The 50,989-nt window shown below is 45.9% G+C and overlaps 1 protein-coding gene across 6 annotated transcripts; it reads left to right on the top strand.

Moving 5' to 3' along the window:
- Positions 1 to 16,306: 16,306 nt before the first annotated feature.
- Proser2 (proline and serine rich 2) lies at positions 16,307 to 47,349 on the top strand. 6 transcript variants are annotated; one of them, XM_028764967.1, is made up of 6 exons: positions 16,307 to 16,424; positions 16,712 to 16,864; positions 24,155 to 24,258; positions 34,388 to 34,605; positions 44,097 to 44,349; positions 45,888 to 46,912. In XM_028764967.1, the coding sequence occupies exons 4-6, from the start codon at positions 34,468 to 34,470 to the stop codon at positions 46,910 to 46,912; spliced, it is 1,416 nt and encodes a 471-aa protein (XP_028620800.1). In that variant the 5' UTR covers positions 16,307 to 16,424; positions 16,712 to 16,864; positions 24,155 to 24,258; positions 34,388 to 34,467. The 6 variants fall into 6 exon arrangements, with proteins under 6 accessions (XP_028620800.1, XP_028620802.1, XP_028620804.1 ...); XM_028764969.1 differs by lacking the exon at positions 24,155 to 24,258; XM_028764972.1 differs by lacking the exon at positions 16,712 to 16,864 and having other exon boundaries at positions 16,407 to 16,424.
- The last annotated feature ends 3,640 nt before the right edge of the window (positions 47,350 to 50,989 follow it).

The raw sequence follows: 50,989 nt of genomic DNA, 5'->3' as shown, positions 1-50,989 counted from the left end.
ATTATAGACACAGGTCATCTCGATAGTAGTATTGAAACCTACAAATTTACCATGAGTTGTTGTTACCATTGTCCTAGGTGTCTTGGGTTTACAAAAACATTTTATTCATTTTCGAAAATACAGGAGGATGTTCTGGAGTCATGGTGTGTGCAGAGATCCAAGGACAGTTCTCAGGAGTCTGTCCTTTTCTTTCAATGTGGGCTCTGGGTATCAAATCCAGGTATCACAAGCCTTTACCCACTGAGCCATCTTGCTCATCTCTGTCTTGACTTTTTTGTCTTCTCAGGAACCCACCTACACGTATGCTTGTGTTTCTTCAGGAACGTAGACTGGTGATCTGAGTGTGTCCTTCCAATGTCCTAGGGTAGGAACCTTAATCCTAAGGTTCATAGTTGGCAGCTCTTTAGGAGAGGCCATTAGGAAAGGTAAGTAGGAAATCATGAGGTTGTGAGGGTGGGACCCCGTGATGGCATAGTGGCTTTATCCCAGAGGAAGAATCCTGAGCTAGCATGTGCACCTCACCACGGAACAGCTCTCCACATTATCCTAGAACAGAAGGCCCTTTCCAAATACAACACAAACTGTCAGCTTCCAGCAAGAGGAGTTTAACGAACGTCATTGTTTACTGTAGCTGCCAGCATAGGGTTTCCTACTGTAGCAAAAGATAATAGAGTAGGATGTGGCCTTGTCCTTGTTCACTGTGACCCATTTGCTTGTCCTCTCTAAGATGCTACTGCCCTGAGCCATTTGGAATGTCCCGAGTCCCCTGGGGCATCTTAAGGAGCAGTGCTATTGTGCAGCGTTTGCTCAGCTTAGTATTTCTCTGTCCAGATTCCCCCACGCTGGTCCTTCTTGCATAGCCATGATCCCTGTCAGAAAATGGTCTTCACTTTACAATCACCTAACCTCTTTTTCCTCTGCTTCTTATTGCCAATGTTATTTCTAGTCTCATTGGCTTATGCAGAGAAGAACACTCACCAATCCTTATCCATCACGAGGTCTTAGATGGAACCCCTCTAACAAGATATAATGGAAAGAGAAAAACATCAAATTTAACTATGTATGTCCCACTGGAATCTTCAGAAATTAAGCCCCAAAGAAACAAGGGAATCGGCATTAAGTGTTATTGCTGTTGTTAATGTTGTGTTGTTTTGTATCTTGAGACATGGTCTTGCTGTGTAGCCCTAGCTAGTCTAGAACTCACTCTGTAGACCAGGCGAGGCTTCAACCTTTGTTGACTCTCCTACCTTTGCCTCCCAATGCTGAGTGTTAGGGTTATGGGTGTGCACCCCCACACCTGGCTGGCAGTCAAGAAGATGACTGAAGGGCAAGAAGATCTGTTCTAATGGCGATAAGTACCAAGACAGTGAGTGACTTAGCAAGGCCTATTGGTTCAGATTCTTCTTAGCATCCCTGGGTAGCTTTCTACATAGAGCAGGGTATCTGTCACTTTGGGAGAGAAAAAGAGAAGAAAGTATGACAACCTGCTTTGACTGTCTTCTCCAGTGCCAAGGGACCATGCTTGGCACATCTTCAACCCCTTGGTCTCTTTTGTTACTCCCATTAATAAGTTTCACTTGTTAACCAATAGGTCCATAATCTAGGTCCTGATGTGAATGAGTGCATGATACCTGGCTTTATAGCCATTGAAGACTTTCTGATCCCCGGGTATAAAGAATAAGGTAGGTGTAGAAGCAACCCAGCCACTGGTCAGAACACCATACATGGAGTAGTATTTATGCTGAGCTTCAGAGAACAGCAGCATTTTTATAAGAACGAGAAAAGCACAAGCCAGGGCTTGTGTGTCTGTATGTGTGCAAGTTCAGATGTGTGTGTGTGTGCATATGTGCACATACATGTTTGTACATGTGTGTGTGGAGCTAAATGGCCAGAGGTCAAGTTTAGGAGCCATTCATTGGGTGCTGTCCATATTATTGGTGTTTGTTTGTTTTTGGTATGTTTATGTATGTGTATCTACATGTGTGTGCATGTCCATATGTGTAGGTGTATGCATGTACACATATATGTGTAGGTGTGTAAGCCAGAGGTTGATGTCAAATGTCTTATTGGATTTCTCACTATATTTACTGAGTCAAGGTCATGCACTTAAATCCGGAGCTTTCAGGTTCTGCTAGTCTAGCTGGATGGTTCTCTTCAGGGATCTTCTGCCTCTGCCGTCTGAGTGTTGAGAATACAGGCAGCCTACCACAGTTGCTTGGCATTTATGTGAGTGACCAGAAATCCCCAAGGATCCTATTGTCCATACCTCCCCAGTTCTGGGATTATATGCACTGTATTCAGCTTCTGTGTTGGGAGGGGGGATTCTGGAGATCAGACAGCTTCTCATGTTTGCATGACAAACACTTGACTCTCCCTCCAATCCTCTCTCTTATTTTAAAAAGAAATAAACTTTGGGGTGAGGATATATTACACCCCCTCATCTGACCCCACTGAAATCCTCAGCAGCAGCTCTCTTCCAAGTCGACTTTTGAGAGAAGTGGGTCATCACTCAGCCATCTGAAAAGGGCTGCCAAGAAGGCTCCTTCCCCAGAGCAGGGTACTAGCTGATCCTGGAAGGCAAGCCCAGCTGAAACAGAAGGCTTCTGAGATAGCAAGCAATGCCGTCATGGACAGAGATCCCCAGCAAGTGTGGTCAGCCACAGGCTGGTGCTGAAATGTCACACTGCCTTGGCACATTGCGATCCTCCTGTTTCAATTACCAGATACTTTTTCACTAATTTAAAGATATCCATCCAATGCCACCCTATGCACATCTCTTCTCTGGGCAACAGAATGAAGCCTACAGAGTTAAAATATATATTTGCATACCTTTGTGTCCTACTAAAGTAAATGGCTTTTGTTCCCCAATTATCTGTAAGTTATTTTGTCGAAAAAAGATGTGGTATTCTATTACTGCCTTGTCTTTTAATAAAAGCATTTCACAACAATCCAACCTGTCTGGTAGTGTCCATAAAAATGAGATATCTTATTGAAGAAACCCAGACCGGGGTCTGGAATTCTGACTTTCTTTCTAGTTCTCTTGGGTCTTCAATTTCTCTTCTGAAGACAGGATAGATAATTCATCTGCTTAATTCTAAAGGGCACTTTTGAGACTCATGCATGGGGACCTTCTAGGTCCAGGCTAAGATGTAGCTCATCGTAACAGGAAGAAATGGAGCCGAAAGTGTGCTCCAAAGCTTGTGTGACCTGAATGCTCTCCCCTGCCACCTCCTCTTGGAATTAGAGCCACAGGAGGGTTGAGATGGGCTCTCTGCATTTCACATATGCAAATAATCTCCAAAGTGCCCTTCACTGAAATCTCACTTAAAGCTCACAACTGCTCTACATGAAAGTGTGTGTGTGTGTGTGTGTGTGTGTGTGTGTGTGTGTATAGAGGGGTGCTGGACTCATGCCTGTGATTTCACACATGCATCCTTAGCCCCTGAATTTTCTTAACCCATCAAAGGAGCTCTCAACTTAGTAAATGTATCTATAAAATAAAAATACTTTCCCTTGAGCCTGTTTCAAGATCTATCTATCTATCTATCTATCTATCTATCTATCTATCTATTTATTTAAATAAGGGTCTCTGGTAGTCCAGAACTCCAGATGCTACTTTTCCTTGGCTACCAAGGATGACCTTGAATTTATGATTCTCTTGCATCAACATCTTTTGCTGGGATTCTAGCCATGTGCTACACCTTGTTCCTGAGACCTCGTTCCTGAGATACTGGAGATCAAACCTAGGGCTTTGTGCATGCCATCTACCAACTGAGCCGCCATCCGAGCTCCAACCTGGATTTTAAAATCATTTTTCTCTCCTGACTTGCCTTGGCCTGGGACCTCTGGCCGCTGTGCTGAGGTCAGTGACAGGGAGATCATCATAGGACCTCGGGGCTGTGCTGATGGCAGTGGAGGTTAAAGTCAGGAGACATCCAGAGCCCCGCCTGCTGCCCCACCTCTCACCAGCTACAGCACTCGGCAGAGAAAAGCCTGCCCTGTGCCTCGACCTGTGTGACAGCACAGCGGAGCTGGTCCTGGTCTCAGGGGCATGGGGATACTAGCCTCGACACTCCTTTGCCATGAGGTAGCCCTGGGGTCAGGAGAACGAGGGAGCGGGCCTTGTCCCTTGCCACTGCAGCATTTGGGAGAGCACCTTGCCTGGACAGCGCAGGTGGTCCTGGTGGAGGGGGTACAAGTGAGCTGGCACCATGGACGTGAGTGCACAAGAGCTGACCCCCTCTGCTCATCTGCTGTGAAGTGAATTAGGCTGAGGGGAGCTGCTCTCCCACAGCCCCTCACCACCTGTGAGAGTCGGGAAAGCTGGCCGTGAGGTCTTGAGAGCAGGAGAGCTGTCCCTGCCCCTCACTGGCAGGAGAGTGAGCCCTGCACCTTGCCTGGGCAACACAATGGAGCCCGCCCTGAAGGTGAAGGCACAAGTGAGCCAGCCCTGGGGGTGTGCGAGCAGGCGAGCTGTTCCAGCCCCTTGCTGGAGGCTGCACTTGGGAGAGTGGTGCTGACCGGACTGGCAGGACAGTGGAGCTGGCTCTGGAGGTGCTGGTCCAGCTGAGCCTGCCCCAAGGGCACAAGAGCAGGAGAGCTGACCCTGCCTCCTGCTGATGGTGGCACTGGGTGGCCTAACTGGGGCAGTGCTGGAGAACTTGCCCTGGTGGTGCACATAAAGGGAGAGTCTGTGTACTGTCCAGCTCAGCTACGGACAAGGCCCAGACCCACGGCTTTGAGTTGGCCCACCCCAAAATCCACATCATCTGTGAACTGTTGGTGTGTGGAAAGGGGAGGTCCTACTGATCCAATACTGCAGGATCTCCATGACACCGGGGCTGAGAGGCAACAATAGGAGAATTGGGAGGAGTCCCAGCGAAGATCCAATATTGATAGTCACAGAAGCCAGAGACCTTGAACCGGACCAATGACTCATTGCAATGAACATTTGCAAGTTTAAGATGTGTGGACACAGGGGTACACTGTGGGACACATTGTGACATACTGCATCTTCCACAACGAGATGTTTTCTATGCTTTATTTGTGTGTGCGTGTGTGTGTTTGAGGGGTAGATTGCAAGGGTGGAGGGAAGATACAAAGGGATAGGGAGATGAATGGGATTGAAGTGCATGATGGGAAACTCACAAAGAATCAATAAACAGTTTGTAAAATTATCTTCTGTGTGTGTGAATGCAGGTACACACACCTCATGATACATGTGGGTGTGAGTCCCTAGTTTTCAACTTATCTGAGTCAGGGTCTCTCCCTAATACCACCTCTAGGTAGACTGAGAACTTGAAGGAATTCCTCTGTTTCGGCCTCCACTCTCTCCACAGGAGCACCAGGACCACAGGTAGCACATTGGGCTTCACGTGGATTCTGGGAGCTTCGACTGAAGTCTTCAGGCTTGCGAAGCAAGCATTTTACTTCCCAAGTCCTCCCCCAGCCCCTAAGACAACTGGTTAACATAATGGAATCTAGCGATGACCTGTTATCCCACTCCATAAATGAGATGACTCTTTGCTTGTGCGTCCCGTGGCGCTCTGGAGGCAGCTCATAATTGCTGGATGCCTTCAAATTATGACCTCAACCAGGCCTGTTCCTCTTGGGAGCTCACACGGGCTTCTTCTCAGGGAAAGGAGAAAAGACCATCAAGGAAAAGGAAATGAGTTCATTTTGTTTTTAGGGAACTTGAGAAGCAGACTGTGGAAATACAGAGCTCAAATCCACTACAGAATTGTTTGTGGCTCAAGGCTCCTTGCTCTCTGGAGGATATCCTCCAGACACTTCTTGAAAATGGGGTGTGTAAGTACCCCACTGAGAATGACTGCCCCACCGTAATAAGCAATTTACAAGGACGGCCCATCTGTTCTTGCTGGGAGAATTCAGCAGTGGAGCAGCCTGTGTTTGGGGCCAACTCTTCCCTCAGCCTACAAAATGAAGACTTCCATGGAGCTGGAATCCCAGATGTGGCCTCTCTGTTGCTTCTGTGGTTTGCTTGAATGAAGGGTGTTTGTCTATCTCAGGGCAAGATGAGACTTTGTGTATGTTAATTGTGCTCGAGTGAATTGTTCTGTTTAAGATCTAATTGGTACGGGGAGCTCAGAATCTTTTTATAAGTCTACACTGTTACTTCAGAGTTGGTGTTTAGCTACGCTTTATTGAACACTGGAGAGAAAGTTTTGAGGCTTTACATCAAAATCCTGTTGGATTTTCACATCACTCTTAGACTCTAGCTAAAGACCAAGCTTCTACTCAGCATCTCCTCTGCATCCTCACTCTGATGAATAGTTAAGAAAGGAAGATTTCGGCATCTGTAATGAGATTTTCCACATTCTTAATGTTGATTACTACTCCTTCATCTCTCATAAAGGTTGTGTTTTTCTCCCACGGCTAATTTGATAGGTTTGAAAGTAGTCAATAATTAGAGTACAAATACCTTAATTGGTTTCAAAAAGAAAAAGTGCAACCCAGGTTCCACTATGCTGGGTGACCACAAAACTGTGAAGGGCGGCTCTATCGCCTCCTTTGCTAGTTGCTGTGGCAACACACCTGCCAGAAGCAACTCCAGGAAGGAAGGGTTTACTCTGGCTCACCGTTTGAGTGCAAGTCCATCATGGCAGGGAAGTCATGCTGGCAGGAAGGCATGTGATGCATCTGTGGTCAGGAAGCAGACGGAGATGAGTGCTGCCTCTCGGCTTGCTTGTTCCTTATAGTCACACTCCTGTCCTAATCCACATTCAGGGCAAGTCTTGCCTGTTCAGTTAAATATTGCTGTACACACTCTCACAGATGCACCTAGACATGTGCTTCTGTGGTGATTTCAGACCCAGTCAAGTTGACAACGAGGATTAACCATCACAACTGCTCTGGCAAAGGTCAAACAAGGCAGTAGCCTCCGTGATAATCTGCTCCTTCTTACACAAACTACTCTGAACCTGTCAACCAAACCCTTTGGAGCCTTGGTTTCCTCATCTGTAAAACCGGAACATCTTCTAAGGCTACTGTAAGAATCAGATGTGTGTGAATGAGTTTTGTATACTGTAAAATGACAGAGATAAAAGTGTTATGGTATTTATATTATGAAATGGGGGAACAAGATCTCGGGGGGGGGGGTTGTGTTTGTGTCTGTATATCGAAGCCAGGGTCAGCCTTACCTGTCATTCCTCAGGAGCTATCCACCTTAGGCTTGTGTTGAGGAAGGGGCTCTCATGGCTCTGGAGCTCTCAAGAGTAGGCTAGGCTGGCTGACCAGAAAGCCCCAGAGATCCAGCTGTCTCCACCTACCCAGCACTGGGATAGCAAGCACCACCATACTCCACTTTTTTTTTTTTTAAATATGAGTTCTAGAGGACCAAATTCAGGTCTTTGTGTTTACACAACAAATACCTCACCTAGTAAGCTATCTACCTCTCTAGCTTAAGGTCTCCATGCTTTTAAAAGGACATTAAAAAAGACAGTCAAAGGTGTGAGATAACAGATCTAGTCGTGGTAGACACAATCTGGTCTCAGAATCACACTGACATGTATGAAGATGAGACACCTAATGTCACTGGACCATGTTGTCTGTGTGAATATTGATACAACCCCAATATCTATTTGGTTTCCAGCTTCTTGACACTGTCTTATTTAATGACAAAATGGAAAGCAAACTAGGAATATAACTCAATGATAGAACACTTGCCTAGCATGCTCAAGTCCCAAGATTCAATCCCTCAGCACCAGAGTCGGGGGCCTTTAATTAGCTGTAGTCTAGAACACACTCTCCATTTCTCTATCATATTCAAAGGCAAGGGAGTTTGCATTTCTCCACGTGGTCAGAGACTAGCAGCTTTGTATCAGCCCTTGTCTGCTTCTCTGAAAACGGTGGGATCTGACCCTCCCCATTCACCCCTGGTGACTGAATCATTAAGAGAACCAGAGGAAATGACTGCATGATCTGAATGTCAGACACCACTACCATCTTAGAGCCTAGGTGTTCTTCAACACCGAGAATTCTTTAGATCCGTGTCTGTACACGAAGATGTGGACTTCTTGCATCTCTAGCTAGCTCTTCCCTTCTCCTTCCTCCCTAGATCCATCTTCAGGGTTCCAGGTTTCATCTTGGGCGACTCCAAAGGGCTTCAGAGTCTCACGTATCCCAGATTTGCCTCAAACTTGCTATGTAGTCAAGGATAACCTTGCATCTCTGATCCTCCTCTTTCTACCTCTGAACGCTGCTGTTACAGGCATGTCCCACATGCTGTATGTAGTGCTTGGGCTCGTTCCCAGACATTGTGCAAACTAGGGAAGCAATCACTGATCAAGTACATTCCTGGCCTCTAAAATACTTCCCTCTCTCCATCTCCATCCGTAAGCCTCAAATGCATCAAACAAGTGCTCAACTCAGGGCTACAAGCAGCCTGCTGGTGGATTTTTCTGTCTCACAGGGAAGGACTTAACTTGGCTTTGTTTTGAGTTTGCTCCTCTTTGTATCTCTCATTCTTCCCCCTCTAGCATTCCAAAGAGAGAGCATTGCCTTTCACAACCAAATAAGGATGGTGGATGGATGAATGAATTCAGTGAATGTGATGCCCAGACAAACAAGCTTTTCTGTCAGAACCAGAGGTGGTGCTCAACTATTAAATGCAGCAGACCATGACAGTGGCTGAAGGTTTTCGGGTAAGGTAATGCTGGAGACCAAGGGGATGAGTCCTTTCCCCTGTGGAGAGGTATCTCAGTTCAGAGCTGCATATTCAACTGTGGGGGAAATGGTCACAGTGAACGCATGATCCAAACTGTCTAGCGATTGAAAATGAGAATGAGGGCTAAAAACAAAAGATGACAGCTGCTGAATGGCTGAGAGCAGAAGCCAGGCATCAGAGGAAAATAAAGTGGTAAAGGCAATAAAATATACTTAGCCTGCCCTATCCCCTTGTGAAACATTTTTGAAGTGAATAAGAATTTTAAGAAAAAGCCAAGTGGAGAGAATTCCCTCTGCTTAGCACTTTATTTTTATAACTGGTTTATTTAAGGCTATAAAAATGAAATCGTTTTATTGCTTCAATATCTTGTCTCCAGCAAATTCCCAACAGATCCCCATTTCCACACATCAGTGATCAGACTGCACAAATGAACACTCGCTAAGTTCTTATGGTCACGCCAGTCCCGGGTCCGTAGTTAAGAGTCAGCCTTAACTTTTTATTCTTTATTTTTAAGGAGAGCAAGTGCAGGGAAGGCTTGCAGGAAGCTGGACCCTTCACGTGCTGGTAGGAATGTAAGAAGGTGTCTGTCTGTGCCTGGCAATGGTGTGTGTGTTGGGGGCAGGGACCCCAAAAAGGTAAACATCGGGTGTCCACGTGCTTCAGCAGCCTCACTGCTGGGCAGATACCCAAAGCCAGTGAAGCCGGGACACAAAAGTTACTTGTACAGCAATGTTTATATATCTTAGCACAACGGTCAAAAGATGGGAAAAGAACCAATTGTCCATCTTCAGATTAATAGATAAGCTTCAGTTTGCATATGTAGTGGGAGCAGGACTCAGCCTGAGAAAGCTACAGAAAGGAGAGTAGTGGTGGGTGCAGCGCTGGAGGGGACAATTTGTATGTGTCGACTATCAGCCCTTGGTGGGTTAGCCACTGGGCTCTTGGGCTCGCTCACTCACTCTTCCTCTGTCTCTCTGTCTCTCTGTCTCTCTGTCTCTCTCTCTCTGTAAACTTGCTAAATTTAAAATGTTAAGAGATGGCAAATACCTGTTCTGGGTGCTGAGGGTTCAGTATTGTGCTGCATTTTTGGGATAACAGGAAAAGGCCACTTACTGCAGGAATTTTGTGTGGTTTTGTTTTGGTTTTCCTGTTGTGATTCTTTGTAGGAAGACTTTGTTTATTTGAATCCCATTTACCAATTTAGAAAGTGAAATCTATCTTAAGCATCTCAGAGAGCTGTCAACAAGGGTCTCTTACCCCCTCTCTGCTAAAACTGTAACTTGGAAATAGGAAGGAGACCTATGTCAAGGGAACCTGACCTCACGGTTTGGGGCCATGAAGGGAAGAGAGTTGTTAGAGATGGGAAGACCTGGGTCTCACTGCCACACTATTTGGGTGACCATCCCAATTCTCAAACCCAAGGAAAAGAGCTTATTACTCAGAACCCGTGAAATTAATGCCACTAGCACTCCGTTCCAGGTCAGAGCCAACAGCAATGGGTGTCGTGGATCATATCTAAGTCGTATGAGAAAATGCCAGCCCTCACACTCAGAAATCTGTAATCACGAAGCACTTTAAATGAAATGATATGACAAGAATTTAGGTTTCCAGAGGCTATAGTACAGCTCAGTTGGTAGAGTGCTGGCCTAGTATGCATGAGGCCGGCTTTGATCCTCGTACATCTAACTGCCGTGCAGGCCTTCAGTTCCATGTAGAGCCAGGAGGATCAGAAATTCAGGGCCATCTTTGGAGTTTGAGGCCAGCCAGGGCTAAAGAAGGAGACTGTTTCAACAAAACAAAACTAGAATTCAACTGTGCAGAAAGGTGACACAAACTAGAAATGTCAGTCACTCTACTTCCTGAACTCAACATGGAGCCACATTTATTTATAGCCAACAGGCCTGTGTTGAAGCTGGGCCCTTGCTGTGATCACCTAAGACCGGTCTCAATCCATATTCATATCTGCAAGAGAGAGTCCACTCCCAGAGCATCCATGAGGAATGTGGGTTTTATTGAAGGTTGTTGGGAAATGGAGAAAGTTCTTCATACCACGGTTCCAGCACTGGAATGCCTGAAGCAATGAGACTGGACAGGAGCAGATAGTTAGAACTTGCCTCAAAAATAAGTCTCCCTTTGTGTCAGCAGCTGCCCAGTCCCCAGCCTCCCTAGACTCTGCAGGGTTTTCTAAATTTTTTATTTTTATTTTTATTTATTTATTTATTTTGGTTTTTCGGGACAGGGTTTTTCTGTGTAGCCCTGGCTGTCCTGGAACTCAGTCTGTAGACCAGGTTGGCCTCGAACTCAGAAATCCGCCTGCCTCTGCCTCCCAAGTGCTGTGATTAAAGGCGTCTGCAGGGTTTTCTAAGCCGTTTCCCAAACCCCATGAGATCTTCCAGCTCTTCGTATAGCAAAACAGTCAAGACCAGAAGCCAAACAAAGAACCAGGCTCATCTCGGGGAACATGCCGTCCATCCTCCTGATGTTTCCCTCACGGGATTATTTCTGTGCTCTCACCACACTGACAGCAGTTGAAAGCCTTTCCATCGGCTACTTGCCTGTATACCCCCAACCCTTTCTAGAAAACATGTTCCATGAAGAAAGGAAACTTTCTTTATTATCTATAGCTGCATCTCTACCACTTGACCCAACTACAAATGATTTGTGCATGAAGAATTAGTCATTTTAAGTAACACTCCTAATGGTAACCGACACTCACTTTGCTTTTGGGGGGTTATGGGATTTTGGTTTTCACTAAGGATGTTTGGGATCTTGTACCTCTTTCAGAACTCTGACCATTAGACTTAGACTATAGGGCTGGGTGTGGGACACATGTCTGTAGTCCCAGCACTTGATAGGGGTATGAGGCATACACTTGTAATCCCAGCACCTGAGAGGCTGGGAGCAGGAAGTTCAAGGCTAGCCTGGGCCACACAGAGGAAACTCTGTCTCTAAAACACCAAAACTAAAGCCAACCGATCAACAACAACAAACTATGAGAAACTGAGGGTTTGGCTCAGTGATAGGCACTTACCTAGTGAGCACTAATAACTATAGCTAAGTAATTACTTTAGATGTAATTTATTTTCTCCCATCTATGTCCTTCAAAATATTGACCTGTAATACAGACAGTATAACACCATGCATTTGTGAAACCATCTGACTTTCTATAGCTTTTTAAAAACATCCATCACCTCAGAATCCCAGGGTCATAATTTCCTCATCTGTAGAATAATTACTTTTTTAAAAAGCTTTGCTGGGCAGTGGTGGTACACACCTTTAACCCCAGCACTCAGGAAGCAGAGGCAGGTGGAAGACAAACAAAAACAACAAAAAAGAAGGCAAGCTTATTTGCATTCATCTCTACACGTGTGTGGGTGGGTGCCTTTGGAGGCCAGAAGATGAGGTCAGATCCCCTTGAGCTGGAGTTACAGGTGGTTAGGAGCTACCAACATGAGTGTTGGGAACTGAATTCTGCTCCTCTTTGCAAGAGCATCAAACATTCTTAACCACTGAGCCATCTGTCCAGCCTCTGATTATTTCTTTCTAGTACAAACTTCACCCTCCTTGAAAGGACTCTGGCCAGCTTGAGCATGGTGAGCCTAGATCTGGCAGGCCTTGCTCTTCGCCCCCATTCCCTCTGCCCTGCTTAAAAGCAAATAAACAAACAAGCAAACAAACAAAAAAAACCCATTAGATTCCTAAAGCTAGCCACCACTGTCTATTTCCTTATTCGGCCACTTCCTCCTCCTGACACACTCCACCAATCAAAAGCTCCATTTGGTTCACCTAATTAACATGCCCAATCAAAATATACCACAGCATCACCACCTTGCCCAGCCAATCTCTTGAATTTTAAAGCTGTAGCAAAGACTAGGGCTGTATTTCAGAATTACAGCACTTACCTGTGAAATGAAGGCTCTGTGAAATGAACCACTAAAAAAAGGGCTGGGGGTGGGGCTGGGGTGGGGTTGGGGGTGGGGGGCTGGGAGAACAGAGTAGAGCACAGGTACATATTTATAATCCCAGCACTCGCGATAATAGGACCTTGTCTCGAAAAATAAAAACAAAAGCAATTAAGATTAGACAAAAACACCTGGCGGTGATGGCGCAGGCCTTTAATCCCAGCACTTGGGAGGCAGAGACAGGCGGATTTCTGAGTTCAAGGCCAGCCTGCTCTACAGACTGAGTTCCAGGACAGCCAGGGCTACACAGAGAAACCCTGTCTCGAAAAACCAAAAAAAAAAAAGAGTAGACAAAAACCTTCTAGAGTGAGTAGTGATCCTGAACCTGTGGGTCGCGAGCCCTTTGGAAATGGAAGACTCTTTTCACAGAGGTGACTTGCCTAAGACCATTGGAAAACAGATATTTATGTTATGACTTGTAACATATAGCTAGCTAGCTATGCAGTAGCAACGAAAATAATGGTTGAGGGTCACTACAACATGATGAACTGTTCGCAGCGTTAGGAAGGTTGAGCACCACTGTTCTAGAGGTTTCCTTTCTAGAGATTAAGGATTTTTATTGATAACTATCCTCAGCGTATCCTCTAAACTGTTTATTTTTTTCTTCACCTCACTTTGTGTCTTTTCTCACCGTAGACTGAGCATGTGCGTGTCCGAATGGCACAACGATACACAACTTTGTTTACTTTGTTCACCCCAACCATAAAGTAATTATCATTGGGACTTCATAACTGCAATTGTACTATTGTTAGGAGGCTATTTTCCGATGATCTTAGGCGACCCCTGTAAAAGGACAGGTCAAGTTGCCGAAGGATCGCGACCCACAGGTTGAGAACCACTATGGGAGCCGGTCTTTTTCTGTAGTAATTTTACTTTGTTTTACAAAAGGCGAACCACGAGCAGAAGTCAGTGAGTTCTCTGTAGTTAAACCAGCTCCTGTGGCTCTCTGCAGGCCCTCTAGACTAATTCTCACAAACACTGGCGTTTGCTAGCAGGAGGGCCTCTTGGCTGCAATCTCAAGATTTCCTCTTCCATGCTCGTCTCCTGTCCACCTTTCCCTGTTTCTTTCTGCTTTTATATTTATTCTTTCTTTTTACTTCATTTCCAAGAAGACACAGCAAAAAAAACTTAAAAGATTCCCTCTGCCGGGAGGTGGTGGTAGTGCAGACATTTAATCCCAGCACTTAGCAGGCAGTGACAGGCAGATCTCTGAGTTAGAGGCTAGCCTGATCTACAAGGGAGTTCCAGGATAGACAGGGATACACAGAGAAATCCTGTCTTGGGGTTGGGGGGGGAAGGAAACCAAACAACCACATCCTCCAAAAAACCCACACCCCAAAGAAAAGCTTATCAAAAAACAATAATAAAGGTGAAAAGATAGTCTCTGAAGCATTTATAAACAGCCCAGGGTGTTTGTTTGTTCTTTTGTTTGTTTACCTGATCTGTTTTCTCTGCTTGAGACATTATGTGGCCTTGGCTGACCCGAACTCACTGTGTAGACCAGGCTGGTCTCAAACTCAAACTTTTAGACAGGGTTTCTCTGTGTAGCTTTGGCTGTCCTGGAACTCACTCTGTAGACCAGGCTGGCCTCGAACTCAGAAACCCGCCTGCCTCTGCTTCCCAAGTGCTGGGATTAAAGGCTTGTGCCACCACTGCCTGTCTGGTCTCAAATTCCTAAAGATTCATCAGCATCTGCCACCTGAGTGCTGAGATTAAAGGTGTGTACCACCACGCCCGGATCAGATTTGCTTTCTTAAAGACAAGGGTGAACTATATTACTTTTAACACATAGCATTTAATATTATATACCTCTTAAAATTCACTTAGGATAAATGCATCCACATTTAACACAATATGAGACAAAAGTTTAAGAGAGGAGAGATGGGGAAGAAATGAAAAAAAAAAAACCCAGAAAGGAAAAGGTTTATTCACCAAGGACCAGGGAACCATCTGATTAGATCCTCTTCTGGATTTGGCTCAGAAAGAGGGAAATAATAATTCTTGCCTAATTAACTAGCATGTAGATTAAAGTGCTTTGTAAACATTAATTAAAGATGCAGGGAGTTAGGTGAGGCCAGTGTGTTATTAGAGAAAAAGTTTTCTTCCCTTTAATCAGGTACTTCTTCTTCCTGGGGAGGACCAAGGTATGATCTCAGGACTGAGGAATTGGACTCAGCCCTGTCAGCTGCCTGAAACCCAGTCATTTGTGTGCCCAGGCACTTCCTTCATTTTCTATTAAATGGGAATAAACACAAACACTTGGGGGACACAGACTGTTGCATGGTTGCCAATCAAGCCACACCAAGCATTACAATGAATTAAGTCCACGCCGCTCGAATTCTCTCTGAGAACATTTGCTTCTGCCCATTTATGAAAGGCTGCCACAATGAACTATTATTATTAGTTATTCAGAAATGTTTCCGGTGGTAAAGGCATTGAAACAATCAACAGGGGCATTTCTTCATTTCTTCAGCCTTGTCTACCTCAGTTAGTCCCTCTCTGTAAAATGACCATAAGAAGCCAAAGGATCTGGCCGGCCCTGGAAATGGCTCATGGGGTTAAGGCACTTACTTGCCCTGAGCCCTGAATTCTATCCCATGTGTTGGAAAGAGAGCCTCCTGAAGGCTGTTCGCTGACCTTCAACTTTTTGAAGCAACTCACACACACATGCACACGTACACGCACGAAGGAATGAATGAGTGGATGGATGGATGGACCAAAAGAAACCAAAGTCCTCCAAAGAGCAAGAAGGATTTTGACATTTTTCACGACGGACAAATGATAAATATTTAAGGAGCTAGCCATGTTTACTCTGCTAAAGGCTCTGTTCAGTGTGCACACGTATGAGAACATCGCATAAGTAACTCACATGTGGGCACCGCTTACAAGTTCATTAAAAATGAGATAAAGCTGGGCGTGGTAGCACACGCCTTTAATCCCAGGCTGCAGATGGACCTCTCTGAATTGGAGGCCAGCCTAGTCTACTACATAGTGAGCTCCTGGCCAGCCAAGGCGACTTAATGAGATCCCTTTTCAAAAAAAGAAAAAACAAACAAACAAACAAAACAAAGAAAGACCTAACCCCACCACCTTCCCAAAACAAAAATAAATAGGGAACAAAGAAAGCATTGTCTAAATGAATTAAATGAAATAATGTATGTGAAGTGTCTTGTTTGAAAGATTTAAGTATTTTGTAAATAACAGCCATTATTATTAAATGAAAGTCTCCTCAGGATAGTGTTGTTGTTGATGCCTGTAATCTCAGAAGTCAGGAGGCTGGGGCAGGAGGATCATGAACTTGAAGCCATCCTACATAATGAAATTCTACTTCAAAAAACAACCACCAGCGGAACTCTTAACGTTGGTGGTGGAGTTGCTGGAGAAGTCCCTTCTTATTCAGGACTTCAAAAGCACATCCGCGTTGCGATTTCACATCGTTCACCCTCAACTCAGTCTCACAAGTTGAAGACCTGAGAGGCACAGCTTTGGGCGCTGGCGCTTTAAGAATCGCGGGGGCGCGCAGACTACCTCTGGCCGGCTGGAGTCCCGTCGCCGGGAACGCGCGGCAGAGGTGCAGAGAGGGCTGGGTGGGGGAGCGCGCGCTGCCGAGAGCGCGCGGCGGGGAGGTGCTGAGCTCCCTGGGGAGCGCGCGCCGAGCAGCCCCGGACGATCGGCGTGCGTGCGTGCACGACTGACTTGCTGGCTGGCGGACGGCGTGAGCCCTGCGGGTCTCAGTCGGCGTGGACACCTGCGACCCGCAGAGGGGACTTGGCTCGGTGAGTTCCGCCCTACTGAGCAGGGACAGGCCGGGCACAGGGCACGGGGTGTGAGGCGCCGCAGCAGCTGTCCGGCTCATCCAGGGCGCCGGGTCCGGGTCTCGGAAATTGGGGAAGTCCTTTGCGCGCAGCTGGGGCGCTGCTGTCGCCGCGGTCAGTGCCACCGGATGGCCTCCATCCCGGGACTTCAGGGATCGCGACGCGTGGCTTTCCACCTCGGGATTTTCCCGAGGGCGGACGCTCAGTGGCTTGTGGCGTGTTGTCTGAGTTGAGTCCCCGACTTTCAGGCTTTGGTCCCTTACCTTTCCTGGAGCCGACTGCGCGTGAGGACCGTGTCTCTTGCGAGGCTGAAACCCGGAGATGGCCAGAGCCACCTGTTAAACCTGAATTCTGCGCGAATCTTTCCGCAGGTTTTCCGTGCCCCCGCCGGTTCCCCGCAGGTAACTAAATCGCGCGGGGAATGTTTTTGTGGGTCTGCCCGGTAAACTGGGACGGTATGATTAGAAAGAACGAATATGTGGGCAATGGGACCGGGCTTAACAAAAGACAGTCAAATAAACTGTAGCTTTTCCCCGAGACGGAAAGTTTCTCAGCATTGTTCTACGGATTCTAAATTTAAGCAACTAACCTCCCTCCCCTAGGCACTTAACCGCAGGACAACTTTTAATTCTTTGCCTGAACCTATTTGGTGCAAAGGAGAAAATGAAGGAGGGAGGGAGTGTGTGTGTGTGTGTGTGTGTGTGTGTGTGTGTGTGTGTGTTTCTCCCTAAACAGGGTAAAACTTTCAAGTCCTCTTGTGGGAAGATTCCTTCTGGCTCCAGTTTTAATAGAGAACAACAACAAAAAGCTTTGTCCTAGAGCGATCTAGAAATACCAAACCAGGTATTAAGTGTAAACTCGGGGAAAGTGCTTGCAGGACAGACTTTTATGAAAAATAATTTTCTGTGAGGTGCTCCAGTGTGTGCTAAAACTTTGCCCTCGTATTCCATGCCTGAATGTTCCAGATTGTTTTTCTAGGTGGAGGAGGTACTTTCGTTAGTTCGGCCAATGTGGAAATACAAACAAATGCCCTATTTACTTGGGGTTGGGTGGGAAGGGTGGAAGTCAGGCTAAGATCTTTCTTGCCAGGCTTGACAGTGTATGTATGGAATCTTCTGTATTTTCTTGCCCAGACGAGTAATAGCCTTTTTTTCAGTGACTGGATTGGTTCCTTCTAACAGTGCCTCCAATGAGCTTTTCCTGGAAAATTTTGATGCTGATAATTTTAAAGTACTTTTTTTTTCCTCCACTCATAGAAAACAGAAATTTGAAATTAGAATAAGTGGTAGTTATAAAGATGAGTTGTGTTTTTGAAAATAAAGAGCCTCGTAGTTCTTGCTTGCAGAGGGATGGGCCTGTTTTAACGCAGGCTCGATGTGGCCCTGGGTTCCTTCATCCTTACATTTGTGGTCTGTTTGACCAGCTCCAGTGTGCTGAGCCCTGACTTGCCAGTGCACATGCAGAATTTCTAGATAAAAGCCGTATGGTCCAAACTGATTAAACCCGGATCTGGTAATCCTGCCTTCATCAGTGACTGATGAGACACCTGGCCTCGGCTCCAAGGTTCTGAGACACCTCAGGAGCCTAGAGTTGGCACCTTGTGTTGATCTGAAGATCAGCTCAGGTAACACTAAAGGCAGAACGGAGCATTGAAACCTGCAGGGAGAGTGGACGGCCTGGGCAGAGCAGAACCCAGCACAGGGAATCCTCTGGAACAAAAAGTTCCAGTATATCTTATCTGAGCTATTATGGGGTGGATGCCAATGGCATCCAGGCCCTTTGGTGGGTGTCAGGGGAATCCTAGGAGCATCCCAGAACCTGAGTGCCTTGATGGTCAAGGGCAGCATTTATTTCCTTTGCACTTCTTGGGGTTTCAGTGATGGCTTCCTCATGGGTGTCCTACAGAGATGGTTTTCTGTCCAGTCTCTGACTGCCCCTGAGCATGCTGGGATGGCTTTCTCTTCCCTGATAATGGCCCGAAGTTTCTCCTCTCAGTAAAGCCCTTGCTTCCTCCCAGGGTAACAGCACCAATCTTGATATTTGAGAGAATTTAACGAAAGCTGGTGTTATATTCACGGTCTGTGCAACCTAACATCCTACCTTTCTCGAGCAGAATCGGCTAGGTCTTTATGAAAGCGTGTCACCATACTAGATACCTTAGCACTGGGAAAACTTGATTCTCATTCATCGCCCCCTCCTGCCCCTGGCAGGTTCTCATTTAGCCGGGCTGGTCTTGAACTTGATGCCTGGCAGAGGATCACCTTGAACTTCCAGTCCACCTATCTCTACCTCCCAAGTGCTGAAACGATTCTCATTAAGAAAAAAAAAAGTTTATTACATTTATTTGTGTGTGTGTGTGTGCATATGTGCACATATATGTGCACTACCACAGTGCCCATGTACAGGTCAAAGGACAATTTACACAGATGGGTTCTCTTTTTCCACCATGTAAGCCTCTGGTATAGAATGAAGGTTTGGTGTCAAGCACCTCCACCCACTGAACCATTTCACTTGTCCAGTTACCATTTTTAATATAGTAAAATATAAAGCACATAGTTACGTACATCTTAAAGTCTATTAAAGCCCGACATTAAGTATATTAATAGTGGCCTGTAACCATCACACCTATCTAGCTCTATAACCTTTCCCTCACCCCTCCCCATTAAACAGTCTCTGTTCCCCCTGTGTGGGGAACTGCAATTCATTAGTGGCCCCTGGTGGCCACTAATCTGCTTTCTGTTTTGTTTTTTTTTTTTTTTGGTTTTTCGAGGCAGGGTTTCTCTGTGTAGCCCTGGCTGTCCTGGAACTCACTCTGTAGACCAGGCTGGCCTCGAACTCAGAAATCCACCTGCCTCTGCCTTCCAAGTGCTGGGATTAAAGGCATGCGCCACTACCATCCGGCTTGCTTTCTGTTTCTTGATTTGCCTGTTCTCATACAAATGGATTCTTAAAATATTTGGCCTTTGCGGTTTCAAGATTCATCAGTACCAGTAGCATCCTTTATTGATCTTTTATCCCTCCTTTCTTGTAATACACAGTGTTCCTTCGCACGTATAGGTCACATGTTGCTTGTCAAGGTCATCCTAATGGCATGAAGTAGTCGTTCATTGTGGTTTTGATTTGCAGTTTGCTAATGACAGTGTTGAGAACAGTGCTAGCTGGCAGGGTGTGTGTGTGTGTGTGTGTGTGTGTGTGTGTGTGTGTGTTAGGGAGTATACACACATAAGAGGTCTGTGGGGCAGGGGGCAGGCAGTGTCTAGTGTCTTCCTCAGTCACTCTCCACATCCTTTTCTTTCCCCTTATTGTTTGAGACTGTGTCTCTCACTGAGCCCAGAGCTAGGCTGGCTTGCCCGCTGAGCTCCAGATAGCCACCTGTGTCTTTCTGCTCCAGTCCCTTGTGCTGTGGTTATATGTGTCAATGTGGCCAGCTTTTCTGTGGATGCTGGGCATCTGAACTCAGGTCTTCATGCTTGGCGGGTCCTTTTCTAACTGCAATTTCTTCCCAGCCCTCATCCGCACTGTGTTTGCTCCTGGTCAACCATGGCCTGACAGTATTACTGGAATTCAGTAAGGAGTAAAGGTAGTTTGAAACTGAGAGGGGGCACATTCATGTGGCTTTTATTTCAGCATATTGTTTTGATTGTTCTGTTGTTATTGATCTCTTCCTGCACCTGATTTATTTATAAGTTGAACTCTATCATTGAATATATGCATACACTGGAAAAACATTTTCTATAGGGGTTCAGTGTGAATATACCATTCATTTGTTGAGGTTCTTGGAGAGTGCCGCCTCCAGATAAGCAGAAGGCTGCTGAATACATCTTTATTTATTGTTTTTATTTTGGCTTTATTTATTTATGTGGGAGGAAAGGTGTGAATTCTTTGCCACTACGTACATGCAGAGGTCAAAGGGCAACTTTGGGAGTCAGTTCTTTTCTCTCACTGTGAGCTCCAGGGATTGAACTTGGGTCATCGGGCTTGCTCTGCAAGCACTTTGACAGCTGTTCAGCCATCTTTCTCTACATCATTAGAGAAGTTCTCTCATTAATTCCTTTTGCATTCCTGTGAGCCAGACACCTAAAAGAACAACTCAGAGGTGGCAAGGTTAATTTGGTGTCGGTGCACCTGAGCAGAACATCTGTGCCAGCAGAGTCAGCTGGAGGTGGACAGGAAGCAGAGAAGGAAAGAATGAACGAAGGGTAGAAAGGGGCCTGGGACAAGATACCCACAAGAACTTACCCTTAGCGACCTACTTCCTTTAGCCAGGCCACACCATCTGATGGTCACAGAAACTTCCTAAATAGTCTCACCTGCAGGGAACAAAGCTCCAACACCTGAGCCCTTACAGAGACACTCAACGCCTGTGCAAACTGTGATTCTGTTTTGTTTCAGCTTTTTTACGTCACCAAAACCATGCATGGGACTGCAGTCTGTGGATTGGGTTCTCTTTCAACCCTTTGTTCTGTTGTGGGCTGTTTTGTTTTTCTAGTTTCTCTCTGAGACTGCTTCTCTTTCTCAGGGACCAGTTGTCTGACTAGCACTGTGAAATACTTAATCTTCTGCCTGTCTTAGTTATCTGAAACCCTGGGGTATTCATCTATTTCTTTGGTAGTTTTTATAGACTGTTCTGTCATGGGCTGAGCCCTGAAGTAGTCAATGGGCAGACAAACAGATATGTACAGATTACAAATCTTTATTTTATTCGTCTGTTTGCTTGAGACAGGGTTTCTCAGTGTAGCACAGTCTTGGCTGTCCTGGACTTGCTTTGTAGACCAAGCTGGCCTCGAACTCACAGAGATCCACCGGTTCTGCCTCCCAATTGCTGGGATTAAAGGAATGGGCCACTATGCCAGGTTACAAATGTATTTCTAAAATGGACAGACAAGGAGAGAGAGCCATATCCCATTGTGACACAGGGACTCCTCAACTCGGGCTTCCTCACCAATAGCTGTGTGACCCTGGGGTTACCCTCTCGGAGATTCAGTGACTGGGTTTCCTGTTCTGTGGTTTGGATAGGAGTGTGACCTCTCAGGGCCTCTGTAGACCTTGAGATGCAGGACTCTAGATTACTAGTTATCTTCTGCTTCTCTTTACAAACTCAGTTCTTCACCAATGCTTAAACTAGTTAATTTGGACATATTGATTATAAGCTGGGGTGGGGGTCGAATTTAGACTCGAAGAGTGGCCCTTTGCTGCCTTCAGAAATGGGACATCGCGCCAGGAGGTGGTGGTGCACACCTTTAATCCCAGCACTTGGGAGGCAGAGGCAGGCGGATTTCTGAGTTCGAGAGTTCGAGGCTAGTCTGGTCTACAGAGTAAGTTCCAGGATAGCCAGGGCTACACAGAGAAACCCTGTCTCGAAAAACAAAAAAACAAAACAAAAAAAGGGACATTGGTAGTTTTGGTAAAGCTTCGAAGGACTGAAAGTTTGAGTGAATCCTTAAGTTCCTCTTATGCGGGTCAAGGTGTGTGGCGGTTCTCAGTGCTGGATTCACCTGCAGCACTGCATACATTGGTTATAGTGGGGGAAGCCTGTGATCTCAACACTACAGAAGTAGAGGCAATTGAATCAAAAGTTCAAGGTCATCTTCAGTTACATAGGGAGTCCAAGGCCAGCCTGGGCTACATGAGACTCTGTCTAAACAAAAAAGAAAAAATAAAGAACAAACAAACATAAAAAACCCTCCCTCTCGTGCTCAACACATTGGGAATCATTCTAGAAATTTGGATTAAAGAAAGTAATCTGTGCAATGGTGGCGTATGCCCTTAATCCCAGCACTCTGGAGGCAGGGGCATTTGAATTTCTGTGAGTTCGAGGCCAACCTGGTCTACAAATCGAGTTCCAGGACAGCCAAGACTGTTACACAGAGAAACCCTGTCTCAGATAATAAAAATAAAAAAATAAAAAAATAAAAAAATAAAAAAGAAAGAAAAGAAAGAAAAGAAGATAAACATACTGCTATCAGTATGGACTGATAATAATAACAAGACTCCCACAAATCTCTGGGGGACAAAGGGGAGAGTGAAGAACTGTGGGAGTGAGGCTAACTTGGGAGAGTCGTGCCGTGACCATCTCTTGTGGAGTCCAGCTTTTACCTTGGGCACAAGCCACACAAGGCTCAGGAGTATGGTTGTCATAGTAGATGCTGCTTCCCTGTGGTGTGGACTTTTCCACAGAGCGCTCTAGAGTGAGGAAGGGTGGGTAGAAGTATGGAGACGAGAAGATGCAGTGTCCCGAGCCGGCGAAAGCTCCTGAGAAACATCCAGGAGAATTCTTGGTGCAGAAGTCTTTAAAGGAACTGTGTGGAAGGTAGACAGCCAGAGAGCTGCCCAGGGACCTGCTAAGCCCGATGGCCTTGAACTTGCTAACTCCTGTTTAGTGGAAGTTGCTCTCCGAGTATAGGAGGGAAACAGTGAGAAGCTCTTCAGGCCAACCTTGCTTGCTCTGTGCAAGTCAGACGTCTTTAAACTGTATTCGAGGTCAGTGGGTCAACACCTCCCTCAAACTGCCCCACCCACACCTCATTGACTTGTATTCTGATTTTAGAGGTACTTTCTGTGGAAAAGCTGTTGAAGTCAGCAATAAGTAAACCATACTGGGCATTAGGTGTGGTGGCAGACACCCGTTATCCCAGCTCTGGGAAGGCTGAGCCTGGAGGACCAAAAAAACAAACAACAAACAAACAAAAACCAAAACAAAAAACCAAAACCAAAAAAACCTTAGTTAAATCAGAACTTTGTTTCTGCACTATCTTACAGTATTAACTACAAACCCAGTTTTAAGACCATTTGTGTCGATCACTGGTGATGACTGATACTCAGCTGTGGTTAACCTGTGCACATGGCAACCACCTCTGACTGGACCACTTACCAAGCCTTCCTTTCTCAGCCACAGCAAGAATTTAGCCAGTGACTTTGAAAAGTCTCAGGAAACAAACAAACAAACAAAAAAAACCAAAAAAAGGTCTGGGGCTGTAGCTCAGTGGTAGAGAACTTGCCTGGCCTGCTCAATCCCTTATTCTGCAGAAAAAGAAAACACCGTAAAAAGCCTAGGCTATTCATTTAAAGCTGTGTTTCTTAGCTAGTCTCCTCTCCGTGGGATGTGAGCTGTGAGGTTATTTTCCAAAATGGTTGACTTCAGGTTACAAGCCTGGCTGCTCTGCAGCCAACTGACCCTTTCATTATTTGAATAATTGTCAAACTCCACTCTTGAAGTACTTGAAGGTGCTCTAGTTTTCCTGGAGAGACCAATAGGCAATCCTTCCATTCTGAAAATAGCAACAGCCGAACTGTAGATTAGAATCAAACAGTGTTTTCAACAAACACTGGTGGTCCTTTTTCATAACAAGGAACTAAGGGCCCCTTGCTTAAAGTGGGGCTGGGAACTCTATTCACAGGCCCACATATAAGTGAGTGTTTCAGGAAGTTGTTACTGTGATCTTGTGTGCAGAAAGTCTAGGAAGGAGGAGGAACCTGTGTGCACAGCCCCAGGAAGAGACCTCATTCCCTTCTCTGACAAAGGCTAGCAGTAGTTTTGGAGATGCACTTAAAAAGTCTATGCAAGGACTAAGGATACGTAATAGCCAAACATGCAAAGCCCTGGGTTCTACTCCCAGCAATGCATGAAGAAAAAAGAAAAGCCAGACCCAGCAGGAGGTCTCACATGAGCTTTCCTTGTGGTTCTGATTCAGATCTGTTCGTTTGAGATAAGAGGTAAAGCAGATCACCACCACGGCCAGTCTAACCAGGTGTTATGAATACTCCTATAAACAAACTCCACGGCTGAAAATGTCAGGTGAGAATTTTAAGCTTCCCGGGAACAAAAGGCTTTGTAAAACAAGAAGGTGTCATTATTGCTTCTGAGTTACAGGAACTGTATCTTATCTCGCCAGGCTGCACGTAGTGGGTGCTCGGTAGACTTTTCGGAATAAAAGCTCACAAAATTCTTTCTCAAAAGAATAGCTTAACCATGGGTTTCTTCTGTTTTTTTTTTTTTTTTTCTAACCTTGCCCCTGATATCTAGAAAGAAAATAGGCTTTTTGTATTTTTTCTTTGTTTTGGGGAGTTTTGTTTTTGTTTATTTTGAGTCAGGGTCTTTCTATATAGTTCTGACTGTCATGGAACTCGATACCAGGTTTGGCCTTGAACTCACAGATATCTGCCTGCCTCTGCCTCTGCCTCTGCCTCTGCCTCTGCGTGCTGGGATTAAACCACACCCAGCTAAAATAGGCACCTAAAATGTCAGTTTTTAAAATAAGAGCTGAGTGAAAACTGGCAACACCTGTCTGGGAAAAGACTCCATTGAATTAAGTTTCCCAGGCAGAGTTCGCTCCTGCTAACTAGGCTGTCCTAGGTGAGATTTTCATTATTAGGGACTTCCAATTCTCATCTCTTACTCAGAGATAGTAAACTAGTGAGAAGAAACCTCAGCCCCTGGACAATTACTCCCTGCAGGCTCCTGCTCTGCTTGTTTGCCTCAGTGTAGGCCGTTGGTTACTTTCAAATGATGTGACTTTCACTCCCGTTTTACCTCCTATTAGTAGTTGAAAGTATTAACAACAGGGAATGTTTGAAATTTCTGTTGTTTTTCTACATTGCTTTGAGTGAGTTTTCCTAAAAAACAGAAATCTAAAAGAAAACATACTTGTGCTTTCAAAGATCAAATTAACAGTCATCTTGCCTCTCACTGAGTATCTTTTAGGATTTACAGTCTTCTTCGCTTTTTACATAAAAACATGTCAGACATTAAGAGAATACTGCCAGGCCTGGTGGCACAGGTCTCTAATCCTAGCTACTTGGGAGTCTCGGGGAGGAGGATCACAAGTTCAAGGCTTACCTGAGTGAATTCAAGGCCAGCCTGTCAACGTAGACCTGTCTCAAAAACACATTTTTAAAAAGACTGAGGATGTGGCTCGGGGCTGGGAGCAGTGGTGTGCTTATCTAGCGTGCTTGTGAGAGGTTGAGTTCAAGGCCCAATGCTGTGGGGGAGGGGGGGAGGCTACGGGGAGCCCTGTGTAAGGGAAAGGTGAGGGTCAAGGGTAGAGCTTGTGTGTGTTTTTCTCTGTGTGCATCTGCAGTAACCTTGGGTCCAGTTGTCAGCACTGAAAACAAACAGCAGCATGTCTTCATATAGTAAATCCTGACCTGGAACATCTCTTGCTTCAGCCTCCTCTGGATTTTGAGATTCCGAAGGCCAAGCTTGAAAAGTCTGGTTTCAGGGACTGAAGCTAGTGGTGGTAGAGCCCTTGCCTTGCTTGAACAAGGCTTTGGGGCTCTAGCTTTGAACTCTCATACTGCTCAGAACAAATCAGAAACCCAAGGCCATCTCAGGAAGGTGGAGAGTTTTGGACCAGCCTGAGCTGTGTTCAAGCCGATGTCTCAGAAACAAATCTACTTTTAGGATTTCAGTCCCTCTCCTCAAGAAAGTAAGATGGTTTTAGAGCTTTAAAATGGGTGGTTTTAGCTGGGCACAGTGGTGTATGCCTTTAATCTCAGCATTTAAGAGCCGGAAACAGATCTCCTTGAGATTATACTAACCAAGGCCCTTAGTGAGACCCTATGGTGGTTTGAATGTGCTTGGCCCAGGGAGTGGCACTATTAGGAGGTGTGGCCTTGTTGGAGGAAGTGTATCGCTGTAGGGGTGGGCTTGGAGACCCTCCTCCTAGCTGCCTGAGGACCATCTGCTCCTGCCTTCCTTTGGATGAAGGCTTAGAACTCTCAGGTCCTTCTCCAGTGCCAAGCCTGCCTGGATGCCACCATGTTCCAGCCTAGATGATAATGGACTGAACCTGTAAACCAGCCCCAATTAAATGTTGTCCTTATGAGAGTTGCCTTGGTCATGGTGTTTGTTTACAGCAGTAAAACCCTAAGACAAACCCTGTGTCAGAAAGTATGTATGCTGGGGACGTAGTTAAGTCATGAATATTGATTATATTTGGTGACAAGTTTACCATCCAGAATGTTGTAAACACACACACTTATTTGCAGTGATGGAATATGAACAGCAAGACCAAAAGGATGGGGCAGGCCGGCCAGTGGTGGTGCATGTCTTTAATCTCGGCACTCGGGAGGCAGAGGCAGGCAGATTTTTGAGTTTGAGGCCAGCCTGGTGTACAGAGTGAGTTCCAGGACAGCCAGGGCTACACAGAGAAACTCTGTCTCGAAAAACAAAACAAACAAACAGAGAAACAAAAGGATGGAGCAGAGAGGGCGGTAAGACCTGGAGATTCAGGGAGGAGGGGCTGGAGTGTGGTTCTGTTGATAGAATGATCACCTCAAACGCATGGAGCCCAGGTTCGATCCCAGCACCAAGGAAACTGGGTGTGGCTCGGATGGTGGAGGGAAGAGTTGCAGTTCAAGGCCTTCATGTGGTAGGTACATAGAAAGTTTGAAGCCAGTTTGACGGCTCTGAGACTATATGCCTATAGATGGGTTCCTTGCAGTGTTCATTAGGAGAATACAAAGGCTGCTGCTGGCTTGAGAGCGATACCCCGAGAGCGATCTGGAGTCAGAGAAGGGCTTCGGGAGAACTTGGCAGGTTGCTGGAGGCTGTGGGAATAAGTATTTGTTTTGTGTTTAAGAAAATTTTTGAAAGTAGAAGTTCTTGGAAGAGAATGATTCCTGGGACCAGCTTTTACCTTGCAGTTTGGTTTGGTCCGTTTTGGGCTTGGGGGTGGTTCTGATGGGCAACTTGGGTGTGGAAGGAAGAGGAGGCACATATCTGGCTTGCTGTGGAAAGTCAGACTGCAGTTTTTCTAGGTGAGCTGGGAACTGTGCTCAGAGCTAACCAGTGTTCTGTCTGTAACGACTTAAGTAAAGGTGCTTCGTGGGTGTGGTTTATAATTTATTTTTAATAGAAAAGAAAATAAACTAAGAATGACTATGCTTTTTTTTAATTCTTCAATGTTTTGAATAATGGAAAAGGGTATTGGGAGTCAAGTTTTCTATAAAGAATAGATTAGCCTCTGGGGAATGGTGACCGAATGCCTTGCGTCCCAGCACAGGGGAGGCAAAGGCAAGTGGGTCACTATGAGTGCCAGGCCAGCCTGGTCAACAGATGGAGCGTCAGGCCAGGGCAGCCAGAGCTATCCAGAGAAACCCTGTCTTGAAAAACAAACAAACCGACCCAAAGAATTGATTTATTAAAATGGTAAGCCCAGTGTCATTTCTTCTTCTATTTGTAAACTCCATGTTATAAAACTCATTCTTGTTAACACACATTAGCTGCACACACAGAGGAATTAACACAGCCAAATAGAGACTGTGAACATAGGGTTTCTGTCTTGCTGTAAAACCAACAAAAAGCCTGTCACACAGAAGCCGCTCGGGTGCCTGTTCATAGGAACAAATGTTGTCAGGAGCCACAGTGGCCGCTCTGTGCTTGCTTGTCTCTGTCACTGACTTTCACCATATGGAAATCCCACTCATGGTAATCAGCTGGGACCATTCTAAACAGTGAAACTGTGAAACACTTGCATTTTAATGTCCTTGAAGATCAAGGAAAAAAAAAACCCATATCTTTAAAGAAGTCATTTGGTCATTATGTTACCGTATTCAGATTTTTCAGAACCAAGTAAAAGGTTATTTCTTTGCTAGGCTGTTTTGTGTCCTAGTTTTGGGGAGGCATGTTCTCAAAATCCCCACGAAAAGGAAGGGCCAAGGTCGCCCAAGGGTCCTGCTCTAGTTGGAAGGTGTTTTTCTGTTTATTTAAATCTGTGTTGTCTGTATTCATGTCTTTTCTGTCGTCCGATCTGTTTATTTTTGGTTTTGTCCAAGTTTAAGTTAGGATGAGTTTGGTTTGTTATGTGTCTGTCTCCTTTTCTGACATCACAAGTGCTGACTGCATCCTGGGACCATTCTTCCCCCCCACCCCCAGACAGGGTTTCTCTGTGTAGTTCTGGCTGTTCTGGAACTCACTCTGTAGACCAGGCTAGCCTCAAACTCAGAAATCTACCTGCCTCTGCCTCCCAAGTGCTGGGATTAAAGGCGTGCGCCACCACCGCCCGGCTCCTGGGACCATTCTAACGTCCCTCTTGCCATTTAGCTCGAAATACTTAATTCTAACAGTTTCCAAGTGTTTCTAAGAACTGAGTTCTTAAGGCTTTTTTAAAAAAAGACTTTATATATGTTTATATACATGTCGTGCGTGTGTGTGTGTGTGTGTGTGTGTGTATCCATCCTCTGAGGTCAGGAAAGGTCATAGGATCCTCAAGAGCTGGAGTTCAACATGAGGCCTGAGAACTGAACTCAGGTCTTCTGGAAGAGCAGGAAGCACTCTTAACAGCTGAGCTATCTCTCCAACCCCAGGACTCAGTTCTTATGGCGACATGGGTGGATTCTTCTAGTTATCTTTGTTGGCTTTGTAATACAGTTATATTGTCTTTTGTTTTGTTTTGTTTTTTGTTTTTCGAGACAGGGTTTCTCTGTGTAGTCCTGGCTGTCCTGGAACTTACTCTGTAGACCAGGCTGGCCTTGAACTCAGAAATCCACCTGCCTCTGCCTCCCAAGTGCTGGGATTAAAGGCATGCGCCACCACCGCCCGGCATACAGTTATATTGTCAAAAGAGAGTTTCTTAATGTCAGAATTGAAATGCACTAAGACTTCCTTTGAGACCCAGTATGTCAGCTGTTTTCATCTCTCTTCATAAAATGAAAAGAATGTTTGTCATGTGTGGACAGGATCTGGGTAGGTAGCTCAGGATGCACTTGTATTCTCCTGCCTTCTATCTCAGCCTCCTGAGTACTGAGGTTATAGGGGAGCGCCACCATGCCTGGTCGATGGAATGCATCTTGTGAGGTTGTTTTATCCTGGTATACTGTAGTGTAAACACGGCTTAGATCAAATCTTTAACTGTGTTGCTGGAGTCTTCTACAGTCAGGTTGATTGTGACGTCTGTAGGGAGGGGTTTAGAGTTGATTGCTTTACCAGAGTCATGACATCTAAGTAGTATGATCCGGTGTAATAGTGCCAGAAAAGCATAGGAAGGACGGGAAGACGGATGAACATCAAGATGGGCATGGCGGGTTGGCAGTGGGTCAGCGTGGGCAGCACGCTGTGGGCAGTGGGTCTGCACTAGGGAGGGGGCCAGGAAGAAACGGGTGCGTTGCTGTTGGAAGTATTAGACTGCGGGACTGGCTGGTTATGAGTGTCAGGAGGCAGGAGGAGCCAACGGTGTCTTCAGAGTGTTGTGCCTGTGAATGAGCCTTTGAGAGAAGAGGTCAGTGTGGGGATTCCACAGGCTCAGTAGCTTTCATGTCCACGATGGCGAGACATAGTCACTTGGCTTGTTGTGTGTGCCTACTGGCTATTGACAAGGTGGTGGAGGGACAGTAGTAGTAGGCTTACCTTCTAGGGCATGCACCATCCTTCTGGAATGCCCCAGTAACAAGAATGAGATGCGCCTTTTGGGGTGGGGGGAGAGGGAGTTATGTCACTCGCCTCTTCCAGTCAGTTCAGTAGCTATTGGACTTTTCCCCTCAGCTATCTGCTGTCCTCCAGACTAAACCACGCTGGGCAGATGCGGACTCACTAAGATGATGAATGAATGACCTCAGCCTTGTTCTCCTCGCTCAAAAGATAAACTGGGCTGGGGTGCTTCTGATAAATAATGGAACATAAGCATAGAAAACAAAAATAGGAGATGTGGTTGTATTTCTGGTCTTTGAGTTGTTCCTGAAGCTAGTGCTCTGCCTCTGTAGCCCCAAGAAGAGTCGGTTTCTTCGTACCTTCTGCTCACCCAGTCTCCCTTACTGCAGAGAGACTGACCCTAGATTGGCTAAGGACAGTAGATATTTCCAAGTGGTAATGACTCTCATAGACCTATGGCTGTGCTCAGTGTCTCAGGGTGTCCTATTCCAGGCCAGATGGAGATCACCTTTTGCTCACGCCTTTTAGACCATAGTGGACCATGAAATTCTCAGTTCTTTTGGAAATCAACAGTTAACGTCCAGGAGGCATGTGGAACCAAGGTTTCACCTGCTCTCTTCTGCCACCTTGGCCTTGTAGAAGACCCTGCTTAGCTTCCTCATACACAAAATGTAAGACAACAGCCTAAGGGAACCTAAAGGTATAGTTTCTTAGCTTTTAAGGTTATAGCAACACATACAAAAGGTATCCGCTTGAAAATCACGGTAAGTTACTACCTCCAGCCACACCGTGACGGCTCACGTGCTGCCCGCTGCCATCCCTGCCCAGACGGGCACAGTTCCAGAGCCTTCCCACAGTCTGGGGAGTTCTGAACCCTGCGGGTGAATCAGCACTTCCTACCCCGCCTCACCTGGCTGACTCCTGGGGAAGGCTGGTGAGCGACAGCCTCTCCCCTTTCCTCAGAGCTGTGATTCACTCAGGTCAGGACCCAGTTTGAGCTGAGTCAGTGGGTGGGAGCCACAGGAAGGATGCAAGAATTAGCCTGCCTTCACTGCCTGGGCTGGCTCACTCAGCCTGACTCCAGCCTGTCCTGGGTCCGGCATAGCTGAAACACATGCATCTACCTTTGTTGGGCCTTGCTGCTTGCACTGGCCCCTGTTGTCAGCACTCCCAGTAGGTCTGCAGTGCCGTTTATACTAGATGCATGGTAGATGTTTGCGTCTTTTGAGACTGATTACGTTGGAGTTCGACCTGTGTATCTATCTGAAAGCCTGACTTTTATTCTATTAGTAAGTCTTTCAGATACTTATATAATTGTGTTACTGTTTGAGGTCACATGCTATTGCATGGCTTTTGAATCCTTTGGCTTTTGTGGTGGTGGTTTGGTTAGGGTTTTTGAGATTGGTTCACATATAGCCCAGACTGGCCTTCAATTCTCTATGAAGCTAAGGCCTTGAACTTCTGGTTCTCCTGTTCTGCCTTCTAAGTGCTGGGACTACAGGCGTGGACTGCCACATCAACTTGTGCTACACACACACACACAGACACACACACACAGACACACACACACACACACACGGAGCGTTTGGACACTTTGAATGTTTCCCCTTACTATTTGATGTAATAGGATCTTTTAAAAGCCAAGTGTGCTCACTCTTCTGGTTTCCTAACCTTGCTCTTGAGTTGACCTGGGCTTAATCACTGAAAACATGACGAGAGATGGGGTGGAAATCTCTCTTCAAATCCGTTCTTAGAGAGATTCTTGCCACACTCACCCGACTGAGCGAGAATCTCCTCGCAGGGGTCTATATTGATTGACTGTCTCCACAAATGACTGTGTTAAGTCAGTCAGCTAGAGGTGTGTTCCTCTTCGTCATCTCGTTGATCTTCTAGAATATTTTACTGAACTCATTTGGTGTTTAGGGTGCTGGGCTAAGTCTTCTGCTAAGAAAGTCAGAAAATGAACTACCTTACAGGGTCACATTTTCTTTGTTTGACTTTTCAAGACAGATTTCTCTAAGTAGTCCTGGCTGGCCAGGAACTCATGCTGTAGATGTTGCTGGACTTAAACTCAAAGATTTGCCTGCAGGTAAAGGCATGTGTCACCATGTCTGGTTCGGCACTTTAAAAAAAAAGTGTGTGTGTGTTCATGTATATATGCATGGACGAGTGACATTTTTTTTATTTATCTGTGTATTTGTGTGTGCTTATGTTTATGTGAACAGTGTGTGTACGAGGGCCCACAAAGGCCAGAGGTCATTGTAATCTCTGGAACTAGAGTTTAGCCAGTTGTGAGCCACCTGACGTTGGTGCCAGGAACCAAACCTAGTTTCTGCGGAAGAGCAGTAAGTGCTCTTAACCGTGGATGCCTTTTTTCCTGGAAGTAATAGGGACATGACCACCTTGCTAGGGTCACCTTCCGGTATTTTCCACCTTCCGTAGAACTTGCATTATCACTGGGCCTCAGACACCCTTCAGGCTTAGAGATGTCAACCATGCTTCCGACCATCTGAGCTCTGGTCCCCAAGTGCAGTGACCTGAAGGAGCCTGTGTTGTAGTGGCTAAGGCCAGGAAAGCCTAAAGAAAGATATCCCAGAGCCTAAGAGTAGAGACCCTCAGGGCCAAAAAAAAAAAAAAAAAAAAAGATGCCAGGCTTACTTCACCAAGTCCCAGACACAATGTCATTTTTAATGCTTCCATTACTTCATAAAAATCATTCAGACGTGGTGGGTGCATGACTCTAATCCCAGCACTCAGGAGACAGAGGTAGATGGATCTCTGAGTTCAAAGCCAGCATGGTCTACATAACAAGCTATATAAGGCCAACCAGGGCTGCATAGTAAAACCCTTTCTCAAAAATATTTGTATGTTCTTATGGTGTGTGGGTGTGTGTGCGTGCTCGCTCATGTAGACGGACATACAGGCTAATTGCATTTCCTAGTCATTGTGACTAGATCACTGACTGTCAGCAGTGCTGAACATCACTGCAGCAGGTTCTAAATCCTTTAGGTGTTTGCCTAGAAGTGGTCCAGCTGGGCCACATGGAAGGAAGTATTGTTTTTAGTTTTTTGAGAACCCCCCTATAATGATCCCCAAGGTAAGTTTAGCCTCTGATCTATGGTGGATAAAGGTCTCTCTTTCTCCTCATTTTTGCCAGCATGTGTTGTCATTTGTTTTCTGGGTGACCGCTATTTCGACTGGCGTGAGATAGAATCTCACTATGGTTTTAATTTTCATTCCCTTGACAGCTAAGGATGTTGAACATGTCTAAAAATATTTATTGGCCATTTGTATCTCTTCTTGGGAGACCTGTACAGTTACATAGCTCAGGGGTTTTTGTTTTGTTTGTTTTTGGATTGGATGTGTTGTTCTGTTTAGCTTTCTGAATAGCTTTTCATTTGTTTGTTGTTTGAGACCAGGCCTGACTCTGTAGTCTTGGCTGGCCTGGAACTCACTGTGCACACCAGGCTGATCTCAAACTCAGAGATACACCTGACTCTGTCTCTAGAGTGCTGAGATTAAAGGCGTGCGACACTATGCCTGGTTTGTTGAGTATTATTTTGAGTTGGTTATCTAGCTATTAATCCTCTGATGGATACCCAGCAACAGTTGTCTCCAATTCTGTGGGCTCTCTGATCCCGACTCTGTTTCCTTTGCTGAACAGAAGACTTTCATTTCATGATATCCCACTTGTCACCTGTTGACTAGAATCCTGTTCAGAAAGTTCTTAGCTATACCTGTTTTAAAATGTTACCTCCCAGCTTCAGAGTTTTGGGGGGGTCTTACATTAAGGTCTCTGGTCCACTCGGGGTTATTTTTCATGTGGGGTCAGAGAGAAGGCTCTGGTTTCAGTTTCCTGTGCGGGGATATTTAGTTTTCCCAGCACCGTCCATTAAAGAAGAAGGATGTCTTCTCTGCAGTATATATAGTGTTGGCGTTTTTCTCAGAACTCGCTGGGTTTATGTTTGGATCTTACATACTGTCCAATTGATCTCCATGTCTGTTTTTGTGTCAATATCATATTGGCTTTGTAACATGATTTAGAATCAGGTATAGTGATACATTCAGCATTACTAATTGTGGGGATGGGCTATCTATGCAGGTGTGGAGGCCAGAGGACACTGGGTGTCCTGTTCTGTCATCTTCTATCATAGACAGATTCCTCCTGAACTCGGGCCACCAAGCCCCAGTGATCATCACCCCGTTTCCTCCGGCCCCCAACACACACACACCATTGCACTAGGGTTACAAGTGTCTGTACCGAGTTTTCAGACTCAAGCCCTCTTACCCATTGAGCCTTCTCCCTTGGCCCAACATACCCTCATTTGCTTATCTGAGCTATTTTGTGTTTTTAGATGCAATGTAAGATTGTTTTTTTTTTTCTATTTCTGTGAAAAAAAATAGTATTGGAATTTTGATGAGATTGCATTGAATCTGTAGATTGCTTTGGGTAAGACAGCCATTTTCAGCGCTAACTCTTCCGGTCTATGAGTGTGGACTGACCTAGAGTGATCAAGGTTCTGGTTGCTAACTCCTGGTATGTGTTTTATTTCCCTAGAACACCTCCCCTGCCTCAGAATGGGACCCTGGCTCCTACCCTGTTTCCTGTGAGCTAGCCAGGGACAGCTTTGTGTGGGGATGCCTGGGAACCAGCAGAAACCAGAGTCTTTGGAGATGGACTCTGACATGTCGCCCAGCTGCAGGCTCAGCGACTTGAGCAGAGGCGGCAGTCTGGAGAGCCGGAGCAGCAGCTCTCGGTCCAGAAGTTTCACTATGGTGAGTGGTTGCTTTCTTTAAAGCTTTTAGATGCTTTGGTTGGTTTGGCCCCGCCCATCCTTCACACCTGAGGATCAGCTTCCGAAGCCTTGTTGGATGTCTTGGAATACTTTTCTGTGAACTGGCATTTTCTTTTTAATCACTGTAAATTCTGCACGTGGTGGTGGCAATGGAGGGAATCTCTGGCCACAGATAGTAACTTGGGGCAGCTTAGCCCCCAAAAGCACCATGCCTGAAGGCACTGATAACCCAGGCCGGGGCAGGGGAGCCATCCCACAGGATAAAGACAGTACTTTCAGACAGACTTGAGGACTTTATAAAGCCTGGGCTTTCAATGTAGACCTTTACACAGCACTAACAAACCCAAGAATGTTAGGTCTTTTGAAAGACTTGTTTGTTTGTTTTCATATCCCCCCCACCCCTCTCCTCCAGTGCTTCCAAAAGAAATCTTGGGATGGTAGGCCACCTGTTCTCAACCTGATTCGGGCAACAGGCTTACTAAGCCACTTCATTACACCTCCCATGTCCATTCCCTCTGGAAGCAAAGCCACATTTTATAGTCTTGAGTTTTTGTTTGTTTGTTTATTGAGATGGGAGGTTTCTCTGTATAACAGCCCTGGCTGCCCTGGAACTTGGTTTGTAAACCAGGCTGGCCTTGAACTCTCAGAGATCTTCCTGGCTCTGCCTCCCAAGTGCTGGGATTAAAAGCATGAGTTCTTATTCTTGATGTGTTTTTAAAGCCTAATCTGCCAAGGACACATTGGCTCGTCTATTAGAAAACAACGGGCTTTTGGAAGGCTGGAAAGAGTAGGGAGGTCTTCATAGAGTTGATCCCTAAGGGATGTGACCTTAATCTATGTCCAGTTCTTTGAGGGTTCAGGGCAGTCCACAACGCTTCCTGATCATTTTCCCCTGTGACTTGGGCAAAAACAGTCATCCAAATTCTCTGGCAAGGTTTTAAAATGTCATACTCAGGGAGCTCTCCTGAATCCCCCCAACTCCCAAAGCTAATGGACTTTATGTCCTGTAGTCACAGATCTACCCACTTGCACAACCCTTAGTCACAGAGCAAGGATAGGGGACTGTCGAGCTGTGGGGGACTGCTCTTCTACCGGCGACGTTAGGCACAAGTTTACATAATGTCCCAGGATTTTGATAAGCCATTTGCTTTGTGATTTCAAGAGGAAAGACAGGATATGCAGAGTGGTTAGTAAGTGACCCTGAGCTGCCTTCTTCCCTGAACCAGACCAGAAACTATTCTGGTCTAATGAGCTATTTGAAAACATGGCCAGAGAGCTTCTATTTAATTCATTAGACATTAGTAAAATGCCTATTATGCACAAGAACTGAATGGAACTTGGTTTTATTCACGATCACATCAAGATGTGTGGGGAGCTGGGGTGGTGTGGCACAGCCTCTAAGGCTCTCCGAACATCAGACAAACGGGAGATCAAGGGCTCTGTGGCCAGTTTAAAGAAGTTTAAAGCCACCGAACCCCAGCTTGTAGGCCTTTGAAGCTATTCTCCGTCAGTTCTGTAATCAAACCTTACACAGACCTCATTCTTCGCTGGTTTGTTTGTGTTCCTTTCTTGACAGAAGTACAGGTTGAAGTTAGCCACAGCAAAAAAAGAAAAAAAATTACAACAGTGTCTAGTTAGAAATAAGCATAATTAAACCCTTGTTCTCCCGTAGGGAAATACCATGTGTACTTAGGTGGCTCTGCCTAGGTCAGCCAGAGACAGCACAACATTTAAGCTGCGAATCATCCCTCTGCCTTTATTCTGTTTTGGTATCAGTTTACATAATTAAATCAGTGAAGCATTGCTCAAATGTCAAGCAGGTCTTTGGTTTCTTTGAGAACATGAGATCTGGCTGGAGAGATGGCTCAGTGGTTAAAAGACACTGGCTGCTTTTCCAGGGGACCTGGGTTCAGTTCCCAGCACCCATCTGGCAGCTCACAGCTATCTGTTACTTCAGTTTTAGGGGATCCAACACCCTTTTCTGACATCCTAGGCACTAGGCATATGGTGTGAATGCAGATAAGACAGCCATACACATAAAATAAAAATAAATCTTAAAGAAAAAAAAATTAGTCACCAAATCAGAATCCACCAAGACAAAGTGTCCTCAGTTGACGACCTAGGGACAATCAGTGAAGAGTCTTGGTTCAGGTCTTCTTTCAAAACATTTGTTTGGTCACCTCTGCTTGCTTTGCCTGCTTGCGAATAAGTCTTACCATGCAGCCCAGGCTGGCATAGACTTGACTACACGTAGCCCACGCTGGCCTCAAACTTGCCAGGATCCTCCTGCTTCAGCCCAAGTGCTGGGATCACAGGTGCCGCCCCACCAGGCTCTGGTTGTCTCATTTTTACAATATGTATTTTCTTTTCTTTGGTCTTTCTGCTCCCTTTGTGCATCTTTAGGTTGTAATTCAACTAAATGTTTTTTCTTAGCGGGGGGGTGGGGTGGGGGGGTGGGGGTGGAAAGGAAAAAGAAAAGCCTAACTTAATTATAGGAGTAAATGCCAGGTGTCTGTAAAGTAGATTTTAGAGTGTGTGTCTTAAACCTTCTCAGGTCTTAGTTCGACTCAAGGTTTGGATTTCTTTCTCTCTCTAGTATCCTTCTGCTTGCCCACCCCAAACATGCTAGTTCCTAATGGGTTCTAACATAGTCCTATCTGTATTATTGACTTCGTTAGTATTACTGTCATTCAGTTAGGGTGTGTCGTAGGCTGGAGAGCTGGCTCAGTGGGTGAGTGCTTGTGAAGTGTCAGGACCCGGGGTCACATCCCTGGATCCTCTGTAAGGCCATGTGCAGTAGTGTGCACCTGCAACCTCGATGTTCCCACTGAGTGGTGTAAGGCACAGACAGGTAGAACCTTGGAAGTTCAAGGACCAGTTAGCCTGGCGTACGCAGCAGCAAACAGGAGACCCAAACAAGAGCGAGAGAGGATATGCCTGCCATGGCACGTGCATGCTTACGTGTGTGACACATAACACACACACACACACAAGAAAAGTTTGTCATCTACCTTTTAAAAAATTTCTTGGTGACACATGCCTTTAATCCCAGCACTCAGGAGGCAGAGTCTGGTGGATCTCTGTGAGTTTGAAGCCAGCCTGGTCTACAGAGTGAGTTCTAGGGCATTCAGGGATATGTAGAGGAAACCCTGTCTCAAAAATAAAAGTACAAAGTGATGGGTTTCATTGTGACATTCCCTTCTGTCATCTGCTTTTATCTGGGTGTCCCCTCAGTTTGAATTAGACTAGAAACCTCTTTTTTTTTTTTTTCTGCTATTTTACAGCAGCGAATAGCACTCGCTGGCGAGGCTTTGTTCTTTGTGGGAAGCTTGTTCAGTACATGTTCTTATTATCCAGTATTCTTAGCACATGGAGTTTTCTGATTTGAAAATTAGTTTATAAAGTATTTTTTCAAAGACTATTAAAACACACGTTGTGGAGAGGGGGGCAGATTGCTTCGCATAACTTGACTCAGAGACTTGCAGACATCGCCTGAATTTGGTGTGCTGAGCCAAGAATAAGGGAGAGGTGGTTTTCTAGCATCTGAAGATTGGTACATTAAAAATTATATGCTGGTGGCGCGCGCCTTTAATCCCAGCACTCAGGAGGCAGAGGCAGGCGGATTTCTGAGTTCAAGGCTAACCTGGTTTACAGAATGAGTTCCAGGACAACCAGGACTACACAGAGAAACCCTGTCTCAAAAATAAAAAAATAAAAATAATAAATAAATGAATGAATGAAACAAAACATTTATGGAAAGGGTCTTTGTAAAAAACAAACAACAAACTGCTGTCAGCATATAACCTTCCTTATTAATGCAGACAAACTTAATAAGACATTTATGTTTGTCTTCATTTCCTTGCATACTGTGTGTGTGTGTGTGTGTGTGTGTGTGTGTGTGTGTGTTAGCACTACTAGTAAAAGCAAGGGGTGGAGTTTCTTTAAAAAATGAAAAAATAGATCTGCTGTGTGACCAAATAGCATCCTGCATTTTCATGTTATGGTGACAGCATTCACAATTACTAAGAAATGCAAGGGCCAAGCATGGGGGTGCATGCCTCTGATCCCAGGACTTGAGCCCGAGGCAGAGGTGATCGTGAGTTTGAGGCCAGACTGGGTGAATCCAAACCTGCTATACATGATGAGAGCCTGTCTCCTGACCCAGGAAAAAGGACATGGAAACAAGCTAAGTGCCCACCACTTCTTAGTGGATAAAGAGAATGTGCCGCACACACAATGGGGTGGATGCTACTCAGACGTAAAATCCTGTCGCTTGCAACAGCATGGATGGAGCCAGATGGAGACCATTGCACTTAGTGAAATAAGCCAGGCTCAGCCGAGAGCACTTACCTACGGAATCTTACAGACTTGGTCTTGGGGCTGGAAAGATGGATTAGCAGCTAAGAGCCCTGGCTGTTTTTGCAAAGGGCCCACGTTCAGTTCCCAGCACCCACATGGCAGCTCACAACCATCTGTAACTCCAGTCCCAGGGAATCCTACAACTCTTGAGGCCTCCATGGGCACCAGATATGTGCGTGGTGCAGAGACACACTTGCACACAAAACAACCATTTACATAAAGTAAAAGAAAAGGAAGACAGTTTTTGAAAAAAGAAGTTGATCTCATAGGTGTTGCAGGCAGAATTGTGGTAACCAGAAGCTAGGTAGGGTAGTAATGGGGAGAGATGTATCAGTGGTACTAAGTCATAGCCAGATAGAAACAAGTTCAGGTGTGTTATTGTACAGCTGACTACTGACAGCAACAGTGTGCACTGTACTTGTGAAACCTGGAAGAAAAGATTTGGAACGTTTTCACCATAGTGAAAAATGTTAAAAGATGTGTCTATCTGGCCGAGTATGGTGTCACGTGGGACCTCACAAATAAACACAATTTTTATGTTTTATATGTCAGTTAAAGTGAATGGTTTCTGTGAGTGTCCAGAGATCACCAGTCAATTCTAGAACATTTCCAGAGAAATCCTATCACCTCCCATGCCCAGCTCCACTCTCCTGACCATAACTTCCTTTCTGACTCTGGATATATCTCAATGCCACAGCTTCTCTCTCAGGACCAAGAATTCTTCCTTTTTACACCCCTGTTGGAGGCAATGTTCAGCATCTCCCCAGAATAGGAGTAGACAGGAACCATCTTGGCCTAGTACCACGTGCCCCCCTTTCTGGCCCTGGTATTCTTTGCTCCAGTGCCTAGCCTTGTCTTCTTTCCTCTCCCAGGCATTCAGAGTCCAGGTTCACTGGGAGAAAGCTTCAAGTCTTGGAAGTGAGGCAGCATACTAAATCCACAGCACGTTTGACTTGCAAGGTCCAGGTCTCCAGGCCAGTCTGATTACAAAGCAAGCATGCCATTCACTCAGCCCCTACCCTAGAGAGGATGCAAGAGTCTGAGTGACCTGGGGGGGTCTTGTCTCTGAGCAGATCGGCTGGAACCAATTTGTAACTCACGTTGTGTGATTAGAAGAGGAAAAAGAGAGAACTGGAGAATTCCCAGGTATATTGCACAAGATCCATGCAGCTTCTCTGTAAGATCTGTCAGTACTTGCTAGAATAGGATTAGGCAGGGCAAAAGAGACGGCAAGCAAAGATCTTTGGTTTACTAGGCTTGGCCCCTTGGTGAAGTAGTTGTAAGACCCTTGGGAAGTCATGCCAGGCCTTTCCATGCGGATGTGAGCAGGCCTGTGGGAAGCATCCGCCTAAGCCTGTTTTCCAGATGCCGCCTCGCATGGGGACTGCTTGCTTTCAGGTTGGATTAGATGTGGGTCTTCTAGACCATCCTTTGGTTCTTTGATGAGTGTTTTGCCTGCACGTGTGTGTGTACAGCACATATGCACCTGCTGCTTGTGGAGTTCAGGAGGAGGAATTGGATCCCCTGGAACTGGAGTTACAAATGCCTTTGAGCCACCATGTGGGTACTGGGAATCAAACCCAGGTCCTCTGCAAGAACAAGTGCTCTTACCCACTGAGCTGTCTCTCCAGTCCCCTTAGAGTGCTTCCTGACGTTGTCCTCTTCTTGTAGGAAATTGGAATGTGTCTTAACCCGAGGGTCCATTTTAGGACTTTGCCTTTGAAACGCTTATGTTAGTTTATTTTATAGAGCTGAGGTTAGAACTCAGGGCCTTGAACATCCTAGGCAAGTTCTCTATCCTTGAGCTAGACTCTGAGCCAGGGCGGTGCGATTTCAGTTCTACTGTATAACAAAGGAGAATGATACCCAACTGAAGTGGACTCCAAAACTCACGCGTACGGCTGGATAGAGAATCATGGTTCAAGTGCATACTGGTCTAGCAGAGAGGGCTGGGTGTTGGTATGGTTTTTTGTTTGTTTTATTATTATTATTATCATCATCATCATCATCATCATCATTTATTTTATTGAGTTCTTATACCTCTCCCTTCCCACCCATATTCCACCTTGATCCCTTTCAGTTTCCCAATGCTAGCTGGGAGAGAAAGAGGTTAGAGGGGAAAGGGGCCTTAGACCTCTTTCAGCCAACAAAACGGGCTACTTTCTGCAGGTTAGGAGTGTCAGGTTCCTTGGGGGCAAGTCCATCATCATCATCATCATCGTCAGGCTATCTTTAACTTCTCCTTCTAGTCTCTTTGCTCTGGAGTACTTGACAAATGGCAGCAACATCAGCCAGGAGCAGCAGGGGTGAGCCCCCTTCTTTTGAACTCCTCTCACCCCTCCTGGGGCTCTGGCATTTATTCCTTCCCAGGGTTCCCAGAATTAAACTATCTGCAGTTGGCAAAAATCATGCACCTCCTAGAACATGAGACAGTTATAGTTAGTAGCTGTGGACAAACAGCCCCATGTCCCACACCTAGGATTAAAATAAAACATAGCCACATAACATAGTTAGGTTTTAAAAAAAACAAAAAACAAAAATTCTCACTACACCTCGGTGGATATATCAGTTCTCAGCATCCACAGCAGGTAGCTCACAGCTACTATAACTATAGCTCCAGGGGATACAGCATCCTCTTCTGGCCTCAATGGGCTCTGCACTCATGCTCACACATGCCCTCAAACACACACACACACACATTAAAATTAAAAATAAAAATATTTTCAGGGTCATACATCACCCCACTGAAATGCCCCGCATCAAGGTCACAGTAGGGGAGAGAGCATGCATTCATTTCCCTAGACTTGGTGTTTCAGGAGTGGAGGTTCAACACTTGTGTAATGTTATCTCTGTCGTGGCACCCTGACAAAATCTATAACAGGTGAAACTTAACTAGAGGGATCTTTATTATGCCAAGAGCCCTGATGATTTCAGACTTGCAAGGCTTGTGCTGACACAATGCATGAGCTGGGCTTGGTGGCACATGCCTTTAATCTCAGCACTTGGGGGGGAAGTGGAGGCAGGAGGATGTCTGTGAGTTCAAGGCCAGCCTGGTCTACATAGCAAGTTCCAGGATAGCTACGCAGAGAGACCTTGTCACAAGGGAAAATATAAAAAAGACAAGAAGGATGGGAACTGTCTGTCATACAATGGCTGGGGGTGGCACATGTGGGAAGTAGGGACCAGGCAGTCCAGCAAAAGTAAGAAGTGGGGTGAAGAGGAGAAGGAAGACCATGCGTTATGACACTCAGCTGTCCCCACCAGTGTGTGTGTGTGTGTGTGTGTGTGTGTGTGGTCTTATTTTATCTTACTTTATGTATGTAAGAAGTGTTTTGCCTGAATGTATGTCCATGCATCACAGAGATCAGAAAAGGGCATCAGCTCCCCTAGAACTAAAGTTATAGATGGTTATAAGCCACCATGTTGGTACTAGGAACCAAACTTAGGTCCTCTACAAGACCAAAAAGTGTCCTTAACTACTGAGCCTTCTCTCCTGCCACATATACATATGTACATATGCATGCGGACACACTTTTAATGACAGAATGACTACTCCTGGGTTTCTTAGACACTGTATGTTCTAGGCATCAAAAGGTCAAAATGGCACCTGACATTTTGGTTACAATAACTCCTATGGGATGCAAGAAAACATGCATGCCTTCATATATCCAATGTGATTCTTAAGTGTAAAGTCTAATGGAAATGAAAAGTCTGGGTGTTCATTAGCTGTGGTGCAAGAGAATATTATGTGAGGAACCAATTCTGCTTTTCAGAAAACTCACAAATCCCCTCTTCCTGTAGCCACTACTCTCATGCTGTTAGTTCTCATGACTGTGTCTTAAAAATATAGACTGACATTTCTTTCGTATTATTTTTTAAATTCTGAAGTATGTGTATATGGGGTGGCAGTGCAGTATATATGCACGGAAGTACAGTGCCTGGTGAGGCCAGGAGAGGGCACCAGATCTCCTGAAGATAGAGTCCTAGGCAGTTGTAAGCTGCCCAACATGGGTGCTGGGAACTGGACTCAGATCCTCTGGAAGATTGGTGTGTGGCATTAACCAATGAGTCACCTTTTCAGCCCCTGGCTAAAGTTTCTGATGTGGGAACTGGCTCCACCTGTACATTGATACTGCCTGAGAGATACCTTGAAAGTATCCTTTCCGGGCTCTCCAGTCCTTAAGGTTTTCCCCTGCCAAAGGCTCTTAAGAGAATCCGTTGGGCTTCATTGCCCCGCCCCCATTTCCTGTTCCCGGTCTCCCCATCAGCTCAGCTTCAGGTCTTACCACAGAAGTAAAAACCACCTGTCTCCCCTCTCATTACCTTCCTCTGCTTTGTACTTCCCTTTGCTGCCTGTGGGGTTTGTTTGTTGTTTTGTGTTATGTTTGTTTTTTGTTTTGCTTTGGTTTTTCCAACACAGGGTTTCCCCAGTGTAGCTGTCCTAGAACTTGCTCTTTAAACCAAGCTAGCCTCAAACTCAAACTAGATCCTCTTACCTCTGCCTCCCGGGTTCTGGGATTAGGCTTTTTCCTGTTATTTTTATCTTCATGATTTATGCCTAGGTAAGGAAGTCAGTAAGGTCCCAGGCTGGAGAGATGGCTTAACTGTTAAGAGCACTTGTTGTTCTTGTAGAAGACCTGGGTTAGATTCCCAGCACCCATCCACGTGGCAACTTACAGTTCTCTGTACCTCTGGTCCCAGGAAATCCAGCACACACAGCGCACAGACATATCTGCAGGGAAAACACTCAAGACCATAAGCGTAAAATTAAAAAAGAAATATATGTTTTTCAGAGAACTCTTCTTTGGTAGTATGGGGACAATGGCATGGAGCTCCAAGTTAAGACATGCTCTATTGTACTGACCACTGGTGACTCCGTGCTGGAGCTCACCATGGTGGGAAGGCCTCGGGTTTCTGCGTCTCTTGACAATGTCTTTTTTTCATGAGGTATAGCAGTGAAGGACTTACAGGCCACTTGTCAGTGGGGTGGGATAACCCAAACGGCAGGGACCTTCCAGGATACAGGGAAGTCTACCGTCGGCTAGGTATCGACTCCTACTTTTTGTGACTTTCTCTTTACTGACGTTGCTGCTGTCCATTACTTATGTGCAGGATGACGAGAGCCTGAAGCACCTCACACATGAGGAAAAGGATGTCATCCTGTTCTTTGAAGAGACTCTCGATTCCCTGGAATATGACTTTGATGAGCCAGCCCTGTGTGACAGTGGCATTCACTGCCACTCTCCACAGTCTCTGGAGGAGAGCCCTTCCAGTCACTCAGAGCCCGAAGATGTCATCGATTTAGTACAGCCAGCACCTGCGTCTGGGGAAGCTGAGAGCCTTCCAGGTGTGCCTCAAGTAGCAGGTGAGCAGTAGCACACAGGTCCCGGCACCTTTGACTTGGTGTGGTGGCGCACTCCAGACATGTTCCCACTTCCTGCTCGTTTGCCTGTACTGGTCCGTTCGATACTCTCAAAGCTTTACAGCTTCTAGAAGGGAGGCTCTGCAGCAATGAAACTCTGAAAGGAGGGAGAGAGGGAGGGAGCGAGGGAGCATAGGAGAGAGGGTGGAAGAAAGGGAGGGAGGGAGAGGAAAAAGAGAGAAGACCAAATAACCATATTATAGGGTGTGTGTGTGTGTGTGTGTGTGTGTGTGTGTTTTGTGTTGTGGGGGGGCACTTGATTTGTGCTGTAAGAATATATCCCATTTCTAACACATAGCTCTCTGAGGCTGTCAAAAAAGGGCAGAGAAGGTTCGAGTTGGCACTGAGCATTGTCAACCAAGAGATAAGCTTATGCCCATTGAGTTATGAGGTAGAACCGGAAGGAAATGGGCAGTGAAATTTTCTTACAGCCTTTACTTGCTGATGGGAACTTATATTAAAGACAAGGGCAGGAGACACATAGGACATGCAGGACCAGAAAAGAGAGAGAAAACACTTGTGTACACACAGACTGTCAATACTGGTGTTCATCATAAGCATCTGGGAGAGAGGGTGTACGGTGAGATGAGGTGTCACTGTACAGCCCGGGCTGGCCTGGAGCTTGCTGGATAACCCAGCCTGACACTCAGTCCTCTTGTGTCTGCCCCTCAAGTGCTGACGTCACAGTGTATACCACCAGTCTTAGCTTACACACACCTTCTCTTGAGGCATTACTCAGACTCTGACATCGCACGGATTCCATATAAAAAGAGAGCATGGTTTGCAGCCAGTCCTTGAGGGAAGAAACATTGAATTTTGCATTTCTATTGCGTTTCTCCATTGAAGCATAGTTCCTAAGGTAATTTGAACTTGCTGATCCTTTAAAAAGATTAGATCACATAATCACGCCAAAGAAAACTGGTTTGGAAAACTTAGCACTTGTGCCCAGCAGTTTTCTAGCCTATTTTCATAGCTCTTCTGATTGGTTTTTTGTTTTGTTTTTTGAGGCAAGGTCTCTTTATATAATCTTGGTTGTCCTGGAACTCACTGTGTATATCAGGATGGTCTTGAACTCACAGAGATCCACCTGCCTCTTACAAACTAGGATTCAAAGTGGGCACCCCATCTTCCACTTGGTGTCTCCTTTGTACAATCCCCTGATCAGGTGGCTGGGGGCAGGGGGGCACATGCCCCCAAGGTGATGGATCCTCAGAAGCATACCTTTCCAGACTGCTTCCTAACTGGATGTTTCTGGCTGTAGATAGTCACCACCCTGTCAGGAATCTGTTGGTTCTGAATGTATTGACCTGAGAATAACGGACTGCCTCTTCTGTAGTCCATGCATCGGGTCGAGCGTTTTGATTACACATTGTAGAGGTTCATAGTATGTCCCACTGTGGCTCTCTGGAGTAGTGTGGGCAGGAACATGCATCTAACTTTTATTGGGGCAAAAACTTATGAAGTCTTTCTTCTCCTTTCAGGGGCCCCATCTGTTGCAAAACAAAGCACGCCATTTCTTGAAGGTGGGAAACAAGCCGCTGAGAATTCCCTGCCCCCACCAGACTCCAGGAGTCCCGAGGTGCTTCCTCTGCCACCCTCCCTACTAGTCCCTGCTCCCTCTGCCCCACGAAAGGAGCCGATGTCCCCCTCTCCTCCAGCAGAGCATCCCAAACTGCCCCGTTCCGTGCCCACTCCTCTGGTGATTGCTCAGAAAATTTCTGAGAAGTTGGCAGGAAATGAAGCCCTGTCCCCCACATCCCCCTCAAAAGAAGGCAGGCCTGGGGAATGGAGGACGCCGACTTCTCTAGCCTCTCGAAACGGGGACCATGTCGGCGTGTGGCACCGACACACGGCCCAGCCAGCACCCAAGGTCCATCGCTTCCCCAGCAACATAAGCGTGACCAACAGCGCGGGCAAGGACTTCAACAAGACCATCTCCAAGGCGGCTGTCAATGTGCAGGAGCGCAAGGCCCAGGTCCTGGCCAATATCAATGGCATGTCCTTCATTGCTGCGGGTGACACATCATCGGAAGAGCGGTGGCAGAAGGCGGAGGAGCAGAAGAATGGCTCTGTAGATGGAGCACGCACCCTGGGTAGAGCAGGCATGGCCGGCGAGCCTGGGGCTCTGCGTGCAGGAGTCCCGGCCAGAGCGCAGCAGTCCCGGGCTGTGCAGACGGAGCAGCCTCCGGCGCTGGCCAATGGCTTCCAGAGCGTGCACGAGGCCCTGCGTAGCGAGCCCAGCTCCTTCGTCCCCACCAGCAAGACCATCACCTTCCGGCCAGACCCCGCTGTGACCGGCAAGCTGGCGCGCCAGAACGCCAGCCGCAGCTTGTACGAACCGCGCCCGGACGGCAGCCAGGATGCCCGCAAGCGCACGGGCTCGCTCCCCCGGGCGGTGGGCTTCCGGCCGCAGGGCATCACAGTGCAGTTCAACGGCCGTGGCTCCACCGAGGAAGCTCGGCGCGAGGCTCTGCGCAAACTCGGCCTACTGAAGGAGAACTTGTGAGGGCCGTGGATGGGACTGCTGGAGCGGCCCGGGTAGAACTTGTATGTCCGCACTGGGGTGTCCCTTTCTGCAAGCACAGGAGCTGGGTGGCAGGAAGCTTCTGCCCCAGTCCCAGTGCAACGTGGAGTCAAGAGGCCAGCAGGGCAAGGACCCCAGCCCAACCCCGCCCCCCCAGTTATCCCTTTCCTTTTCTGGGTTCCCGGAATAACTTTAGGACCTATGGGCTTCCATGACTGCAGATGCCCCATGACTTACATTTACGAGGATCACCTTGGCTTGAGTGGGTCCAGACTCTCTGTTCCGGCTTTTATCCCACGGGCCGGACTTAAAGCCAGTGTAACTCTGATGCTCAGGATTCCCTCTCCTCTTCGAAAATAAAAAAAAAAAAGGAAATGCTTGTTAAATTTTTATAGTGTCATTATACACTTTGAGGTCCAGTTGTTGTGTGTTTGTTTTTGAAGGGCGGAAGTTGGCACCTTAGGGATCAGGGTTTGTTTCTTGGCACAATTTTGTTTGCCCCATTTTTGTAACTGAAATCTAAATGAACCCGTTAGGGTAGGATTTGCTGTAATTTTGAATTGCGAGAGTAAAAAAATAAGTCAAGTTTGGAAAGGGTGGTAATTTTGAGAAAGCAAGTCTCCTGTGACTCTAAAATCTGCTCCTGGGCTGTGTGGATGAGTGACATGTGTAAATACACGTGCCTATTCTAAGGCACACATGAGTATCATGTGTCTTTGTATGCACATTCATTATTAAGTATCTACTTCTGAAGACACCGTTATCTAACTACAGGATATGAGCGTTTCCTTGTTTCTGACGGACACCTCAGCTTTGAGATGAGACACTAAGAATTCTTCCCGTTATGGATGTTGGCTAAGGATACAGGACCCCGAGTACTTTTTCCATAACAGTATGCTCTGTTCCCAATTAAAGCAATATTTCCTGATTTCAAATAAGCAAGATAGTTCCTGTTTTTACTTAACATTCTTTAGAATTTAAAGGAAAATTAAAATCTTTTGTCAACTCACTAGCTCTGTATGACAGAGTAACTAGAAAAGGAAAGAAAATGATCTGATTATGTTCCATGAGCCACATCTTAGGGTTGATTTGAAGGAGAACACTGAACTCAGTTATGCAGCATGAAGTTTTCTCCCAAATTTTTTCTTAGAGTTGTGGCCACAATGTTATTATCAAAACCATTTAAGGTTGGAGTCTCAAACTTCTAAAAATAGCTAGGGAAGGGCTGGCCTGAGAGCCACACCCTTCTGCCTGTGGGTCCTCGGCAGCACTCACTGTCACAGAGCCCATTGCTTTTCCTGTTGAGTATTACTAAGACTCGGACTTGTAGTGAGCTGTGAGGGACGAATTCCTGGGTCTCCACTTAGCTCGTAAGTTACATACAATGAATGACGAGATTTTATTTCTTTGGAACCAAGGTCTAACAACTGGCTCAGCTCTTCCCGAAGTCATCTCGAACATTTTAAAATCTTAAAGAGGGACTTTAAACTTTTCCAAGTGTTTTTAATTTTGTTCTGACTTCTGATGGGTTTCCTGAGAGGAACCAGGATGTTTCTTCTGACAAAGTGAGATGCCGTACGCAGTGTTTAATAACTGAAGGTCTCCATACAGCTGTTACCGATCCTTCATAGACAATTACTTCTTTTTACCTTTTTCTATGATCTTATTGTGAGTAGAATGAGTTTGACTGTATATTAATATATTCTCATAATTACATTTTGGAAAACAGAATTTTATCTTACCTATAAGCTACTGTATTATGTTATGCACGATATTTTTCCTCTTAAAGGGTTATATCTTTTTCTATTATTTATTCATATTTTCTCTCTATTTAATCTATAATTATATTGACTGTTACTTAAGTTGTTACTTATGTCCAATGCCCTAATTAAAGTCCCATTTTTGTGATTGATGAGGACCCTGCTGTGTGTATTGTCTGCTGAAAAGCATTAGTTTCTGTGCTGTAGTTATGTGACATGACATTCTTAAATGACATCTCGTTCCTACTACTGAAGGATCATATTTCAAAGCAAGTTTGACTTGAAAAGGAAAGGTGGATCTGAGGTCCCAGGTTCTTGTCAGGTAGCATTTATAAACAGCAATTCATTTTTAGGAAACTCTATCATACTATGTAAAATTTAGAAAATCTTCACCACCACCACCACCACCAATTTCTCTTTTGCTTTTAGGAACCTTCCTTTATACAGATGTCCAAACTAGAATCTTACAAGTCAAAGCCCTACCTAGCAATGCCTGGAGGGAAGCATCTGCTTCCCTTGCCTTCTCCCTATCATCTTGCTTCTTCCCTACCACATTAGGACCCCCTACCTAGTGTGCATGCTTATCTTCATAAAATAAGCGAACCTTTGATCTTTGCTTTCTTCCTCACTCAGGTTACATTCTCTCATAAGGATGCTTGAAGAGAAAAGGAAGGATGCTGCCCACTAGCCACACTGAGGCCTCTACTATGCACTGAGACTGCTCATGGATTCCTCAACCATGAGAGGGGACCTGCAGGCAGGGCTACGGAAGCAGATCTATGGTTGTAGAACTCTTTGCACACACAGCTAGTGGGGAGCAGGGTAGGACCAGGTTGGGAACTAGCTTTCATAAGGAGCTTGCTGGAGTTAATCAATGAAACCAAGGGAAACCTAGTATCCATTCAAAACAAAACCAACAAGTGCGTTCTTCCTAAATCCCCAGGGCTTTGATTGTGGGGATCTGACCTTTCCCAGGATTCAGTGGTGACTTTCTTTTTTTCTAAGTGCAGGTGATATCAGCTCTTTAACATGCATTAAAGAGGAAGAAAGAGAAGATAAACATCGCAACAATTTACTCTTATCCAAAAAATATGTGTGTGTGCGACAGCTGTTGTCCTAGCCGTGACTCACATACAATGAGGCCACTGTTCAGTTCTGGCTACTTTATCCATGTGACCTGGCAAGATTAATAAACTCATTTTTGCCCTAAACTGCTCCCCATGTTCTCAGACTTCTGTCACCCAATAGTGGTATGTCTGGATGAGCAGAAGCCTTGTTTCTCTGGGTCCCTTGTCCTTGCCCTGGTCCCCAGCCAAGACTGCTGGATGGAAGGAGGAAGGGGAGGAGCGTGAATGTTCACCTGGAGAGGTTTCTGTTCCCTCTGAAGTGACAAGTCACCAAACAGGTTCTGTGTCTTCACAACAAGGCTTTCTCCCCTGCCTTTAAAGTATGGGGACACATCCCCTATCTTTTTCTAATCTGCTAGTCAGACAAGCCCTGCTTTCAAATACCTGAGAAAAGAGAAGCCAGAGCTATACACTGCTGTGTCCTGTGAATGTTGTAACTCTTTGTGACCAAATTTGAAACGGAGGCCCACTCGGTACTTCAGCCTCTGGCTGCCCGTTCACCCTCATCGCACCAGAATTACTGGCTTGCTCTGGCCATCAAAGCCCTGGGAAGTGTAAACTACTCTGGGAATCCTGCCTCTGCCGAGATGCCTAAAGCCATCACGTACTTTTAGGCTTAGAAGGAATTAGCCCTTGTGGGTGACAGTTGAAGTGCTTTTAAAGGTACTTTGATTCAGAAAAATACAGAAAAATTGTCCTTCAGAGTCCTGTTTCCTAAGACTTCTGGTTGGGTATGGTGACTAATGTCAGCCCCACTTGGGAGGTGAAGGCAGGCAGGTGAGTTCAAGGTCACCCTTGGCTTGTTTGAAGTCAGCCTGGACTTCATGAGAGCCAGTCTGAAAACCATCGAGACCTCAGAAATGCCAGTTGCCCAGTGACAGCAGGCTTTATACACACTCCCTCCTGTGACTTCCCTGGGAGCAGTGGGCAGCCACAAACAACTCCCAGGAACAGAAACTCTTTCCTGTAGTCTTCCTCCTTGTCCTCTGAACTATATGAACCTTCTGTTGTGCACCCAGAGGAGGAAGGAAGCATAATGGGGACTTCCAGGGTCCAGGCAGTGGTGGCACATGCCTTTAATCTCAGCACTTGGGAGGCAGAGGCAGGCAGATTTCTGAGTTCGAAGCCAGCCTGGTCTACAGAGTGAGTTCCAGGACAGCCAGGGCTACACA

Source organism: Grammomys surdaster, unplaced genomic scaffold, assembly GCF_004785775.1.
Source record: "Grammomys surdaster isolate TR1022 unplaced genomic scaffold, NIH_TR_1.0 146, whole genome shotgun sequence".
Lineage (NCBI taxonomy): Eukaryota > Metazoa > Chordata > Mammalia > Rodentia > Muridae > Grammomys > Grammomys surdaster.
Note: the sequence above shows the minus strand (reverse complement) of the source record. Positions and strands in the feature narration are given on the sequence as shown.

Coding starts and splice junctions, on each gene's coding strand:
- Proser2 (XM_028764973.1), top strand. CDS start 34,468: ATGCCTGGGAACCAGCAGAAACCAGAGTCTTTGGAGATGGACTCTGAC. Junction 34,606..44,096: donor GGTCCAGAAGTTTCACTATG/GTGAGTGGTTGC, acceptor ACTTATGTGCAG/GATGACGAGAGCCTGAAGCA. Junction 44,350..45,887: donor AGGTGTGCCTCAAGTAGCAG/GTGAGCAGTAGC, acceptor TTCTCCTTTCAG/GGGCCCCATCTGTTGCAAAA.